Source organism: Carya illinoinensis, chromosome 16 (genome assembly GCF_018687715.1).
Source record: "Carya illinoinensis cultivar Pawnee chromosome 16, C.illinoinensisPawnee_v1, whole genome shotgun sequence".
In the NCBI taxonomy this organism is placed as follows: Eukaryota; Viridiplantae; Streptophyta; class Magnoliopsida; order Fagales; family Juglandaceae; genus Carya; species Carya illinoinensis.
In genome coordinates this window covers 12,642,668-12,714,756 of record NC_056767.1, presented here as the reverse complement: position 1 = coordinate 12,714,756, position 72,089 = coordinate 12,642,668, and the positions used below count along the sequence as shown (strand labels likewise).

The window sequence follows — 72,089 nt, the reverse complement described above, 5'->3', positions numbered from 1 at the left end:
AGGGAAGTGAAAATTTAATGGCTGACCATCTCTCTCGGTTAGAGCAAGAGGAAGAAAGACTAGATTCAGTGGTCCAAGAGGCATTCCCTGATGAGCAGTTGTTTGCATGTGAGATCAAGCTTCCGTGGTATGCTGATATTGTTAATTATCTAGCTTGTAAAGTTCTACCACCTGATCTTACTTACCATCAACGTAAGAAATTTTTGCATGATGTGAATCATTATCTTTGGGATGAGCCTTTGTTGTTCAAAAGATGCCCTGATCAAATCATTAGAAGATGTGTGCCGGAAGAAGAGATGCAAGACATCCTCCATCATTGCCATTCATCATCATATGGATTACACTTTGGAGCCACCCGTACAGCAGCTAAGGTACTTCAAAGTGGGTTCTATTGGCCTTCTATTTTTCGTGATACTTACACTTTGGTGAAAACTTGTGACCGGTGCCAACGTATATGTTGAACCCAAGATTTCAAGTTTTGTATAATTATATATTTACACATAGATTTTGATGATAACAAATGAATTCAAAGAATAAAGAAGTCTCAAGCTCAAGTTGTCTACACAATGGAGTCAAGCACATCAAGGAAACAGGCATGAGCAAGAAGGGAACAAGTTCACATTAAAATTATAGAGTAATGTTGTAAATCTCTTCAAAATTCGAAATTAGGATTAATGCTCAAAATTAATATTTTATCATAAAGAATTAAAATACATTTTCCACATGTGCATGAATATTTTTGAAAATTAAATTTGAAAATTTTGAAAGATGATTGATTGTTATCTTTTGCTTGTGCATGCCTTGATTAAAGGGTTGAACTTTGAAAATATTAAAGATGATTGATTGTCATCTTTCACATATGCATGTTTTATTTGAATATTTTCAAAAGTGATTGATGCTTTTTTAGACTTATACAAAAGGTAGATGATTTTGTTTGAAAAATTTGAAAAGTAAAGTGTGCTCATTTTGTCATATGCAAAAAGTAAAAAATTATGTTTGAATTTTTTGAAAAGGAAAATGTGCTCATTTTGTCATATGCCAAAAGTAAAAGATTAGGTTTGATTTTTTTGAAAAAGTGAATGATGTTGTCTTTGACAATTGAAAAAGAAGAACCTTTTATTTGAATTTTTTAAAAAAGTGAATGATGTTGTCTTTGACATGTGAATCTTTTTAAATTTGAATATGAAGTCTCATATGCCTATAAATAGATCATTTGAGAGCTTCACATTCACAACACCAAGAGCATACAACATTCATTCAAAGCTTTCATTCTCTCTTCTCTAAGCATTGAGCCTTAATCCTTGTTCATTTTGAGAGATATAGTTTGCGTTGTATTGTTCTTATTTCACTCATTGAGGAGTGTTTTCTGATAACCTACCCACTATCAGCTCTTGTATCAGAAAAAGGGTGTGTATAACCCTTGTGTATGTAGAAAGTATTCTACACGGGGAATAGTTGAATCACCACGTGTAAGGTGATTGCAAGTGTAGAGGGTGTTCTACACGGATCCTTTGTAGCGGTGTTGTTCAAAGGTGTAATAGGTTTCTATCTCCACCTGAAGGAGGTTGAATAGTGAATTTAGGAATCCTCAAGGGGTAGCTTGAGGCGAAGACGTAGGCAGTGGGGCCGAACCTCGTTAACATACTGAGTTTGCTTCTCTCTTATCCTTACTCTTTATATTTATTGTTATATCATATTTTGTTTATTTTTTATATTATATATTTGATTTATAATTGTTATTTTTTTTAATACAACTCAATTCACCCCCCTCTTGTGTTAGTCATCTGGGCAACAATTGGTATCAGAGCTAGTTGACCTGTACTGTTCATACAGGCAGATCACTCATGGGAACTCTCGCTTGTGACTGTGTCACTGAAGCAAGACTCTCCGACCATGAGTGACGGTGCACCGGTAGAGACGGTGGCCAGCTAGTCTGGTAGGTACAATTGTTAGGTGACATAGGTGCGGCCTATGATCAGTAACAATTGGTATCAGAGCTAAGAGCTCTATTATAAGACTAACTATCTTTTGAGTTAAGATCTTATGGCTAACATTTCAGCTTCGTTTGGTGAAGGTCAATCTAGTAGTCGGCCTCCACTCTTTTGTGGAGATAATTACTCATTCTGGAAAGTTAGAATGAGAATATTCCTTCAAGCTCAAGGTCGAGAAATATGGAAATGTATTGTAAATGGACCTTATATTCCAACAAAAGTGGTTGATGGAGTAAAGGTCAAAAAGGAAGAAGAAGAGTTTGATCGTGAAGACGATAGACTTTATATTTTGAATTTAACTGCTATGAATTTATTATTTAATGCTCTCAATGGAAATGAGTTTAATAGAATAATGACTTGTGCTACGGCAAAAGAAATTTGGGATAACTTGGAAGTTACTTATGAAGGAACTTCGCAAGTAAAGGAATCAAAAATTTTTATTCTTACTCATGAATATGAAATGTTTAAGATGAATGATGATGAATCTATTTCTAGTATGCACACTCGTTTTACTAACATCATAAACAGCTTGACAGCTCTTGGCAAAGTTTATTCCAAGGTGGAGATAGTAAGAAGAATTCTCAACTCTCTACCAAAACGCTGGGAATCAAAAGTGACAGCGATTCTTGAAGCTAGAGACCTCAAGAAACTCGAAGTCAATGAACTCATCGGGTCACTTATCACCCATGAGTACACATTGAAAAGAGGAGAAGAAGAAGGAAAGCCAAAGAAGAGCTTAGCACTTAAAGCTGTTCCTCATGAAAGTGAAAGTGATGAAGATGAGGAAAATGAAGATAAAGATGAAGAAGTTGCGATGATAACAAGAAGAATTCAGAGGCTCTTGAAGAAAAATAGAACTCCTCCGAGGAAATCCTTCAAAAAGTTTTCCAAGAAAGATTCAGGTAAAAATGACACTTTAATTTGTTATAAATGCAATAAACCTGGTCATATCAAGCCAGATTGTCCTCTGCTAAAGAAAGATCGAAACAAGGGCAAGAAAGCAATGAAAGCTACATGGGATGATGATTCAAGTAGCTCAGATAGTGAAGCAAGCAATGAAGAATCAGCAAATCTTTGTCTTATGGCTAAAGATGACATTGAGGTAACAAATCTTGATAATATTGAAAATCCTTCATATGAAGAATTGCAAAATGTTTTAGAAGAGGTATATGAGGAATTTGAAAAATTGGGTATCAAGTATATTGCTTTGAAAAAGAAAAATTCTTCTTTAACAAACGAAATTGAAATTTTAAGAAAAGAAAGTATCATTTTGAAAGATGAAAATCTTGAATTGAATAAGAAGAAAACCGATTTAGAAAATATTGTTGAAAACTTTACGAATGGAAAAAGAAATTTTGAAAAACTTCTTGGTAGTCAAATATGTGTTTTTGACAAGGCAGGTTTAGGATATATGCCAAAACAAAAATACAAACCTTATAAAAATTTCTTTGATAATCATTCTACATCAAAGACTAATATTCAAAATTCTTTTTATAAAAATAATTTTGTCAAAAAAGGATATTATTATAATTATTCAAGTTTTTCATATATGTCACATGCTATTTGCAATTTTTGTAATAGAAATGGTCATAATTATCATACTTGTCCTATTAGAAGAAATCATACAATGACTATTAGGGCCATATGGGTACCTAAAAATCTTGTTTCTTCTAATACTAATAAATAAAGGACCCAAAGAACTTGGGTACCAAGAAAAATCATTTTAATTGAAGATGTTTGGAGACAACTCGAAAGGAAAGATTGTGGGAATAGGTAAAATTGTTAATGAATCTTCTCTCATAATTGAAGATGTTCTACTTGTTGAAGGTTTAAAATATAATCTTTTGAGCATAAGTCAATTATGTGATAAAGGATTTATAGTTACTTTTAAAATGGATAAATGCATTATTTTGAATGATCATGATTGTAATATTTGTTTTATTGCTTTTAGAAACAATAATGTTTATACAATTGATTTTGAAGAAATTACCTCACAAGATACTATTTACTTTTCAGCTCAAAATGAAACTAGTTGGTTATGGCATAGAAGATTAGGTCATGCCAACATGGAACTTATTTCCAAACTTTCAAAAAATGATCTTGTGAGAGGTTTACCAAAAACATATTTTCTTAAAGACAAAATTTGTGATGCATGTCAATTTGGTAAACAAACAAAAACTTCTTTTAAAACTAAGAAACATATTTCCACTACTAGACCATTGCAACTGATACACATGGATCTTTTTGGACCAAATAGAGTTGCAAGTCTAGGAGGAAAATATTATGCATTTGTTATTGTTGATGATTTCTCTAGATATACTTGGGTCATCTTTCTTGCTCATAAAGATGAGGCACATAATGCCTTTACTAAGTTATGCAAGAGAATTCAAAATGAAAAGGGCTATACTATTTCAAGTATCCGAAGTGATAGGGGAAAAGAGTTTGTTAATAAAAATATTGAAACATTTTGTAATGAAAACGGTTTTGTGCATAATTTTTCTGCTCCTCGAACTCCTCAACAAAATGGGGTAGTAGAGAGGAAAAATAGATCTCTTCAAGAGATGGCAAGAACAATGCTCAATGAGAACAACTTGCCTAGTTATTTTTTGGCCGAAGCGGTAAGTACTGCATGTTATGTTATAAATAGAGTTATGCTAAGGTCTAAGTTAGATAAAACCCCCTATGAGCTTTGGAATGAGAAAAAACCCAACATTGGTTACTTTCATGTATTTGGATGCAAATGTTTTATTTTGAATGACAAGGATAATTTAGGCAAATTTGATGCAAAATCTGATGAATGTATCTTTCTCGGGTATTCTACTAATAGTAAAGCTTATAGAGTATTCAATAAAAAAACTTTGACTGTACAAGAATCTATGCATGTAGTATTTGATGAATCTAATTCTCCACTCTCCAAGAAATCTATTGATGAAGAAACAGAAGGTATAAATAACACAGAAAGTCTCAATCTCAACAAAGAGAAAACAATAAAGGAAGTTCAACATAGAGACATCAGGAAAGATCATCCAAATTTAATACAAGATGCAACCAAACAGTGGAAATTTGTGAAAGATCATCCAGTGGAACAAATTTTGGGAGAACCTTCACAAGGTGTAAGTACTCGATCATCTCTTAGAAATATTTGCAATCATACTGCTTTTCTATCTCAAATTGAACCCAAAAATATTGATGACGCACTTCTTGATGAATCTTGGATTCTAGCTATGCAAGAAGAGTTGAATCAATTTGAAATAAATGATGTTTGGACACTTGTTCCTAGACCCAAAAATCATACTATTATTGGAACAAAATGGGTTTTTAGAAATAAGAAAGATTAGTCCGGAGTCATTACTAGAAATAAGGCTCGACTTGTAGCCCAAGGTTTTAATCAAGAAGAAGGAATCGATTATGATGAGACATATGCACCTGTCGCAAGATTAGAAGCTATTCGAATGCTACTTGCATATGCTTGTTATAAAGATTTCAAACTTTTTCATATGGATATTAAAAGTGCTTTCTTAAATGGTTTTATAAATGAAGAGGTATATGTTGAGCAACCTCCAGGTTTTGAAAATCATATTTCCACAAATCATGTTTTCAAACTCACAAAAGCACTATATGGACTTAAACAAGCTCCTAGAGCTTGGTACGAAAGACTTAGTGGTTTCTTGATTGAAAAAGGTTTTTCAAGAGGAAAAATCGACACAACTCTTTTCATTAAATATGAAAATGATGATATTCTATTGATTCAGATTTATGTTGATGATTTAATATTCGGGACTACTAATGAAAATATGTGTCAAGTTTTTGCTAAGACTATGCAGGAAGAATTTGAGATGAGCATGATGGGAGAACTTACATTCTTTCTCAGATTGCAAATTAAGCAAGCAAAAAGTGGGACATTCATCAATCAATCAAAATATATTAAGGAATTACTGAAAAAGTTTGGGATGGAAAATGCTAAGGAAATTGGAACACCAATGAGCCCATCAACTAAACTTGATAAAGATGAATCTGGTAAGCCAGTTGACTCGAAGATATATCGAGGTATGATTGGTAGTTTATTATATTTAACAGCCAGTAGACCAGATATTATGTTTAGTGTGTGCTTATGTGCACGCTTTCAATCATCTCCAAAAGAATCACATTTAATTGCAGTTAAGCGCATTCTTAGATATCTTAGTGGTACAATTAACCTAGGGTTATGGTTCCCTAAGCACATCTTTCGATCTAATCAGTTACACAGATGCAGATTATGCTGGCTGTAAAATAGATCGAAAAAACACTAGTGGAGCATGTCATTTCTTAGGTCATGCACTAGTTTCCTGGTTTAGTAAAAAACAAAATTCTGTTGCACTATCTACTGCTGAGGCAGAATATGTTGCTGCGGGTAGTTGTTGTGCTCAAGTTCTCTACATGAAGCAACAACTTGAAGATTTTAAACTCATGTATAATCACATTCCAATCAAATGTGATAATAGAAGTGCTATAAATCTTTCAAAGAACCCAATACAACATTCTAGAACTAAGCATATTGAAATAAGATATCATTTTCTTCGAGATCATGTGCAGAAAGGCGATATAGTACTAGAATTCACAAACACACACGATCAGTTAGCAGATATTTTCACAAAGCCTTTACCAGAAGATAGATTATGTATGATCAGAAGAGAAATAGGTATGATGCATGCTATGAATATCTCTTAAAAGATAGACTAGAGTCAATAAAAATAGAGATAGATTTTTTAAATACTTTTACATAAACTTGAGATTCTTAGCCTCATGTTTGAGACGCTCATTCTCTTCATACAATATCATTTCATTCTTATCCATGGGAACCGGCAAGCGGAATGAAGAATCTAATAAAGATTTCAATTGTTTATTCTTCTGCCGAATGATTCATTCCCTTGTGTGAGACTCTTGAACAATTCGTTGAAGTACAACAATTTGTTCTTTGAGCCTTTCAACTTCATGATTTTTGGCTTGTAGCCGCTGAGAAAAAGCAACAATAGAGGAAGAGTAGCGAGTCCCAAGACTCACCAAGTCATAAATAGCATCAAAATCTGACTTATTAGTCAGATTATTATTTTCTTACTGCAACATGGCACCAATGGTAGCTGCAGAAAGGACAGGAGGTTGAGATGCAGAATGCCTCATGGATGGATCTAGAGAAATGTTAGAAGAATGAGCCATTGAGAAAAGAATAGAAGGCTTAAAACGAGAATGCCGAAGGAATGCAGATGAGTTATAGAGATGAGATGAAAACTTGATGCGAATTAGATGAACTTCAAGACTGATTTTATAGACATAGCATAAAGAATAAGACAAACTATTGTCTCTTCAAATCTTATTTAGTCAAAAGAAATACAAGATATGCTGGACACACATTGTCAAAAGTTTTCTGACTAAGCCAGCGAGATTAACAGTAGATTGTCCCTATTTTTCTAGTAAACGATGAACCTCTGCTGTTATCTGCCGATGTTGACCTTGTATTTGAACCCTTTCTCGTTTCAGCTCCTCTATTCGTGGTTGCAGATCATGAGCATACCAATCTGCAAATTTTTTCAACTCTTGGTTTTCTTGCTTTAGCCTTTTATTCTCACTATCCTTATTAGCAAGCTTCTGTCGTAACTCAGATATTTGCATGTTAAGATGATCAATCTCACTCACCCTCACCATTAACCTTCGAGACAAGATCGTAACAGAGGCAGCATATTGACTACTGAGCATTCTTGATTCTGCAATAATCTCAGAATCAGCCTTACTAGAAAAACGGTTCACTGCTCCTATCATGGTATTGACGGCCTCAGGAAAGAAGATTGATGATTGATGCGTCAAGGGTTCCTAATTCAAGTCTGGAACATTAGTGGAAGAGAATTGCTCAGCCATTCTATCTTTGTGGAAAAACAGAACTCAGGTCAAGAAGCGATTATTTTTTGGCAGCCGATAGATAAAAATGATCATTTTTTTATAGAAACTCGGAGCCTTCAATTCCGTTTGTCAACAACATCAGGCGATTGTTTAAATCTTCAGCCGTATTAAATTCATAGAGTTAGGCCTCGAGGCTTTGCAGCACTTGTCGGGTCACGGACGGCTCCATTTTTCAACTATCTATAGTGTCTACTTACACACCGTTTTCTTCAATCTATTTACTTGTTGCGGATCCTTTTTAATGATGCCAAAAGGGGAAGAAGTGTTAGACTAGAACATTAACACTGTTTAAATTGCTAAACTTGTTATATATGCTTGGAATTATATTTATACTTTTGCTTGAAAAACTAACGCACATTCTCAGGGGGAGCTTAAGTATTAATACAGGTTTCAGGTTCTATCAAATATTTGTCATCATCAAAAAGGGGGAGATTGTTGAACCCAAGATTTCAAGTTTTGTGTAATTATATATTTACACATAGATTTTGATGATAACAAATGAATTCAAAGAATAAAGAAGTCTCAAGCTCAAGTTGTCTACACAATGGAGTCAAGCACATCAAGGAAACAAGTATGAGCAAGAAGGGAACAAATTCACATTAAAATTATAGAGTAATGTTGTAAATCTCTTCAAAATTCGAAATTAGGATTAATGCTCAAAATTAATATTTTATCATAAAGCATTAAAATACATTTTCCACATGTGCATGAATATTTTTGAAAATTTTGAAAGATGATTGATTGTCATCTTTTGCATGTGCATGCCTTGATTAAAGGGTTGAACTTTGAAAATATTAAAGATGATTGATTGTCATCTTTCACATGTGCATGTTTTATTTGAATATTTTCAAAAGTGATTGATGCTTTTTTAGACTTATACAAAAGGTAGATGATTTTGTTTGAAAAATTTGAAAAGTAAAGTGTGCTCATTTTGTCATATGCAAAAAGTAAAAGATTATGTTTGAATTTTTTGAAAATGAAAATGTGCTCATTTTGTCATATGCCAAAAGTAAAAGATTAGGTTTGATTTTTTTAAAAAAGTGAATGATGTTGTCTTTGACAATTGAAAAAGAAGAACCTTTTATTTGAATTTTTTAAAAAAGTGAATGATGTTGTCTTTGACATGTGAATCTTTTTAAATTTGAATATGAAGTCTCATATGCCTATAAATAGATCATTTGAGAGGTTCACATTCACAACACCAAGAGCATACAACATTCATTCAAAGCTTTCATTCTCTCTTCTCTAAGCATTGAGCCTTAATCCTTGTTCATTTTGAGAGATATAGTTTGCGCTGTATTGTTCTTATTTCACTCATTGAGGAGTGTTTTCTGATAACCTACCCACTATCAACTCTTGTATCAGAAAAAGAGTGTATATAACCCTTGTGTATGTAGAAAGTATTCTACACGGGAAATAGTTGAATCACCACGTGTAAGGTGATTGCAAGTGTAGAGGGTGTTCTACACGGATCCTTTGTAGCGGTGTTGTTCAAAGGTGTAATAGGTTTCTATCTCCACCTGAAGGAGGTTGAATAGTGAATTTGGGAATCCTCAAGGGGTAGCTTTAGGCGAGGACGTAGGCAGTGGGGCCGAACCTCGTTAACATACTGAGTTTGCTTCTCTCTTACCCTTACTCTTTATATTTATTGTTATTTCATATTTTGTTTATTTTTTATATTATATATTTGATTTATAATTGTTATTTTTTTTTAATACAACTCAATTCACCCCCCCTCTTGTGTTAGTCATCTGGGCAACAGTATAGGAAATATTTCAAGACGTCATGAGTTACCATTGAAAGGTATCTTAGAAGTTGAGTTGTTTGATGTTTGGGGAATAGATTTTATGGGGCCTTTTCCTCCTTCTTTTGGTTTTGCTTATATCTTATTAGCAGTTGACTATGTGTCAAAATGGGTGGAAGCAATTGCTACAACAACAAATGATGCAAAGGTAGTACTCAAATTTCTGCACAAGAACATATTTACAAGATTTGGCACTCCACGAGCTATTATTAGTGATGAAGGGACTCACTTTTGCAACAAGTTGTTTGATAATCTTCTTTCTAAATATGGTGTGAAGCACAAGATAGCACTTGCTTACCATCCTCAAACTAATGGTCAAGCTGAAATTTCAAATAGAGAGATCAAGAACATCCTTGAGAAGACAGTCAAAATCAATAGAAAGGATTGGGCGAAGAAGCTTGATGATGCTTTGTGGGCATACCGTACAGCCTTTAAAGCACCTATCGGGATGTCTCCATACCGATTAGTGTTTGGAAAGGCATGTCATCTTCCTGTAGAGTTGGAACATAGAGCTTATTGGGCTGTAAAAAAGTTTAATTTTGATTTGAAGGCAGCAGGTGAAAAGCGACTTCTTCAATTGAATGAGATGGAAGAGTTCCGGAATGATGCATATGAAAATGCAAAGATCTATAAAGAAAAGACGAAGAAGTGGCATGACAAATAAATTCTCAGGCGAGAGTTTGCTCCAGGACAACAAGTTTTACTCTTCAATTCACGACTCAAACTCTTTCCAGGAAAGTTGAAATCAAGATGGACGGGTCCTTATACAATTCATGAAGTTTTCTCTTTTGTAGCAGTAGATTTGAAGGACAAGACTGGGAATATTTTCAGAGTTAATGGTCAGAGATTGAAGCACTACTATGGAGAGCAAATGGAGAGGAACTATGCATTTATTCCTTTTGGAGATCCTAATTGATGATCATTGAAAAGTCTGGCTGTAGACTTTAAAACAAGCGCTTATGGGAGGCAACCCATAGATCTATCTTTCTTTCTTTCATTTATTTTATTATCTTTATTTATTTAAGTTTTAATAAATTGGTTTTTGATGCAGGATTATTTAGCAAGAATAAAGAGCTGAAAAATTCTAATCTACGGAAGATTCACCATGAAACCAGGGAAGTTCTTTTATTTCTTCAATCATTTTTACTTTTGTATTACAATGAGGACATTGTTTAGTTTAAGTTTGGGGGTGTAAACTCTTATAATCATTTGATCCTCTTGTTTTCTAAGTCTTGGGTTGTTGATGGGTTGTTTGATTCTCTTACCAAGCATGCATTGGAGTAAGATTGAATTCTCTATGACTCTGAAATTTGTGATTGAAGATGGTTTTGAGAAAAATTTTCAAAAATTTCTTTTATGTCAAGTGAAGTTTTGTGGGTACTTTGGATTAAATCTTTGACCTTGAACACAATTGAGCACATAGTCATTTTTCTCTTATTCCATTTTGCTTATGAAGAGAAGAAGTTGAATTAATTAAAAGAGAGAGGTTCAATTTTGCTTTGCTCTAAAATCCGTTGATGGGTCCTTGAGGCGAAATCCTAGTTGAGACCAAATATCAGAGAAATGATCTAGGCATTTCTTTGGCATAACCAAAAAGCTTTCCCAGCCGTCCTAAATGTCATGCCATCATTACATGGTGTGTTTCCATAGTCAACCCCCTTGAGCCTTCATGAGCCTTTATTGATTCTTTGAACTACATAAACCATGCCCGCTCTAAGCCTGAAAAATAATGAATCTACCGTTGATAGTTTGAGAAAATACTTTGGTGGAGAGTTACATTTAAAAGAGAAAATTGGTTTCATGATGAACCGTAGTATGTTTGCTCTGTTTGATCAAAGAAAAAGAAGAAGAAGAAAGGAAGTGACTGAAAAAAAAAAATTATGTTTGCACTGTTTGATCAAAGAAAAAGAAGAAAAAGAAAGAAAGTGACTGAAAAAAAAAAGAAAAGAAAAAGAAGTCGCCAAGCAGAATGTGAATTACCTCAGATTTTGTTAAGGGAAGTGTTGGTATTACATCAGTGATTACAGCAATAATAATGCCACAAGTATGAGCATATTGCCAAGAAAGAGCTATGATTTGAATCATGTGAGTTTATCTTTTAATGTTCTTTTCACTAAGTATTTTTCCAGTTTGATTTAATTTCCCATATCCAGTTCTTTCTTAACCCTCACCCTGTGGTCTATCATTACAACCTTATTAAAGACCTTTTGATCTCTGATTTTGGTGTTGACTACATTAGGGGAGAGGATTTCTGAAAATTGGACTTATGGGGTTAAGTTTTAAGAGAATTCTTCTGATTTTGGTTGTTCTACTTTTATCTGAGTTTGCAGGTGGTTTGAGGTTAAATTGACTATATCACACACACACTCAAGGTCTTAGCTTTAGGTTGAAGTAAACGCCTAACTCTTGCTTGACAAATTGCAAAATTTTTGATTGATTTTCCTGCCACCTTTGATGTTAAAAGAGTAAGATACTATAGATGAAATCTAAATTCATAAAAGCTTGGTGAGTGATGATACTTCTCTTTCGGGTTGAATCGATATTGCCTAAACTATCATTTGCTTTTCTTTTTTGTTTGAGGACAAACAAAGTTGTAAGTTTGGGGGTATTTGATGACTTGCAAAATTTCATATTGCAGATTTTACAAGTTCGCTCGAGCGGAGGCTTTTGGCCGCTCGAGCGAATTCAGGCAGATTCAAACGCTCGACTGCCGCTCGACAGGGAGCTCGAGCGGGTTGCTGAAAAACAAAGATCGCTCAAGCGGAGACATTGGCCGCTCAAGCGAAATCAGGCAGAGTCGAACGCTCGATGTGCGCTCGATAGGACGCTCGAGCAAAATCAGGCAGAGTCGAACGCTCGACGCGCGCTCGACACCCCGCTCAAGCGAACATCGTATTTTGACAGATTTTTAGTTTTCCGCCGTGAGACCATATAAAAGCAATTTTTCAGTCTAGAGCCGGGAGTTTTGATTGGAGAACACTTCTTGGGAGAGAAAAACACAGTTAGAGGGATTCAATTCATCTGTTTTTGGAGACAGAATTCCAATTATTGCACATACGTTGGAATCATACACGAGCACGGACGAAAGAAAAGCATTGAATCGTTCCCTTGAGCTTTTGACGACGAGTTGAGGCTGCAAGGAGGATTTTTCAGTATTTATTTTCTTCTTCCCATCTTCTCAGAACAATTATGGTGAATTCGTTTATGTTGAATTCCATTTCTAGCATGAGCTAAATTTTCTTCATTCTAGGAAAACGATGTAACCTATTTCCGAACTATGCTTGATTGTCTATGATAATTTAATGCAATTCTCTCTTTGTTTATCTGATTTATTCTGAATTTATTGTTTCTAATTAACTGGCCATTGATTAGATGATAAGTAATCTTGTGATTTGCTGTCGAAAGAGGGAATCATAGGGTAGATCTTGGATATTTCAGCATAGGTAAGTATAGAGATCGAAAGACTTGTATGAACCTATGTAGTAATTAAATCATTGGTCTTATTGCGTTCTTGATTATTGAATTTGCATATTCTTGTGTGAATTGATAACCAAGAGTCAATTCCAATTGACTATCGAATTAGAGGCTTTTGGATGAATTAGAGATTTGCTAATAGACAAAAGAGATTTAAATTAAATTAGCTAGATGAGAAAAGCATAGTGAAGAAGTAGGTGAAATCGATTTCCTAGAAGTTTTCTTCCCATTAATTTGATCTTCGAATGTCAGTGTTATTTCCTTTGCACATTTTTCTTTGAGTTGATCTAGTTTAGATTGCAACTCCAAAAATCTTATTGATTCCTCTAGATAAAATCAAGTTTAGTATAATTTTGGTATTTGGCAAACGTAAGGTACTAATCCCTGAGGACGATACTCTTCTTATTACTTTACTATAAAACTACGATACTGTGCACTTGCAGTTTTGCACCGGTCAGAGTGCAAGTATCGTTGGCTAGGGGTGCTTCATATTCCTATTCATAACTTTTTTCCATTCCAGAGATCTTATAGCTTGAGAAAATGAGATTGTTTAAAAGAATGAGATAAAATTGTGGAGGGCTACCAAAGGGTGTTTAGACTTTAAAGGAATAAAACATGTGAAGGTCTGGGAATTGTTGGGTCTAGAGGAACCTATTTGGGAGCAAAGTGAGGTTCCTAGGTTGGGGGGGGGGGGGGGGGGTTTGCATAGATGTCATTAGATGTAGGTATTTAGGAAGAAGAGGCAGTCTCAACTATTGGACAATTTGGTGCTACAGTGGGAGAAGACAAGGTAGGAATGTTAGTAGAGTGAGAAGTATGAGACAAAGCTATTACTAGTGGGGTTGATGAAGAGGTAGGTTGTTGTGGAGTCTGAGCTGTAGTAGGCCTTGGCTAGGTAGGAAAGGTATCCTCATCAAAGGCAATACTATGAGAGAGGTAGACGTTTTGAGATACAAGATCATAGCACTTGTAGTTGTTTTCATTCGGAGGGTAGCCAAAAAATATGCACTGCTTGTTTCTAAATGCAAGCTTGTTCAGGCATAAGGATGAAGGAGAGAGGGTAACAAGCACACTCGAATGTTCTCAATTAAGAGTACTTAGGGAGTTCGTTTAAGAGCTTGATGAACTGTGACTTATGATTAAGTAAAGGAGTTGGTACATTTATGAGATGTATTGCAATGAGGAATGTGACTACCTAGAAAGATTTAGGAAGCTGGCTAAACCAATATGGCTAGTCAAATTTCCATGACATGTTAATTCTTCATCTAAGCAATTCCATTTTTCTAGTGGTTTTTTTTTTTTTTTTAACTATCTCTCCAGGATGAGTTCTCTTCCTCTCCCTAGTGAATTAAACCATTCTTCATGAAATTTCCTAAAGTTGCTCTTCAAGTAACCAAACCAATTCTCTCCATGTTACACCTACCCTTCCTTTGTAATTTTTTTTTTTTTTATAGGAAAACATGCTTCATTATACAAAAAACTTACAAAGTACTTGAATCACTCCAAAGAATATTAGAAATTACATCGGGGTATGCTCCCCACCATAGACTAATATTCTACACACTTAAACCAAACTTGGCAAGTGAATGTGCTGCTGTATTGCAGCTTCTAATAACATGTTGCACTTGACAGGTACCAAATCGTGGCATCAATTCCTTAGCCTCTCTAACAACATTGCCAAAAGTAGCCTGTGAAGATCCTTGCATATTGAACTCTTTAACCACCAACAATGAGTCACTTTCAATCACAAGATTATGCATTCCAAGGTGAATGCAGAACTGTAATCCTCGAAGAATAGCTAAAGCCTCCACTTCAACAGCAGTCATAACAGAAACTTCTTTCTTTGTAGCAGACATAATTACCTCTCCCTTTGAATCTCAGACAATAGCTCCTATTCCAGCCTTCCTTTGTAATTAATTCCATTACTCAACAAAACAATCCATTTCCTGGAAATAAGCAAAAAAAAAAACCAAAGCCTTTAATACTTATAAAAAGTACGCAACCAACTTTTCTTCAGAAACCAAACCTTCCTCTCACTACCAACCAACCATTATCTATAAAGAAAACTAGCATATTAAAATCATGTCCTCCCACACAGATCTGGAAAATCTCATTTCAAAATCTGAAGCACTAAACTGGAATGATCTAAATAGAGAACCAGAGATTGAAGCAGCTGCATATCTTCCTGACCATGCTCTCATCGATAGGATTTTATCCTCCGAACCCCTCAACAATTGAGCTTGCTTTGCATGCAACAATCAAAGCAGTCTAGAGTTTCGATATTGGGCTCACCATTGAAGACCTGAATATCAACATTTTTCTCTTCACTTTCTCGACAGTCAACACAGTAAGGAAAAAAGCAGAGTTAAGGCGCAGCATTCATGGAATATAAAGGGATTCCATATGCTTGTATGTGAATGGCCTCTAGGTTTTAGTTTATAAGAAATTGATTTGAAAATATAAGTTTTTGGGTGCAAATACATGGTCTACCAGTGGAACTAATGCCAGCTCCAAACGCTGAAAAAATTACAATAACATTGGGAAACCTCATTCAGGTAGAGAAGGTATCGAGTCTGGGGATAACTTTTAGGAGATATATGAGAACTTAAGTCGAGATTAATGTTGAAAATCTACTACCAGAAGGCTTTCCTTTTAGATGACCAAGGAGACCAAGCATTTGGATAAGTTTTAAGTATGAAAGATTATCATATTTTTGCTATTGTTGTGGTTGTTTAGGTCATATTCAAAATGTATGTCCAATCCTCTAGAATCAACTAGAAACTACCAACTTTGGTCCACAGATAAGAGTAAAGAGTACTATGGTAAGAAGGATCGATCAAGCTAAGAACGAGCAAGCATTAATAGGAAATTAATTGTCAGAAATGGTGGCTTCAGCAACAAATATTCCTCTTACTCCAACAAACACCCAAGTAGCACATGAAACCAGGCGCTTTTTTCCACAAACATCCAACAAAGGGAAGGTAAAATTAAATTCAGAAAAAGAAAATTCTACAACTATTCCTAATTACTGGATGAACAAAGTGTCAACAACTTTTAGCAACAACATACAAGAAAAATGTACGCAGTTCAACCCACGGGTGAAACTCCTACATGATCATCAATATTGCATGATCATGGGAATTACTGGGAAGATCCTTGGGACACGTTGAAGCTTCCAAAGTCAGTAGACAAAGGAGAGAGAAATAATCAAAGATGGAAGCGCCAATCATCTCATCTCATCAGCCTATAGAAAATTATCTCAGCCTCAATTTGTACAATCCGGTCTCCCCGCCAGTTTGGCCAAGAAAATCCAGTCCCTCCAAAAGAATTGTGTCGATCCAACGGCAGGTAATATGCCTCTCTCATTTAAATCCATATTGCAATAACTTAGCACGTCTCACTTAAAGCCCATCCATTTGTCACCTACCCTGGCCAATATCAGGCCTTTTCATGAACAGAACAACACATCTGAGATTAACTTGTACAAGCAAATCATAGTCCAATTCGGTCACATTCCAAGCCCAATAAAAAATGTACCAAAAAATCACTCCATCTCACTCTTAGTAACCCCATCAAAAAAGATATGCCTTGCAATAAGGCCTAACCCAAACTAAAATAATATTTTAGCAAATAATAGCCTAGCCTTCGAAAACCCAGTCACTACTCTCCAGAACAAAATTAAAATCAAATCACAAAAAATTTATCAATCTTCAAATCCTATGTTATCCTCTAACTTGGAAGATTTGTTTCCTATCAAATTATTAGGCTTAGAAAACAATCTTCTTTGCGAGATTCCTACTGAGGAGGAAATATTTTCCACTCTAAAGCAAACTCCATCCACAAAAGCTCCTGGTCCATATGGGTTCACGGGTTTATTTTATACGCATTATTGAGACATTGTTAAGAATGAATTCAATGCAGCAATTAAAAACTATTTTATTCATGGGAAACTCCTAAAGGAATTGAATCATACTCACATTTCTCTAATTCCCAAGACTAAAAATTCCAAAACTGTTCGTCAATTTCAATTTGTAAGTCTCTCAAATATTTGCTATAAAATCATTGCAAAAATTCTAGCAAATAGGCTCAATTCCATTCTTCCAAACGTAATCTCCCCCATCAAATAGCTTTTGTCCCTGGCAGAGCGATTCACGAAAACACTATGCTTGCTCAAGAAGTCTTCCATCATCTTAAGAAAAAAATAGGGTAAACTAGGTCTAATGGCTATTAAGATCAATATGGAAAAAGCTTTTGGCTTTATGGAGTGGAGTTTTATCATTTAAATTTTGGAAAGTCTCGGTTTTCATGGTATTTGGATCACATGGATTAAATGATGCATTTTTACTGTTTCCTATTAAATGTCTATCAATAGGAACTCCTATGGTTTTTTTCATCCCTCCAGACGTCTTATCTAAACTAATAGGTTGGCAAATGATAAATGAAAGTCATGCTAATTGGAAACAAGTACTTGTGGATAAACACTTGATAAACTCTTCTTTCTTTGCAACATCTCCAAATTCTTCTTATTCTTGGCCTTGGAAAGGGATACTAAGATAGAGAGATTCTCAAGAATAGTGTATGTTTGTAGATTAACAATGAAATAGATACAAGAGTATGGCTAAAGCCCTAGATCCCTACTCAATTTTCATTCTGACTCATACCCAAGTCTACCTTTACTCAAAAGGATATATGTTCTTAACTGTCTTTGAACTAACCATGGAAGAACCCAGAAGATGAAATACCTTCCTTTTAGATGCTCTCTTTCATGAAGACTTTGTGAAAGAGATTAAAAAAATCTCTCTAGCCCAGACAAATTTTTATACCATGGAAGACAAACTTATCTAGGTTCATTATTCATTAGGGAAATTTTTTGGAAAGTCTACCTATGCAGCAATTACCATGAGCTCCAATTGTGACGCTCTCAACTCCTACATGTCACACACCCAACAACAAGTGCGAAGTGTGTGCACATGCAACACCTGTAAGATATGCAGCGGATAAGTTAAAGTCAATTAACTACGTACTAGACTTGTTAATTACAACTTTACTTAAATACAAGCGTTTCAAAAATATTATAGTTATCTAGTGAAAATATAAATAAACCAAAATATAATATCCAAAAACGGGAAACAAATCTCATCCCAAGAGAAAATGACCCCATATCACTCCTCCGGTGGAGCCGCATCCTCATGCTCTACTTCATCATCTGCATCAAAATCTATGATATCATGAAATGACATCGCAAGGTATCGAATACCATGAGATTGCAAGTCTCAGCAAGTAATAAACCAAACAATCCAAGAGATGAAAATACATTCATGCAACAACAAATATACATGCTTATGATGAAATATGCATGAGACCCAAAAATCATCATTTTTAAAAAATAATTATTTTTCAACACACGCCAAAATCCCATTTGGCCCAAAAATCAAGTCCATTAAAAATAACATCCGTCATTTTCCCATAAAATGGCCTAGTATAAAATCCAATTTTAAACCGCATGCACCATGATCTTCCCTAGAGATCGTCCGCATACACCTAAATCCCTTCGTCACACCACGGGTAATGACCGTGTGTGTGACTTCGTAACAAGCGATGCCCAGTTCCGTGCCCAATGCGTTCATGGCCAAGTATCCTCTAGCCCCCGCCAGTAGAGGGGCTATGGAGTCGGCACAAGAGCGTTAAGATCCCGTACGATCCCGTTGTCGTCCAACAACAACTCAGGAGATGTCACTCAATATATTACGCTCCCAAGTGACCAGATAAGCTCTACTGAGATAATTCCTCATCTCGGCTTAGGGTCGTGACACGCACACACCCAAAAATCATTTTACACATGAAAACCCAATTTTCATTTCCAACACATGAACATGCATAAATACAATGATAAATGCTAAGATATCGAACACCACAAATAAAATATTCTACTATAAACCAATTTCACAAACAACTTCATCCTCCAATCCAACCGACCCCCAAACTCCTCATACTCAACATTCAGCACAACCAACCAAATCAAAAAAGATTTGTTAATGCGAAATATATTTAAATCTTATAAAGTTGTTTGAAAAATTACTTACAGTGCTAAAAAAACAAATTTATGGAAAGTTCAAGCAACCAAGCACTCGGTTTCACACCAAAAGCAAGCCTAAAAAGAAATCACCAAAAATCACAATTTTTCGGATTGAAAAATGGGTTTCAAAAGCAAGGAAATTTAGAGTAATATTTTTGTGAAACAAAGGGCCGATTTACTAGAATAAAAATCTAGAAGATGATGGCTGAAAAGGATACACGGCAAGAGAGAACATGAACAAGCAAAACAAAAGGAAGCCCACGGTTGTGGGAGAAAAGGGCATGGGTTTGAGGCCAAATCAACCGAAAAAGCAAGGGTTTACCCACAATCTAGAACATGAAAATAATAAGGGAAATAAGAGGGAAAATCGAGCTTGAAGGGCTCACTAATTTACCTGCAAACAATGAGAAAACAAATGAAATAAAATGCAAGGAAAAGAGAAATGCATGGTCTTAAACAAAGAAACTGAAAGCAAGAGAAAGAATGGAATCAACACCAGATGAAAGAGGAAACCAAGAGCTATGGCACAACACAGATTTTCAGAAGCAAAAGAAGAGAAAGAGGAAAAGAAATGGAAAAGGTTCAGTCTACATAAAACAAAAATAGAAACAAAAATAACAAGATTAAAGTGCAAGCAATTACCTAACGGAAATGAAGAAAGGAAGGTACAACACACTCTGGTTTTTTTAGAAAGAAAGAAGAAAAATGAAAATGGACTGAATGAGAATAAGAGAGAGCTGTGAGTGGCAAAGGAAGAAGGTGAGAAAATAAATTGAAGGAGCCCTAAGGGTTGGCGCAAAACGGCCCCATTTGGGGAAAGAAAGGGGCTGGATTGATGAGCAACAGGCTGGACTTCTCAAGGCACACGAGCTGGGCCCAAAACAAAGGAAAACCCACTAGAAACAAGCCCAATTTGAAAATAGAAGTCCAATAAGGTAAAAAGGCACAATAAAAATAATAAAAGTCAAATAAAAACACTAAAACTAAACATTAATAAAATGAAATAATCAAAACCCAACAATAAAATAATTTAAACTAGAGTGTAATTTAAATGCAAAATAATTATTAATATTAAGAAAGCACATTATTTAAATTTCACAACTTGGAAATCACAAAATAATACGACGAAAAAATGTTAAATTTAAAACAAGAGAATCACTAATTATAATCATTTAAATAATCATTCAAAAAAATACACATAAATGCATGATATCACACTAATAATTAATCATCTACTGTTCAATCTGATATTTGGAAAAAAATTTGGAAAATAGAGATCCATGATAGAATAAAGCTTCTTCTTTTTTATTTTTGAAAATTTCTCAACAATATCATTCCAACTAAATCGATGTTGAAAAAATTCCTTCCTCTGAATGATGATCAATCTTGTTGTCCTATCTATAACATTGAAGAAGAATCACAAAATCGTTTGTTTCTAAAATGTACTTTCATGAGAATTCTGTGGAGGCATTCCCCTTGGCCTTTAAATATATCTTGATTTGCTGAATTTGACATTAGCAATTGGTTGGAATGCATTTATCTCATTCAAAATGTCTCATCATTCCAAATAGTGAAGAACATCATTTTCAAATGTTTGCCATCCTTGATATGGATAGCATATGGTTTCTAAGAAATAAAATTGTCCATGAGTCTTTCAGCCCTAACATAGAAAACTTTGTGACTCGGACTTCAAAGATCTATAGAGAACATTATTATGCCTAGGATAATAAACAATTCAATGAGTCTCAAAGAGAACCCTAGGCACTACAACGCTACACTCCGCCTATGGTCGAAGCCACCCTGACGTTGCCATAAGTAATATTCACAACTTGAACTTCTTATGCAAAATATGACGAGTACTTCCTTGTAAATGAATAAAAGAGGTGGCATTAGACGCCATGGAATAAATCAATTAAATATATTCTTCTCTATCTATGCATGTCAAGGAAATAACATTGCGCCATATTTTTTCTAAAAAAAGATTTTTGATCATATGGCTTATTTCATTGGATAGTTCGTGCCTTCTCATCAGCCATTCATGGTTTTGATGATAAATTGAATGGTCAGTTGTTACACATCAAAATCATTACCTAAGTTGAAATGACAAGATTGCTATATCATTTTCACCTTAGTAGCAGGGCAAGATGGGCAGTGTGGGAGCTAGAGGTTCTTTAGGATGAAAATGGAGAGGAAACTTAAAGGGCATTAGGTGAGCACGACCTTAACAAGTATTTTGGAATATATGGTTAGTAAATCCATCTGCTTTGACTAGGTTGACATTGACATGCATTTTTTGTTAAGAGTAATGATAAATACAATCTTAGAGTGTGTAAACTTTACATACTTTCTTTGAAAGCGAGTGGAGTTCACATTAAAAAATTAATTTTGCAGAAGGATCCGATATTTATTTATTTTTTTCAAAGGAAATACGCAAGATTTGTATACTATGAAACTGAAAATACCATTTCTCTTTTTAAAATAACATCCAATATTATCATAAGTTTTGAGTTTAAGCCCTTTTGTTAGGGATTTCTTCTATTCTAGTTAACAGAGAACAAACAATAAGGTTGTCACATGAAAACTTGTTTTTTTATTTTTTAAAAATAAATTAAAATTGTAATAACTTTTATTTATTTAAAAAACATAGAAATTTGAAAAAAAAGAAATAAATTTAGGAGGGGAGATCTCTAGGGCCAGGTGTGGAGCCACCACCAGCGGCTTGAAGGGGAGGTTTGGTGAGGAATGGAGTTCCAACTCTTCATTTGGTTAAAAAATAAGATAAGATAATATGTAACGTCCGGGTTGGGATTTTAGACAATGGTTTTAAAAAACAATACGGGAATTAATAAACTTTTTAAAACTTTTCTTTCCCTTCCCAGCATATAAAAGATTTGTAAATCTAAGAAAGAGTTTTGCAGCGAATTGATTTAATTAAAATATGAAGTCCTTTTATAAACACAGGTTCATATATTACATAAAATGCCTAGGCTTTTGTCACCTTTTCCTTAGGCCGTTTCCGTCCTGACATTTCGTACTCATTTCATTTCTGGGTAGGGCACACATAAAAAAAAATGAGTAAAATACTTAGTAAGCATTACTTCATACGGCAAAAATATAATAGCATAAGTTTCATTCATGCATTTCTCACTCATATACATACTTTACATTAAAAGTTTTTTTATCTTTAAAACATTACATGGTGGGTTTTTTCTTTTAAAAAAGATTTTTATTCCTTAAAACATTTCTCACATTGTACTTCCCTTCTTAAAACTAAACCATTTCATATATACAACTAATCTTATTACTTTTTCTCTAGCTGGTACACACTATTACTCCTCATGTGTTGGGGTTAGCGGTCTTTTGGATCCGATTCCCGCCCATGGTTGCAGGTTGAAAATCCCTCAATCAAGGGACAATACTGGGTGCACTATCAGTACTACTTACCCAGCATTGCAAGCTGCTCAGTCCATTGGTACCATTATTCATTCATTCAGTCATAACCGTTACGTAGTTTCATACATTAAAACATTCGTTTTTTTTTTTTTTTTTCATTTCCTTTCCTTTCAAGCATTCATTTCATTCATCAGTTCATTTTATTTCATAAAACATCCTTTCATAACGTAAAGCATAAAACCTCATCGTTTCACTTTATGGAACATAAATACAATAGATACTACATATACATCCATTCACATGCATACAGCTATTCTTGGGGTGCATAAAAATGGGCTATCAAATAAGGTCATTACATACATATACTTAAATATTAATACCTTAGCATAGATTCATAAAGTATTTTTATTCTAAGAAAACATTTTATTTCTTTCATTTCATAAAAGAATACTTTTATCATAAAAGCATTTTATTTCCTATTCATAAATAAAACAATCCTTTTTTTTCATTTTTATATTGTTGAAAAACTCTAGAAGGGCATGAATAATGCTTACATGGACTCCATACTATTCACATTTCATCCAGTCCGTTCATGTGTGTGTCGGATGCAACCTACATACATTCATAACCTTACGTCATTTTCTTTTAATTTACATAAGAGCTTTACACTTTAAAACTTACATAATAAAACTACTCCTAACTCTTAATCCATTCTCCCTCACAAGGCTTTAACCTCCAATTGGTTTTTTACTTCAACTTCCTCCACTTAGACTAGTCATCGTCCAAATAACTTTCATCATCTATTTACTTGCATAATTCTTCATAAGATTCCTAATTGTATAAACTTACACCGCTAAGTATTCAAAATATCCATTTCATTTCATATGTCATCATCCAATCCTTGAAGTATAACCATTTTCATAAATCTTAAGTCTAACTATGAATCCAACAACCTAACTTCATTTCTAACTAATAAAGCAAGCTCATATGCTTCACTTTAATCTCCAACCATTACTTACTAGCCTACAGCTTAATCCCACTTCACCATAAAACTACAATCACAATATGATTTCTCAAACAATCTTCTTCCCCTATACATAATCCAATCCCATGCCAACTCAAGTTCTTATTCATCCCTGACCTACGACATATTACACAATTCAACCCAAACATACATACACAACCCACCAAACATTCACATGTTTTATACCCCTTTATCATCTAAAATCAACATATAATCCATTTAAGCACGAATTTGTTATAATGAGCTCCATCCATACTCAATACATTCAACATGTATGAATCTATCCATTTAGAAACCAACATCATCATCATGCTTTTCAACTACAACTCCATCGTTTACTCCCAACACTTAAAAACAACACATCTCCATCCCAACTCCATATATTCACATCAATCGTCTCAATATAATTCAATTAGGTTGCATAATCCACACGCAATCATAACCATGTAAATTATAAGCCATTCACATACTCAACATTCAAAGCAAATGAACCCAAGAATTAAACGTAAAATCTATCCATTCCCATACTCAACATTCATATCATTCCATCCCATCATTCCATATACCCAACTCAAATCATAACGAATACTAACAAATTGTTGCCCAGTACATCAATCTAACAAAATATAAATATTATATCCAACACTTGGGCTTCACACAAAACCACTACACAACCAAATAGTCATATAAACTCCATATTACATCAATATGCATAAAAATTGATCCACCCAACCTTCACAAATACTTTACTCAACTAACAAGTCTCTTAGTAATACATATATATTCCCTTGTTACCATCCAACATACATATAAATTAACCCATTATCCAATTAGACACAATATACCACAGCCCAACACCAAAAACACATACTAAATCCATAGCCCATTTAAGCTCCGCAGAAAACAAACCAACACAACACACATACTCCAAAACCTCCATACTTCACCTATTACTCCATCACAATCCCAACCACCTCTCTTCTTCTAAGTCTACCACAATCAACACAATCATTATATATCAAATCTGCCAATAATATAACACAACACCAACATTCATACAAACTACCTAAACATAATACACCTTAAGACATAGGGATAGAATTTATACTGCAAGGTAAGGGGTTGAGTAGCAGCTTTAGTGGTGTGAGGTGCTGTTGGAGGTGGAGGCTAGTTACGTTGGCATCGTGGAGGCTATTTGGCTATACACTGCCACTTGAGAAGATGTCCACTGGGTGGCTAGACAACCATAGAGGTTGTGGTCGATGGTGTGTTCATGGTGATGCTAGGGATAGAAAAAATCATGAGGGATGAGAGATGGTGTTCGTGATAAGGCATGGTGGTGCTGAGTCTATAGGGGTGGCAAGACGACGATGGCTGGAGAGCATATGCGGCGACTGAAACCTATGGAGGTTGTGGCCAAGAGAGGAAAGAGAGAAATAAGGGGAGGGGTTGGGACGCACGATGGTTGACTTGTCGGTATGGGGAATTGGTGGCGCCCTTGTGGGGTTTACCCACAGGGGCAGCTGGTGGCGTCGTGGATGTGATGCCCTCAAATCCCCACGCACGGATACGGGAAAATCGAGACGTCCGGATGGTGACAACCCGGGTCACCACCCTATCGACAAGTGCCAAGTGTGTGCGAAAGCAACAAATGTGCACAAAGGAACACGAAGCGGATAACGAAAGTCATATAACTAAGTACCAGAATTTTCTTAATATAATACAAGCTGTTTAAAACATACATAAATAAAATATTACAAAACACGAATATAGTTTTAAACCAAACTATAAAGCATAACTTCGACTCAAAACTCCGGCGGAGCCGCATCCTCGGACTCAGCCTTCTCCTCCTCCTCGAATCCTACACCAAAATCTACGGAACCAAAAATGGTACCGCAGGTAAGTAAAATCCAAACACCACCAGATAAAAGCATATAGAACTCAAACAATATGCATGAAGTGATGCCAATGCGCAAAACCCATAAAGACATAATTTTCCACGCACGCCAAAAATCCCATTTGGCCCAAAAACAAACCCTTTCCAAATATCACGTCAAAAGTCACATTTGGCCTTTATTCATCTCAAACCATTATCCATTTTATCCGTATGCACCATGACCTCCCTTAGGGGTCATCTGCACACCCTGGCTCCAGTGCCACACCGCAGAGTACCACCACGCATGTGACACCTAACGAGCGATGCCCAGTTCCACGCCCCGCGCGTTCGTAGCCAAGCATCCTCTAGCCCTTACCAACGAAGGGCCATGGAGTCGGTGCATAGGGCGGTGCCTAGTTCCTCGCCCAGCGCGTTCGTAGCCAAGCATCCCCTAGCCCCCGCTCCCGTTGTCGCCCAGCGACAACCCAGGGGACATCACTCAGTTTATTCCGCTCCCGAGTGACCAGAGGAGCTCCACCGAGATAATACCCCATCCCGGCTTGGGGTCGTGATACACACGCACCCATAAGTCCACTTACGCCAATAAACAGGTTTTTCTCAATTAAACAAAACACACGTGCATGCACCATGTAAATGCCATATCAATGCACAAAAATAATCAACCAACATAATTCAATAAAACAAGCAACTCCGTCCTCCATCCATCCGACCCCCGAACTCCTCGGATTCAGTCCGGAATCAACCAACCAGCAGATAAAATTATTGAATGAGAAATATATTTTTAAATCTGAAAATAGGGTTTGGAAAATACTTACAGTGCTATATGGTATTTTTAGAAAGCTTGCGGCGTTGCAAACGGCGGAAGGAAAGCAATGTAACAGTGAAAATTCACTGTGACCATGGGTTGTAAAATACCCACTTTTAAACGGGGACAAACCAGGGCTTGGGATTGATAGGGAATGGTCTAGGGATGATTATGAAGCTATTGGAAGTGGTGGTTGGCCGTGGGTGGCGGCGAAAACGGCGGAGGGAGGCCGGATTTCCCAAAAAGGAAAGTCAGCTCATGGGAGCTGTTCCGGTGGCTATTAGGGGCCGAAAATGGGTGGGTTAGGACGGCAAGGGACCGGTGATGAAGTGGTGAAGAAATGGTGGCCGGAGGTGGAGCGACGACAGCGGATCGGGGCAAAAACCGTGGGGGCTTCAAGGGCGTTTTCCGGCTAAACGGCTAGTCGGATGGGGCTGGGATTTGGTGGGGGGTTGCGCCGGAGGGAGGGGCTTCGACCGGTGGGGGCGGTGTGCCGCACGGCGGCTGGATGGCGGCGGGTCGAGGGGTTGGGTGGCTTACGGCGTGGGAGAGAGAGAGAGAGAGAGAGAGAGAGAGAGAGAGAGAGAGAGAGAGAGAGAGAGAGAGAGCCGATCGGGAAAGGAAGGAAGAAGAAAAAGAAAAGAAAGAAAAAAGAGAAAAAGAAAAAGAAAGAAGAAAAAGAAAAGAGAAAAAAGGAAAAAAGAAAAAAGAGATGTAGGAAAGAGATGAGGTTCAATCCTCACTCCGGGAAAACAAAACAAATCCGCCGAAACGAGATTAAAAATCGTAAAACGACTAAAATAAATAAAACACAACATCAAATAAATTAAAAACCAATTTTAAAGCGCAATAAATTAAAATAAATAAACTAATATATTAATTAAAATAAAAACAACCCTTCAGTGAAAATACACGCGAAAGCGGGTCATCACAGTGGAGAGAAACCTAGGGAGGAGGGAGAAAGAGGGCTACGAGTGTGGGCTTTGAGTAGGAGAGAGGGAGATCGGAGAACCTATACTGGCATGAGGTGACGATTGTAACACACCTCTAGTTACTTAAAGAAAAATAGACTGAAATTGCTCACTTCGAGGGTAGCACCTCCATAAAAGAAATGAAGTAGAAGATAAGAGAAAGGAAATAGGAATTTTCATTAACTTTCTAGATGGTTGAACCCTAGAGGCCTTGGCTCGTACATAAAGAAGATGACTCCTGCATGGGCCCAGGCTAACACAATTGAAGGCATACAAGAAAATAAAACTAAGGGCCCAAGCCCACCAGCTACATTGTAGTCCAAATAACCTGCTAAATCACAATAAAAGCAATTGTAAATAGAATTAAACTGACCCAAGGTCCATGACCCAAGCACTTCATTAGTGGACTATGACAAACTATCCCTCATAGAAGCACCTTGTCCACAAGGTGCAATATCCTTGCCCACAATTTTCCCACCCCCATGATCAAAAACGAGAATTTTCCTTTTACGAACATTCACTCCAAGTTTCATAATAACAATACCATCAAGAAGTGTTGCTGCACACATCACAATCCTCTTGGGAACACAGTCAAAAGTGACACACCACGTTCCACCAATTCCTCCCATAACTTCTAAACCAATTGGAGAAAATGGAAGCTCAACATTGTATTCTTCACTGCCAATTGCCATCCTTTGAAACCATAACCTTGGTATGCCCCCAAAAAACCGGATATGATCAAGCTCAAGCGACACTTTTGATGCAGCAACAAATGGGACTGGATGAGTAGTTGACCCCTTAAGCATGGTAATTTTCGATGTATGGTCTAGACTGAGAGTCATAAGAAAAGGTATATCTATTTCACCAATAATCTGAAGTATATTGAGCCAGTATGTCAAACTTACTTTATTGTCTCTACTTCTAAGAAAATCCCATGCACTCCATGGTGCTTGGTTTTTGGCATTAAACGTTTGTCACGATGAAGGAAAATATCACTATAGACATATTGAAAAGCACCAAGTATTCTCATTTCATCAAAAGTTGTTTGCTTTCCTAATATTTTCAAAGCATCAGGGGCATGGACAGCTAGTATGCAGCCATTTTATGTTTCTTCAGAACCATCGCAGATTATAGTGCAACCCTCATTATTTGATATGATTGACTATACCTCATAACTAGTTCTAATTTGACAACATTTATTCTCTGGCCCTTCTTTGACCTTCTTCACATAACAATGTGAATACTATCTGACAATAAGCCATTGTGGACAGCCAAAGATCTGAAGTAGTTGATGATTTTGACACAATGAGAGAACAAAGAAAGTTGAAAAGCTTATAACTCCTTCTAAAAGGCAGGACCACATTGAACCACAAATTGGAACAAGATAAGCTTCCCAAAACAATTTAGAGTAACCCCATGAATTGATAAACTGTCTTAACATTTCATTGTGATTCATGTCTAGATTGTTTTCAAGCAACTCAAGATAACTTAGAACATCATGCTTAAAATTTATGTATTCTTTGAGCATTTGCCAAAAGTATGGGTTTATAGCATTCTTCTTTTATGCAAACAAACTCAACAACCCATTTAGGCTTCCCCATTCATAGCCCATGCCTTTGTCTAAACTCACTGAAAACATATCTAATGCCTCCATATCAACTTCAATACTTTTAAAGAACTCCATCATATTTGGATATGTTGCAAGATTGAAGACCATGAAGCCAATGTCTAAATCAACGCTGTCAAAGGTCACGGTCTTGGCATGGCCGCCCAAGTACTCCTCCTTCTCGAACATCACCACATCCACCCCAGCTTTGGTCAGAACATATGTTGAAACCAAACTGCTAATACTAGCACCAACTACTGCCACTCTCTTCTTCTCTAACACATGATTTTTTTCAAGCATTTCCTCAAACACATTAGGCTCAAAATTATCTCTAGATCTAAGTATCTCCCTCAGTTACTTGTCAACTTCAACTACCAATGATTTATTTTCATCTTTCATATTGTGCCTGGATGGTAGGCAATAAAAACAACTACAACATTTCATCCAATAAAATAGACCAATGGAAGTTCATCCCAACCCAAAAATTTCATATCGTATCCAAACCACATGATACAAGTCGATGGATTAAACCATAGGGTAGCAAGTATTGAGTAAGGTTGAGATAATTTTTTCCATTTTCACAGATTGATGAAGCTGATGCCAAGGAAAGACTAGCTCTAGATACCACTTGTAACACACCTCTAGTTACTTAAAGAAAAATAGACTGAAATTGCTCACTCTGAGGGGAGCACGTACTTGGAAGAAATGAAGCAGAATATAAGAGAAAGGAAACAAAAATTTTCATTAACTTTTTGGATAGTTGAACCCTAAAGCCCTTAGCTCATACATAAAGAAGATGACCACTACATGGGTCAAGGCTAACACAACTAAAGGCATACAATAAAATAAAACTAAGGGCCCAAGCCAACTAGCTACATTGTAGTCCAAATAATCTGCTAAATCACAATAAAAGCAATTGTAAATGGAGTTAAATTGGCCCAAGGTCCATGGCCCAAGCACTTCATTAGTGGACTGTGACAAACCATCCCCCATATAAGCACCTTGTCCACAAGGTGCAGTATCGCCTTGCCCACAATTTTTCCGCCCCAAGGGTCAAAAACAAGAATTTTCTTTTTACTAGCTATCACTCCAAGTTTCATAATAACAATACCATCAAGAAGTGTTGTTGTACACATCACAACAGGGGAGGTGATGCCATCAACTTACGTCGGCGATGGGTTGTGTAGTAGCGGAGGCGAGGGAAAAGAGAAGGTCGGCTGGAGGGAAGGAGAGATGGCGGGAGGGGGAGATAGAAAAGTGAGGGGATTAGGGTTTCTTGGGGGATTTAGTCTAGGCCCTACTTCTAGGGGTTCCTAACCTAGATCCAATGGTGGAGATAAATCCAACTAAAATAAAAGATAGATAGCAATAAAGAATAGAAATACTTGCAAGGGAAATACACTTTTATTCTTGATTGAAAAATAAGAATCTTCATCATAAAATAAAATGATGAGTTTAATATATATTTCTAAGAAAAATAAATCCATCTAAATAAATAGATTTTTTGGCATAAAATAAAATAATGAATATTCAATAATACTTTTAAAGAACTAAAATCATTTAAATAAAATGATCTGCTAAAACTATATTATTTTTTGGGCTTCAAAATATAAAAAGGCTTATTTGAAAATTAGGCTTGGTTCAAAATACTTAAAATACCTTATTTAAAATAATTTTGGACATTTAACATATTTGGAGTACTTTTAAAACACTTAGTTCAATTTAAAAATCATCTACAATATTTAAAAACAACGATTCAAGATTTAAAACCCAAAGGCAAGACTTGTGACCAATCGAGAGAAAAATAGCAGTTGGTCGCATGATATGAGATAAGAAATCTGTGAATAATAATGAGATAGTTTGTGAATAGTAGTGAAATAGTTAAATTAAGATGTTTTATATAGTTTTGGAAAAGAAGAGAGAATAAATTGAATCAAAATATTATAAAATTAAAATATTGTTAGAATATAAATTTTAATATTATTTTTATTTTAGAATTTGAAAATTTTTAATTATTTTTTACATGTTTGGAAGTTTTAAAAAGTTGTAATGATTATAAGAAAAATTTGAAATTTTGAAATTGAAAACTGTTTATATTTTAATGGTGTTTGAGTACTGAGATGATATAAGATAGGTTGAAACCATCTCGGGGCTTTAGGGTTTTTTGTATTTTTTATAAATAAAGTATAATTATTTTTATTTTGATTTCACTTTTAAATTAGAAAATAAAATAATGTTTTACCTAATTGCAACATGTTTTTGTTAATTATGCTGGACAAAATTCTTAATAAAAAGGTTTGATTCAAAACTTTTTATAGCATAGATTTTTATTCCTTAAAAATATGGACACTAACCAAATTTCACCCGGCTAATGCACAGTTGCACAAGGTTTTTTGAGAAATTATATTTGCAGTTTTAAGATATGTAAATTTCATATACTTTTTTTTTTTAAATAGACAAATATGATACACATGTAAAAAAAATTATTTTTTTAATAATAACCCTTATTTCTTTTCAAAAGGAATACTACCAAGAGGTTGTACAATCCATAATAGTATTTAACATGAAAAATTCTACTCATCATTCTCACACTACACACCACATATAATTTTTTATATTTTTCTCTTATCAAATGTATGGTGTGTAGATGATGAGTAAAGCAACTCAATTAGTTTAGGAAGAATAAAATTAATAAATAATAAATAATAAAAATAAGTATGGTGTGTGGTGTATAAGAATGATGAGTAGTAAAATTCTTTTAATGTTACATTTTTTTTTCATGAATTTTTTTTTCTTTTGAAAAATTCTAAATATACGCCCACACACTACACTAACCACAGTTTTTTATTTATTTTTATTTTTTTATCAAATGTTTGTATATAAATATTGAATAGAAGAATTCAATTAGTTTAATAAGAATAAACTCAAAAAAAATTTAAAAGTATGATGCGTGGTGTGTGGAACTATGTGTAGTAAAATTCAAATTAAAAAATTAAAAAAATATATAATATATGATGTGTGAATTTATGTGTAGTACACCTCTTTTCTGTTTTTACGGTGCTCGGTGAGTTGTATACGAGAATGCCGCCCAATATAATAAAATAAATAAATAAATTTGAATTTCAAATTTAGTACAACGGCTACATTTTATTACTCATTCGAAATGGAACGCCTGCGGACGACGGGCAGTCGCTAAAGAAAGAATCCTCACGAAGCAGAAGTTTTGAACGCCCCTGATCCTTATAATCATCCCTCGCCAAAATCCCTATCCATCAATGGCTGCCAAGAAAGAGTCCAAACCCCATGAAGGAGAGAGGAAAATACCGGTGTTCACAGTCCTAAAGAATGGTGACATCCTCAAGAACATCTTTATCGTCAACAATCCAGCACCGCCGTCACTACCGTCTGTTTCCCATAACCCAGATCAAGAATACGAAGAAATCGTGACCGTCGGACGACACCCCAATTGCAATATTACGTTAACTCATCCCAGCATCAGCAGATTCCACCTTCAAATTCAGTCAGAAGCCTGTAAGCAACGGCTCTCTGTCATGGACTTATCGTCCGGTAATTCTTTCTTCTCACTTCCAAAGTTTTTCTTCGGTTTGTGATATTGGGTTTTCTTTTATGATAAAAACCAAGCTCATGATGGTTTCTTGGTCATTCAGTGCATGGGACCTGGGTCTCGGAGAAGAAGGTGGAGCCGGGGGAATGCGTGGAGCTAATGGAGGGTGATACGGTGAGGCTTGGTAGCTCCACCAGAGTCTATAGGCTGCATTGGATTCCTATGAGCCACGCGTATGATTTGGAAAATCCATTCGTGCCACCCGAGTTGGTGTCCATGACTAAGGAGAAAGAAGAGGAAATTTATCTGGTGAGAGAGTTGTTGATTTTACCAGAAAAATATTTAGAGTGACCACGAGTTGTTGGTAGAAAATTTTTTCTGATTTTGTTCTTCGTTTCTTTTTGGATCTCTGGGCTCTGTTAGGATGAGAAACCTTCATCGATTGGAAATGAAAATATTGAAGAAAAAGATTCATTGGTAGTGCAAGGAAAAGAGGAAGAGAAATATCAGGTGAGATGAGAATATATGGGTGAAAGCAATATAACCTTATATTTCTAAGTTGTTTGTAGCCATGCAGGCTTGCAGCTGATTTTTGTTTGTGTATTTCTATCTTGAACTTACCAAAAAAAAAAAATTCTATCTGGGTATTACAGGATAATAACTGGTTTTCAGTTGACAATAGAGACATTCACTCACTCGATCCAATTTTGGACGATCTAGATTCTTTATTTTCTGGTGTAAACTTGGAATGGATTGGGAACAAGGAAATACCATCAGCTCCCCCTTTGCCTGAATTCTTGATAAGTGATGAAAAGGAAGTTGATGAGAACCCATCAAGAATTGTTGGTGAACCGAGGGATATCTTGAGCCCCTGTTCCGGGCACTTTGGACCTGGATCTGGGTCGGGGGACTTGTCTCTGCCTGTTGGGGGAGTCATACTGGGGACTGAAGATCAGCAATTAGAGAAAGAAAACTGGAACCCAAAACGTCACTCTGTCATTGATGTGGTATTTGAAATAGAAAATCCGGAGAGCCACTCAAGAAGTTCAGAGCAGGAGTTTAAGCCTTCGGAAAACATAGATTCCTCAGTTTTTGTTCAGGAGGGAGAAGCAACGAATTGGGTGGATGCTTCAAGACTAACGCCTGTAAATTTCATCATAGAGAACTCGTCATTGTCAGTTGAGGAATTTCCTGAAAAGACTATCAATCAACAAGTAAATGAAGAAAACCTGGCCCCACAGCCTCTCTTGGCTTTACTATCACTACCCCATGCAGGAAATGAGGATAACTGCACAGCAGAACAAAAAATTAACTTGCTGGTGAGCCCGGACTCTGCAAGTTGTGATAAAGAGAACCATTTGGTAGCTCAATTGCTTGAAGAAACTGAACACGTGAGTGTATCAAGGAAAGACCACAACATGAGGGAAATCTCAAGCCTTCATTCTGTACCTATTGCGACAAAATACATGGACTCATCTTTGGTTCCTGGGGAGGGTACTGATACAGTTCTCTCAGAAATGCAGACTGTATTTGCTGCAGCAGGACTATCTGAAGCAAAACTCTCGGAAAGTTCCTCACTTGGATTGGAAAAACAATGCAGTATTTGGTCAAGAAGAGGTAAACCTGATAGTGTTAAGATCCAAACAGGTGCAGGTGAGAGTAGAGGTAAGAAAGTCAGGGCTGCTATTGATGCTGAAGTTGAATCATATAGTCAGGATGATATAGAAAATAACCATCTTTCAAAGGCTCTTTTTACTGGTTTACATGAGCAGGAAGAAATCTTTACCCCTGAGAAGGAGAATTTCACCCCAAACGCTCTTCTGAATTCCTTGAGTAAGAAGGGTGTGCTTGAAGAAACTAAGCACTCTAAGTCAAGCGCATCATCCTATTCAAAGGAGACTTTCAGCACTGGTATCCATCCAGAAATAGAGCCTCTTCAAAGGGCTGGTATTGATGCTGAAGTTGTGTTAAATAGTCCAGAGGATATTGAAAATAACTCAACTTCAAAAGCCCTTTTTACTGGTTTACATGAGCAGGAAGAAGTCTTCACCCCAGATAAGGAGAATTTCACCCCAAAAGCTTTTGTGAATTCCTTGAGAAAGAAGGGTAGGATTGAAGAAACTAAGAACTCTCAGTCAAGTGCATCATCATGTTCAAAGTTGACTTTCAGCCCTGGTATCCATCCAGAAAAAGAGCTTCTTCAAAGGGCTGGTATTGATGCTGAAGTTGAATTAGATAGTCAGGAGGATACAGAAAAGAACTCAACTTCAAAGGCTCTTTTTACTGGTTTACATGAGCAGGAAGAAATCTTTACCCCGGATAAGGAGAATTTCACCCCAAAAACTCTTGTGAATTCCTTGAGAAAGAAGGGTAGGATTGAAGAAACTAAGCATTTTAAGTCATGCTTATCATCCTCTTCAAAGGTGATTTTAAGCCCTGGTATCCATCCAGAAAAAGACATGACCGCTTGTCTAGACAACGGAAAACCAACACAAAAAGTTTGTCAAGAACGGGAATCAGGTAGACCAGATTCAATAAATCGAGGGAGGTTGGACCAAGAGATTGTGCCAATAAGGAGAATATCTGAACGGGTGCCCTTTCAACCTTTACTTGTAGATAGTCAGGAGGATACAAAAAAGAACTCAACTTCAAAGGCTCTTTTTACTGGTTTACATGAGCAGGAAGAAATCTTTACCCCGGATAAGGAGAATTTCACCACAAAAACTCTTGTGAATTCCTTGAGAAAGAAGGGTAGGATTGAAGATACCAAGCACTTTAAGTCATGCTTATCATCCTCTTCAAAGGTGGTTTTAAGCCCTGGTATCCATTCAGAAAAAGACATGACTGCTTGTCTACACAACGGAAAATCAACACAAAAAGTTTGTCAAGAACGGGAATCAGCTAGACCAGCTTCAATAAATCGAGGGAGGTTGGACCAAGAGATTGTGCCAACAAGGAGAATATCAGAACGGGTGCCCTTTCAACCTTTACTTGTGGACCCCACAGGAAAGAGTAAAGCAGAAGCTTCAGTCCCTGAAACTGCTATGAGAAGCTGCAATTCTGAAGTTGAGGACAGTAACATCTCTTCTGTAAGTTGCTAAAAATCAAATGTTGTAGCTCTTTAAATAATACATGCCTATGGTTTGGTTATAAGTAGCTATATCGTGTATACATGTAAGTGAAGTTCGTTTGCAGAACAACACCACTGGAGAGGCCGGGAGAAGCTGGACCATGGTAGTGGACGCTACTACTCTTCTAAACAAGGAGTCAAGGAAGTCATTACATCTTTTACAGGGTCTCAAAGGAACTCATTTGATCATTCCAAGAACAGGTAAACAAGTTTTTTAAGCAGTTTCATTATGTCATCCTCTGTGATTTCAATTCTGCCCTTCAAATACTCGTTGGCATCGTGCTAATATGGACTATTCCTTTAAATAAGTCATGAGGGAACTGGATTGTCTTAAGCGACGTGGTAGTCTGTTCAGAAGAACAACAGAGGCATCTTCAGCGTTAGAATGGATTGAAGAATGTATGGTGAGAACAACATGGTGGATTCATGTGCAGAGCTCATTGGAGGAGGGAAGTATGATCGCTCCTACCCCTCCCCTTTCCCCTCAATCTTGTTATAGTGATGGAAGTGTGCGATTTTCTCATGGGATAGCAAACTCAATGCTATTTTCAAGTCATGGGATTTTGTCAGAAATTGTTTCACCAACAACAGAAGACCATATCCTGGACTGTGCTCTGCTAAACAGGGTAACAAACACTAACAGACGTCTTGTCCTTCTAAGTGACGATGTCACACTGAAAATCAAAGCCATGGCAGAGGTATATCTAATATCTCCACTAACTGTTCCTCCCCTCCTACATAATATGCAATTTAGATGACATTTTCTTCTTGTTTTCAGGGTTTAATCTGTGAGACGGCGCCCCAATTCCGTGAGAGCCTGGTTAACCCCTTCTCTGAGAGGTTCTTGTGGGCTGACAGCTCTCCGAGAGGGCTTACATGGTCTCATTTTGATGATCTGGTTTTAAGGGAACAGTATTGTCGCTGCCCCTTCAAGAAGTCAGAAAAAGGAGAAGGTGTAAAGGGTCTGAAGCTTATTCTGTTCCACAACTCTCATTATGGGCGGATCAGTTGAGTCAGCTAAAACAATTTACTTTTTCTTTTCAGTTTCCCCCCATCTTCTGCTTTCTGTGTTGAGAAAGGGGAGAGGGGGCTGTTTCAAATTGGCCTGTTTTGCAGTACCTGGTACCAATTATAAAGCTTTTTGAACAAGCGATGATTAAAATTGAAATGTAGCTTTTTTTCAAGTCCATTTGTGGCCTGGGTCTATTGTTTTTCTGCTGGTACACGCAAAGATTTCTGTTAATTTGATCTCTTTACATGTTCAAGCACATGAACAGGTTTCACTATCTTAATATTCACTCTTCAGACTAAAGATAGTATTTTTGAACTTCAGACTCAAAGCAGCTCCACTCTGAGGTTCTTACCCATATCCTGATCCCAATTTTTCACAGAAACAGGCACAAAAAGATGAAGTAAAAAGCACAACCTTAATGTGACAACAATTGATGCTTGAAGCTTCTTGTTTGGATTATGCTTGCCTTGAAATTATGGATCACATGTTTTGAAGTTCTTCTCTCATTGGGCAAAGAGAGAGTAGGGATTTAACTGGGAAAACATAAGAAATAGTAGTGGGGTGACCTTATCAGGAGGCTTCTTCTTCTTTTGTGGGAGTGGAAACTCTCCTTCCAAAGGTGGCACCGCCACGGGGCTGACCACAAAAGGTCGCTTTACAGAGTGGTGCCACAATGGCCCAATGGGCGGTTAGATCTCTCCCTTGTGGGCTTTTGTAGGTGATTAGTCAAGTTGGTTTTCTATTTTCAGAAAATAAAAATAATGTTTTATTCTATAAAAAATACAATTGTGAAACTGAAGATTATAGAAAACTTACTACAAGTCCAATAACATTATGATTTGTACCCAACAAAAGAATAGTAATGCTTATTCCCATTCCTAAATGAGTTTCTTATTCTAGACATTATATTTTTAATTTTAGAATGTGTAAATTTCACTTCTTTTAAAATATACATTTCTCAAAGTTTTGACTTATTTGTAGATTCGAATTTAATCTTGGTGAAGATTTTTAAAAGGACCCGCTACTCCGCAGCCCAGTATCTACTATTGCTCGTGCCCTATAGTGTAATTGTACTTTTTTTTCTTTTTAAAACTAGAAAAAGAAAAGGTAACAACTAAAAATATAGAATAAAAAACCGCCAGCACTATTTATATAATAGTAAAATCCGACAAAATACTATTCATGAATAATATTATTATAAGTGTATATCAATTTAATTATGTTTATTAAATAAAAAAAAATAGAAATGTTAACATAAATATTGGGAAGTATTCATTATCTCTTTTCCTTAAAATCCAATCACGAAATTTGGATAAAAACTTTACATGAAATGATAGAAAGAGATAGGTTAGTGAAGAATGAAATTTGACCAGCTTTGATAATTAATTTTATAAATAAATGATAGTTGGGGTAGTTGAAATTGCATGCTCCAATATCACAAATAACAGCATGATATTGAAATTTGAATAACTCCAAGTAAATGAGGGCCCTATCCGTCTATCCACCCTCTTTAGCTTCGGTCCTTTTCTCTTTCACTTTTGGCATTTTTCTTCTCATTCATCGTCCTGCAATTCTAAGCCCGCCATCCTGAGAACCTTCCGGCGAATACGATCTGCCTCAGAAGTCAGAACCTTTTGGCGACTACGATCTTCTTCGAACACCCTCTTAAGTTCAGCTCGCTCACTGTTATCTCTCTATCTCTCTCTCTCTCTGTAAGTAGTCTTCTTCCTTCTTCTTCTTCTTGTTCTTTTCTTTTGTTTTTCTTAGTTCCTTGTGTATTCGTTTTCACAAACCGAGAGGTCCTCGATCTGACCGATCACCATACCCTTCTAGGTATCCCATCCCCATGTATCTTCAATTCAGTTTGTTATGCTGCTTACCTCAGTGTATAATGGCGCGTTTGTCTGTTTTTTTTTTTTTTTTTTTTTTTTTTTTTTTCAAGTTTTGATTTTAAAGAAAAGGGATTTCAATATGTGCAGGCTGATCTGCTCTGTTCTTCCATTACTGGGTCTTTTTTAGAATTCAAGTAAAATCCTAAAATAAGAGGTAAATAGATATGCAGAAGGGTGCCAGTCTTTCCAGGCATAGCAATAGGACTGATACGCCTTCGTCTTTGAGACTGATCACTCTTCAACTTTCCCTGAGACGCTTGGGTTTTTGTTCCCATAGCCAAACACTGCCTTGACATCTCCTGAACTTCGATCTTCCACCCTCGCCGAACGCCTTTTTCGAGTTCTCGTTGTTTTCGACTACGGCCGAGACTTCTGGTAAGTGGTAAAATTTCCCTTATTCTCTTATTTACTTGAATGGGAAAAACGGAGTATTCTCTCCCGAATCTGTTGGTTTGATTATTGTATTTTTACTGGTTACATTACAATTTTTTTTTTTTTTTCTAAAAGCTTTTTCATTTTGATACGGTGTCAATTAGTAATTAAAGCACCCAACCTCTCCCTCTCTGCGGACACTTTTTTTATATCTCTTCCGGCAATTCAGCACACCTTTATATGTATTGCTTTTCTTCCTCAGTGGTCGCCACTTTAAAAAAATGTTCTATTGTATCTTTTCGATGATCATTATTATTACTATAATATGATTATGCTTCTATGGCGTGAGAAAGAGAGATAAATAGAAACGGAAAGAGAAATAAGAGGAGCCAATGCTTGAATGACTTGCTCGGCAACTGCTGTTGCTTTTATTTGAAGTCAATCGATGTGTTCTTTCTTGCTGAGAAGTTTTCAGTTAACCACAAATATTGGCTGTGATAATAACGTAGCTACCGTAGTTGCAAAAAAAATTGATGGATAAAAGAAGTATTAATACTTTGGTGGATCTGTTTTTCAGCTTTAGTTTGTAATTAGGTGTTTTCTCTTGTATACTTCCTATGTACTTGGGCTATACCTAATTATGTGGTTTTTTAATAAATTTCTTACTTATAAAAGGAAAATACTTTGGTGTATCTGAAATGGGAATTAGGAGGAACGGGAGTAGCCAGGAGAGAGGTGGTCGTGCCTGCCCGTGGGGATAATTGGTAAAGCATCAATAATCAAATCAAATGGGTTCTTGTTGTTCATCAATCTCAGGAAAGAAGCTTTATATGGAGGAAGTGGTTACAATAGAGGCTGCTGCTGCTGAAAACTCTAGTGCGTGTGCAACTGCAGCATCAATGTCTTCTTCAACTTCTCCTAATAATAAGAAGAGTAAGAGACAGGGTTCAGGGAGGTGGAAAAAGAAATCCTCTGCAGCTTCATTTGAAGGTGAACTGCTCCATCAGATGATGACTCCCGAGAACGGGAGGATGGTTATGAACGGTGCCAGCAAAATTGCCTGCATATATACGCAACAGGGTAAGAAAGGAACTAATCAGGATGCCATGATTGTTTTGGAGGTTAGTGCAGTACTGCCATTCCTATTCCTTTCATCAACCAGCTTGTGCGTTTGACTAAAACCTCTAATTTGAGATGAAGTCTTTTTTATTTTAAATCTCAATTTCAGTTATATGCATTAGTTAGAGTTTAAGTTTGAGAATATCTTTGTCGATAATCCAGTCCAAGATATTAGAAAAAGAAAATCTGACACATTTTATTATTTCAAATCCATGGAGCATCAATAATGAATGTGAGACTCAAGCATGTACAAATTTTATTCATTCCTTTTCAACCCCAAGGGGTTGGCCCAAGTGGTGAAGGCCTTGGTCTTGGGGTATCACTCTCTTCAAGGTCCAAGGTTCAACACCTCATGGGTGCAAACAATCATTTGGGGCCACGCTCTCTGGTGAAAAGCCACCGATTTAACTAGTTCCATTTAGGGAAACTTCCAAGGGTGCAGGACACGGGACCAGGCTTTACTCTGCAGGGGTGGGTCCGAAGGGCCCCTGCCTTGGAGTCTCTCTCTCTCTCTCTCTCTCTCTCTCTCTCTCTCTCTCTCTCTCTCTCTCTCTCTCTCGATAGGTAATCAAAATTTAATATTTGTTTTGTTCTGTTCCCTAATGGTTTACACTATTGGGTTAGATGGTCTAACACATTGTATGGATGAGATAAGAAGTGTCCTAACCAGCTATGTTACTGCCTTTTGGGTGCTTCCATAAATATCATTGGTTATGAATCTTACACTGCGTAAATGTCGAGGCTGAAATACAAAGAATTGTAGCTTATCCTACAGAATGGTACCTTCAAATAAGCAGGCTTAATGTTGTTGTGTATCAATGTTCTTTCCTCTAATATGTAAAAATGAACTGTTTCTTCCTCTAATTTTTGTTTATTTATTTGATGTGTCCATGTAAAATTATCGCCTGAAAAAATGGTACTAATCCTTTTTTTAAATGAATTCACTAACAAAAGCCCTTTGCTAATGTTAATATTTTTTTTTTCTATTCATTTCATTGTCCTTTAGATGCTAATATTTTCCCTTTTTCTTATTCCTGTATGTGTTATCAATATATGACGACTTGGTTGGCATGTGTCCAATAGAATTTCTGTTCAAGAAGCGATACAATATTTTGTGGGGTATTTGATGGTCACGGTCCTTTTGGTCATATGGTTGCCAAGAAAGTCCGGGACTCTCTTCCAGCCAGACTATGTACTCAATGGACAACTAAATCCGGTAGTGAGCAGAGCAGCCTTTGCAAAATTGAAAATGCTCATGGAAGCCTGAGCACAGAGGAAACAAAATCTCCAAGCATGGATGATGAATGTTATGAGACATTAGAGGTTGAGGCCAATGAAAACCTTCCTGAAATGTATATTCCACTTAAACGGTCTATGTTGAAGGCTTTCAAGCTAATGGATAAGGAACTAAAGTTGCATCCCACAGTTGATTGTTTCTGTAGTGGAACTACTGCAGTTACTCTGGTAAAGCAGGTAATCTTCACGCAACTTGACACCTTTTCTTTTACAGAAATAAATATCGTAATATTCAGGAATGATACGCCCATAAATTCAGCATAACGTGTGCAGTAAATGCAAGCCCTGTTCCATGTAGAGTCCCCATAAATTCAGCTTAACGGGTGCAGTAAATGCAAGCCCTGTTCCATGCAGAGTCAGTGTTTGCTCGTTTTGATAAAAAAAGGAAGATGGAAATTGTGAATCTATATGTGATTGGGGGACAAGCACATAGAACTTAATGCATTTGAAATAACCAAGAAACATTAGTCCCCTCCCTTCACCTCTTATGCTCGCGTGCCTAGGGAAAATGAATAAATTTTGAGAGTGAAAGAGAGAGATTGTTGTTGGTAGAAGGTTCTTTCTCAACCACATGCTTAGTTATGAACACAAAAGAATATATAATGCAAAAAAAAAAAAAAAGATTCCACTATTTTCCAAGGCAAAACTACAACATTAGAATGCGATGAATGGCTTTCATGATAAGTTATCGCCAATGATATTAAGTTGAACTTTCATCATTAATATTTCATCCTCCATTTTAAGACATTTGACTTTGGTCATGATTTCAGTAGAAATATCATGATAGATTAGAAAATTTATGCATTACACAAGTTAGCATATTATTTATGTAATATATATACATTGTTGGCCCACTCCATTTTTAATTATTTTCTATCTGTTTGTTCTCATTCTCTACTTGCTGCCATAGATAAGCAAAAAACTATTTTTGCTATAATATTTTTCTAGCATACCAAATTTTTCTGCAGCCCTATTTGTTGTTCCTAATCGAAACAATGTTCCTATTCTGATAAATTCACTTGACGAGAATCATTGAATTGAGCCCATTTTCTGCAAGGTCTAAAAGTAAAATGTCTTTCTGACATTAAATTGCCACATCTTTTCACCAAGAACTTGTAATACCCCAGACTACATGATGAATGAGATCCTTATTTTATGAGAATGAGAAGTTCTTGCTCTTATAAAGATGCCATGGGGCCTTACTGTAATTTTGACTAATACTTTTGCAGTATTGACCCATATGTTGCTTAAGCTTTCCTTTGGTCGTCAAAAAGGTATCAGAATCAATTGTTGGACTTGTGTGGGGCCACATATAATTGAATGGTCTGACAGGACATTAGGGAGAAGATTGTAATATCCCAAATTGGGGCATGTTTGGACACTATGAGAATTCTCAAAACTTCTCATAATTCATTCTCAAACATCACTCAAACACAAACACTTTCCAATTTCAAATTTTCAACTTTTTCATCTAATCATATTAACTAATCATTATTCAAACACAAAAATCAATATAACTTTTACAAACTTCAAAACAAAAATTATATTCAAACAATTTTTTAAATTTATAATATTTTTATTCACCTTTTTTTCTCTCCTTTCCTAAAACCCAATAAAATATCTTCACTCAAACTATTTCACTACTATTTACAAAATTCTTAGTATACCAAGTGTCCAAGCATGCCCAAGTGTAGGAGCATAGTGAATGGGATCCTACAATGTCTAGATAGAAGTTCTTGCCCTTTATAATTATTCCAATGGACTCTAATTGTAAACTTGACTACTCCTTTTAGGGGATGTTTGGAAACAATTTTCATCTCATCTCATCTCATCTCATCTCATCTTATATCCTTTCCAAACATCATTCAAATACAAACACTTTCAAACTAATCATTACAACTTTCCTAAAATTTCAAAGAAAAAACAAAAAGCGATTCAAAATTTTCAAATCCCAGAACAATTTTTTTTTTGACAAGTGCGGATCTCAAAACAAAAATAATACTACAAAATTATATTCTAACAACATTTTAAATTTATAATATTTTTTATTCAACTTTTTTTCTATCATTTACCAAAACCCAATAAATACTTAACTCAAACTATCTCACTACTATTCGCAAATTATCTTACTACTGTTTACAAAATTCTCATCTCATCTCATTGCCTAGGCATCCCCCCTTAGAGTACTCGATGTGGCTTGAGATTTTCCGTTGAGTCATTACATAACTACATGTAATATTCAGATAATGCTGATGAATTTTCTGTGAACTCTGGTAGTTTGAAAGATGATCTTTTATTTTGGGCAAGTTTTCTAAAGGAATACAAGTTTTTCTTCGGCTAAAAAATCTCATGTTACAATCTTGATGGGAGTTCTACTAGTTGGGGTCAACGTGTACCACCCTGGTCCCATGTTGGGGAAAGGAATAACACACATGGAGTGGGTAAAAGTTGTAAAGGTATAAGTACTAAGTCCTACATTCACTACTAAGTAGGGCTACACAGCATGTTTCTCTAAACATTGTTTTTCAATATATGTTTGATTTTCTCCTTTGTCATTCTGAGGGTAAGTTCTTCCAATAACCTACTTTATCACACTAATTTTCTAATGTATTTCGGTTTCCCTGAAAACCATGCTGGTTGATGGGTTTTCAGGGTCAGGATCTTGTGATTGCCAATGTCGGAGATTCGAGAGCAGTGATGGGAACAAGGGATATAGACAATTCTTTGATTGCTACACAATTGACTGTGGACTTGAAGCCTGATCTTCCAGGTCTCTCTCTCTCTCTCTCTCTCTCTCTCTCTCTCTCTCTCTCTCTCTCTCTCTCTCTCCTACTTGCACAGGCAGATCTGGAGAAAGGCAAAATGATCTTATCTGTGAGATGACCTTTGTTACTATCTATAAAACTGGCACTTGCACACACGCATGCACCACATCTATGAAACTTCTGATCAAAATAAATATCTATAGGTCTTGAGACTTGTCTTTTTGTTATTCAGGGGAAGCTGCTAGGATCCAGCGGTGCAAAGGAAGGGTCTTTGCATTGCAGGATGAGCCTGAGGTAGCACGTGTATGGTTGCCAAATAATGACTCACCTGGTTTGGCAATGGCTAGAGCTTTTGGGGACTTTTGTCTGAAAGATTTTGGTTTAATATCCGTTCCAGATGTGTACTATCACCATCTTACTGAAAGAGATGAATTCATTATTCTTGCCACAGATGGGGTATATTTCTTGGCTATCATTTAAGATTTAACTAGCCAATATTTTAAAATCTTTATGGAGTTTAGAAACTTAGAAGCTTTTATTGTAATTTGGTTCATTAGTTTTTCTAGCCAATTCCTGTGGTGGCATGCCTTCATTTTTGTATCACATTGTAGCCACTTTGTCCATACTTGTGTTGTTACTTTACTTTCTGCTAGCGTTAGACCTGGTTGGAATTGTAGTGTAAATTTTCTGTTAGACCAAGGTCGTAAATTGGAGAAAGCCTATGTGTGCAACATTTTCTTCTTTCTTCATTTTTTAAAGCCTGTGTCAGCATCATATTATCTATTTGATACTGATGCAGGTTTGGGATGTCCTCTCAAATAAAGAAGCTGTCGATATCGTGGCTTCAGCTCCAGGTCGCTCAACAGCAGCCAGAGCTCTGGTAGACTGTGCTTTTCGAGCATGGAGACTTAAATATCCTACTTCAAAGAATGATGATTGTGCTGTTGTGTGCCTCTTTCTAGAGCATGTACCTGCAGCCAGTGAGGCTGTAGCAGACAATGACATTGCAAAGGCATCACAAGAGGCGATAGAGATGGTTGCAGTAACAGATGAAAAGGCTAGGGAATTGGAAGTCGATGATACTAAAAGTTCTGTTCTCGACCATTCAAGTACTGTACATGGCTCCAACGAGATTGTGCCTGTCTCTGAGCCAACTGAAGAAAAGTTTTCTGCGAAGTGTCAGGGTCAGTCTAAGAGGAGTCTAGCTGAGTGCATTTCAAATGCAGAAGATGAGGAGTGGTCAGCCTTAGAAGGTGTTACCCGGGTTAACAGTCTGCTAAGCCTTCCCAGGTTCTCATCTGGTATTAAAAGAGCAACCAGTTGGAGAAAGTGGCTATGATACAAATGAGGGCTTGTCAGCCCTTTATTTACCCTCAGCGACATGGAACCTCAACAATTTCCAAGTCAGTATTGCATCGGGAAAATTATTTATGGCAGTGTCTGTAGGTTTTAAACTGCAGATGCGGACTGACAGGCATCGGCAGAATACCCAGGTAAGTCAGTGAGCCACACCATATTGGAGTAACCTTCACTGAAGAAAAAGCTCGTCTTGCAGTTTCTTGTTGTGATGGGTTTACTGAAATCAGTCTTTACCTTTTCAATTATATTTAATAAAGTCAACTTTCTTAGAGGCAGGGGGGAATGTTGTAATGTTTTGTGCTCTGTTGCTTTACGTGATGCAGCCTACTGTTGATATGTTTTTAAAATAAAAAAGAATTTATGGTATGAAATTTTTTGAATCATCCAAATATTCATTAAACAAAAGTTATAGCACCACTGAAAGTGGTGGCTCAGTGATCCATGAGTTTGACAGTGGGCATTAGGTCTTGGGGTCGAATCTCATAATGGGAAGCATTCAAGATTATTGATGACCTATTGGCTTATAGATCATTGATGCCCTAGTAGAGTTGGGGTCAGGCTATGCCTCAAATCCAACTTGTATGGAGCATTTGCGGTTCTCGCTGTCTCGACCCCTCTGTCTGGCTTCTCAGCGGGTTGGGTGCTATTATGGTCACATTGGAAGTCATTTTTGGTCACCCCCTTCAACCCTCTTTGCTCGAGGAAAAATAAAAAGAGTTGTAGTTCTCGGGGAGTCAAAAGCACCATCAACGCATTCAACAAAGGGTGGTAACTCACCTAAGGGAATGCTTCCTTCCCGGGGTCAGCATTATACTCTAATTAGTTGCAATCCATGAGCTATATATATATATATATATCAAGTTCATGCAAGAGGCTACGGATGGCCAAACCTTTGACGAACCGATCAAATGATTGCAATCTATTAAAAGTATTGTAGATACAGTCTTAAAATGTATAAGTTTTGTATATTTTCTTTAAAACAAAAAAATGACATCTACTACTTCAAAAAGAATATTTTTATGTTGACCTTAAATAGCATTTGTAGGATGAGGAGTCCATTTCTATGATGTTTTCTTGCCCGACTGCTTCTGGTTCGTATCTTAAGCTATAAATGTTGATTGTTGGATTTGAAATTTTGAAGGATTATTGAAACTCAACTCTCCAACCAGGGGAAGTTCGCAGATACTGAGACAAAAACCCATCGTGATTCATGAGGATTTCTAATGCAATAGCTTTGGTCTGCTTTATAAACCATAAAATAAAAAATAAAAATAAGATGACGATTACAATCAAACAAAAATATATAATGGCATCATGTCAAAAACATCATAAAATTCCGAAAGATCTGATTCAAGTGCTATGAAAAACAGATACTCTTCTTAGGTGTTACAGAAAACAAATTGGGGATTATTTCAGGCCTCTGATAAGTAAAATCCACAGCAACCCATGGAACATCTGCTCACTTTCGATCCAAAGTTCTGGATAAATGTATATCCTCGTTAGAAATAGATCATAGTAAGCATTAATACAAGCAGCCTGAAATCATCTCTCCTCCGATTTTACGACGACTCCTTTATACATTTTAGCACGTTCCTTTAGGGCATCTCGTCGGGGTCGTGCCACCTTATTGTTAGGGTCGAAAAGAAGCACTTCTTCAAATGCCTTGAGAGCGGACTTGTAGTCTTTCTTCTTCTCATAGGCATCGCCAAGGTTGTTCCAAGCTGTGACATAGCCTGGTTGAAGCCTCACAGCCGTCTCGAATTGACTGATTCCCTTGTCGGATTTTCCATCACGGATATAACTGACGCCAAGCGCATTGTAAACCTATTGAATTGATTTGTGTAAAAATGATTATCATCAGCCAAGTTTCAACTTGCCATGTTTCACAAGTAGAGATAGAGCTAAAACTATATGTCAATTTCACAAGCAGGCAAACAGTGCGAATATGACAGGTTTAGCTACTACACTAGCAAATACAGCCTAGCAAATGACAGGGAGTCTAGAGAGTCTTACGAGTATTAGCCCACACATAAAGGAATGGGATATGCACAGTTGCTTGTGATTTATAATTGATACAATCCTATACCCAGCGATGTATAATTTTCAATTTCATCCTTGATGCATTGCATGACTTAATTTGGTCAGAGCAAGTCAAGACAGCCAAACGTTCTGGCAGTACAATCTTTTGAGTCAAGAGATAACCGTACTTGTAAAATAAATTTGAAGATTATATAGAGTTTCAATTGTAAGAAAATACACAAGTTTCCAATTTACAAAAACCACACATTTAGAGTAAACTATGTGATACTTTAAACTTGTGTTGTAGCTATTATAACTATTTTGCATTCTGTTCTGTTTTCCCTCTTCTTCTAAGTATAGTGTTGTCTCTTTTTTAATTTCTGTATATTTGGGTTGCGCCATTGTGCTTTTTATTAAAATTGCTGCTTATATACAAAAGATATTATATTACCTGGGCAAGATCTTGATCATCTCCATCCCATTTCTCAATTGCCTGAAGCAAATATTTAGTAGCAGCTGGATAAAATTTCCTCCTCAGCATCACTGCACCTAGTTCAAAATACTCGGTTGCACTGGCATCACCACTTCTTACCTGCTCCTGAAATCAATGAGGTAAAAAAAAAAAAAGCGATACTGTTCCACGTCCATTATCGTAGCAAAACAGAGGTAAAAAACAGAAATAAATGTGTCTTCACTTAAAGCTCTAAAATGGGTTAGGGAGGTTGCCTAGTATCAGTCAATTCTAAAGCAAGGATCCCCATCAAGGGTAAAGGTGGAAAATTTGCAAACTCTTACCTGCAATTCTTTAGCTGAAAGATCAAGTTCTCTGCGTACAAGGACTTGACGAATCACAAAGAAGGTCCCAACCCCAAGGAAACCTAACAATAACAGCAAATATGATAGCTGGATTCCCAACTCAAACAACTCCCCAGTCTCATAAACCATGTTTGGTTTGCCATATTCACTTGCATGTGCCATTTGAGCGTTAGTCAACCAAAAGGTTTGTGCACACAAGAACAAAGATACCCAAACTAATGGTTTTTTTCCATCATTGATATCCTTGGTAAGCAACCAGTTCATTGGACATTCTGCAATAAATGAGGATGTATCATTTAAGGATATGAAAATCAAAATCATGCAAAGACTACAAAATAACACTAAAACTAGAATATGGATTCATTATCTGGTTGAAAGAAGACATTATTTTTATTTAATGATCGCCAAAAGAAAGCAGACATGATTAAGTTTAGCTGATTTAGGATAAAAGTAACAAATATTCTACATAGGCTATATCTATATCGAAGCCAATCAACATTTAAAAAAGAAAAATTCTATTTGCAAGCCTTTTTACTGACACACTAAACACAATTGATGTGGAAGCCTGCTACATCAAATTGAATAAAAGATTGTGCTTTCAAATATTTTTATGATTGACATGTTCCCACAGTATGAAGTTCTGTGGTGTATTTGGATAGAAAAAAAACAGAGGTGGATGAATTAGAAAAGATCACTTCAATGGAGGAAATCTCATGGAGGTCAAAATCTCGGGTCCTTTAGCTGAAGGAAGGTGACAAGTGTTCGAAATTTTTTCATCACATGGCAAACTTTCATCAAAGAAGAAATGTGATTGAGGCTAATCATGATGGTGATAACATCCTTTCAGATCAAGAGGTCATTAAGGATCATATTGTGAATTTTTATGAGAAGCTGTTTAGGGAAGAATGCTCGTGGAGACCAAAGCTTGATGGACTCTTTTTTTACTCCATTGACCAGATTAGTGCAGATTGGTTAGAGAGAGCTTTTGAAGAGGATGAAGTTCTTGATGTGGTTAGAGGAATGGCAAGGGATAAGGCTTCGGGACCAGATGGTTTCACAATGGTTTTCTTTCGAGCTTGTTGGACAATAGTGCGGGATGATATTATGAAGGTTTTTCTTTAATTTTATACATTTATGAAATTTAAGAAAAGCTTCAACGCTACATTTATTACTCTTATTCCCAAGAAGGTAAGGGCTGTGGAGATGTGGGATTTTCAGCCTATTAGTTTGGTGAATGGGGTATATAAGATCATTTTTAAGGTGTTAGCTAATCATACGAGTGTGGTGTTGGGAAAAATTATTTTGAAATCTCAAAATGCTTTTGTAAGGGGGAGACAAATTCTTCATTCGGTCTTAGTTGCTAATGAATTTGTGGATAGCAGAATTAGATTAAATGAATCTGGAATTTTGATCAAATTGGACATGGAAAAGGCATATGACCATTTTTGCTGGAATTTCCTCTTGTACTTACTTGGGAGGTATGGTTTTGGAGAGAAATGGTGTATGTGGATCAAGCATTGCATTTCGACGGTGAGATTTTCTATTCTGGTGAATGTTACCCTGGTTGGATTTTTTAATAGCTCACTGTGGTTTGAGACAAGGAGATCCACCATCTCCCTTTCTTTTTGTTCTTGTTATGGATGCGTTGAGTAGAATGATTGAAGTGGCAGTAGAAGGAAGGTTCTTGTCGGGTTTTGAGGTGGGAAATGAGGATCGGAATAGCATTAAATTATCTCATCTTCTTTTTGCTGATAACACTTTAATTTTCTGTGAGCCTAATCTAGAAGATCTTTGGTCTTTAAGAGCATTGTTGTTATGTTTTGAAGCTGTCTTGGGTCTAAAGATTAATCTTAACAAGTCTGAAATTGTTCCAATGGGTGCAGTAGCCAATATTTCAGATTTGGCTAATATTTTGGGGTGTAAAATTTCTTCGTTGCCACTGAAGTATCTTGGTCTTCCATTGGGTGCCTCTCACAAATCTTTCAATATGGGATGGGGTGATTGAGAAGATCGAGAGAAGGTTGGCTGGATGGAAAAAACTATACTTGTCTAAAGGGGTACGAATTAGTTTGATAGAGTACGCTGCCTAATCTTCCCACGTAATTTCTCTCACTTTTCCCTTTGCCAGCAAGGGTTGCAAAAAGAATTGAGAAGCTTTATCCCAATTTCTTATCCCCTAAAGGAGAGGGGAAAAAGCTGCATTTGGTTAGTTGGAACAAGGTTTGTCAACCAATTTCTTGTGGAGGATTGGGGGTGAGAAATTTGAGGATGTTTAACAAAGCGCTTCTTGGGAAATGGCTTTGGAGATATCATGTAGAGAGACATGCTTTATGGAAGAATGTTGTTGCTGTTAAATATGGGAGTGGGTGGGGGGATTGGTGTTCTAGTGAAGTTAGAGGAGCGTATGGGGTGAGTTTATGGAAGTTCATTAGGAAAGTTTGGGGGGAGTTTTCGAAACATATTAAATTTAAGGTGGGGAAAGGGAAGAGGATTCTGTTTTGGCATGATATTTGGTGTGGGGAATCAGCTCTCAAATCTGATTTTCCCTCTCTTTTTAGGATTGCAAGGGATCAAAATGCTGCTGTGGCAGATTATTTCCAGCATACGGATAATAATATTCTGTGGAATGTTAATTTTATCAGAGAGGTAACTGACTGGGAAGTGAATGATGTTTCTGATTTTTTGGGAAGAGCTTATAATTCAAAAAGTGATGCAGGGAAGAGAGGACAGTTTACTGTGGGACCATGCTGGAAATTCCAGGTTTTCAATTAGTTCTTTTTATAAGTTGCTGACTTGTCATTCTAGTTGTGCTTTCCCTTGGAAAACCATTTGGAGAGCGAAGGTTCCTACTAAAGTGGCGTTTTTCAGTTGGGTGGTTGCTCTAGGGAAAGTTTTGACCACAGATAACCTTAGAAAACGTGGTATGTGTATTGCTGATTGGTGTGTCATGTGCAAGAAGGATGGTGAATCTGTAAATCATATCTTTCTTCATTGTGAGGGGGCAAAGTCTTTATGGAATGAGGTTTTGGGCCGGACAGGTATATGTTGGGTGATGCCAAAGGAAGTTGTGGATCTTCTTGCATGTTGGAGAGGTTTTGAGGGAAGGAAATGTGTAGCTGCCTGATGAATTATGATTCCTTTGTGTTTAATGTGGTGTCTTTGGCTCGGAGATGTTTTGAAGACAGAGCGTTCTTTCGGAGAACTTCAGAATTTTTTCTTTTCTTTGCGTTTGTGGGCTAGGATTTTTGTAAGGACTGATGATAACGTACTGAATCTGTATTAGTCTTTTTCCGAATTCTAGAGTGTAGTAGGTATTTCCTTTGTATACTTCCTGTTTACTTGGGCTGTGCCTATTCTTGGTAGTAAAATCTCTTATTAATTCAAAAAAAAAAAAAAAAAAACATGTTCCCACAGTAAGTAGTGTGTTTACGCACTGGCTTGTAAGTAACATAACTCTTAGAAAATATATTTGGGACAGACATAAACTTGCAAATAAACCCAAGGCTTTTTTTTTTCTCTCTTTTATTTTTATTTTTATTTTTATTTTTTTTAAAAGTACAAATAAACGGCTCAAAATATCAAGAAAAAGTAAAATTTCACGATAATATTGTTCTTTGTTTAAATTATCTTCCTTTTCTTGGAAGGAAGAGGAAGATATCTTCCTTTCCTTTTCTTCTTATAAAAAAAAAATTATCTTCCTTTTCTTGCAGCAAACTTCAGTCCCACGACCAAGAGAACTAACCTTCTCCATCCCCTTCCACTTGTTTCGTGTCATTTTTTAGAGACATTACTTCTCTCACAATGCCTTCCCTTCTCATCCACTCATAATTTCCAAACCTAGGCCCACCAATGACCTTCACCAAAACCTCATGTCCATAGGTACACACACATGCAAACATGTATATATATTACCTTTTACGGTCACTGCCTGACAAGCCATTCTATGCATGAGTCATAATCAGTTGTTCGTTGGCTTTCACTAAATCAGTTGATAAAAAAAATTAAATTGTTTGAAATACAAACTGAAATATTCAAGAGATTTCTGATTTTCGGCATGCAAAGAATGGTGTAGGGTATGAGTTGATGGCATTATATAAGGCTTTGAATAAACGAGACAAAAGTCGCCAGGCAAGCCATGTTTCTGTCAAAAACACTGTTTGGGGACGAATAACATTGAAACTCCAAGGTGTCTTTTTTGGGAAAAAAAAATATATATATATATATATATATGAACTGTGGTACCTTTTCTAACCCTCCAAGATTTTCAAAAGAGTATTTTTTTTTTTTTTATTAAATGTAAGTGCAATTCATTGTTGTTCTTTTTTTTTTTTAACTAAAAGATTTTAGTAATTATAATAGAAAAATAGGCATGGCCCAAATACACAGGAAATATATAAGAGGAATTGACTAGTTAAGAGAAAGAAATAGATACAAGGAAATCATGAAAATCAATCCCATTAAAGTCAATAGCTTTTGCCCAAAGAAACAACGTATGTAAAAGGAGTGATTTAATCTCCCTCTAGCAAATGTTCCCTATCTTCAAAGTCCCAGTAGTTTCTTCCCTTCCATATGCATCATAGAAAAAAAATAGGAACCATCTTCCAAATTGCTACAATTTGTGGAATACCGTAAAGGCTTCTCTAGCTGGCCAGAAACTCAACTACTCTCACAGGCATAACTCAGGCTAGCCCAACTCTGCCAAAGAATTTATTCGGTCAACCTGAAGATGAAGTAGCAAGTGATCCACTATTTCACCACTTTTTCAGCACATGCAACACCAGTCAATAACAACCATCCGATGCTTCCTTGGGTTGTCCATAATCAGAATCTTCCCCAAAGAAGTTATCCATACCTCAACCTTTAAAGGTGCATTTGTCCTCCAAATGCTCTTCTAAAGAAAAGGCATGTTATCTTGATTCATAAGAGTCTTATTTTATTTTCTTTTATAAATAAAAATATTATATATATCAAAATGAGTAACCAATTACACTGAACTTATAGAAGAAAACACCTAGCCCATATTAGAGAGCCCCTAATGACCCAAAAAAGCCAGTAAAAAACAACCCAAAATACACTAAGCCTGAATTGGAAAGAACACACCTCCCCTACCCCAGCCCCTTGTTTCCCGTAGAACTAACACCCAACCCCAACCCCTTGTGTTTCTCATCTTCACAATGCCCTCCCTTTAGACTTCCCTCTACTTGAGCTACCATCCTTAGCGTCGTAGTTGATTGCCCAAGAAAGACGCTATAACTCCCTGGTTTTCTTGAAATTTTTGGTTTCAAGTGCATGGCTTGCCTCAATCGTAGTGATTAGTTCTTTAAACTGGTCTTCACATCCCCCATGTGAAATCCCCACGAAATGCTGAATCTCGTTAACTTTAGGCAAAATCTAATCTGTTATCAGAGGATAAGAGACCAAGGGAGCAACATTATCCCCAAGCACATTATCAAACTGCATTCCCGATTCTAGACTTTCCTCCACACAAGGCACCAACAAGAAGTCCCATACCTCCTTAGCAATTCCATTGGTTCTTTCCAAAGGTATCAAGGTCCCCATTGGAGCTTCTGGGGTGATAGCAAGTCCCTTCACCTCTGGCGACCCTTTATATGCAACTTCAACGGATCCTACATCTCCTTCAGATCTCGACAGTACACCATTTTCTTTCAACTCCGATGTGGGGGCCACAGTTTCTTCAGGCAAGGGTGTAACACTGCCTATCGGTCTATCCTGTGTTACTTGGGGCGAATGGCATTCCATTACTAATGTCTCTACACCGACACCGAACATAGAACCCACTTCAAATAACCTAGATTTCCTTTTGAACCACCATGCTCTCCTAAATCTAGTTATAAGGACAAGGCCGAATTCGATTTTCCGTTTTCCTTTATCTGAATTTAAAGGATTTGGGCCTATCTTAGTCTTGTATCTTACAACCCTGTTGCCTCCAGTTGAAAGCGCGTCTATTTTCGTAGACAAGAAAGCTATCACTGCCTTCAACTTGACAAGTTGGGTTTCCATATCCTTTAGAGAATTGTGCATCGCTTCAAGCTGGTTCTGAGCTTGCATGATCTGCATACCACTTTCACCATTCCCCACTCTGAGCCACCAAAGCTGGCATGACCCATCTTCAGAGCTGCTGCATATGATCGCCTGGCCACCGTGGATGTGCTTGGGTCTTCATGAGTCACCTTCAATTTGATGATATCATTCTTCTTTTGGGTCTTACATAAAGATCATATAGAAAATCTCCCTTTCCTAGAGGGAGCCCACCACGTCTTGTCTACTCTCTGATTTCTTATTGCCATGAATACAATAAACTAATGAAATCTGAAAAGCCAGAGTCTTCCCAATCATGGGCCATCTTGATGAAATTTACATTCCATCGAAGTGAACCAACCGACATCTGCACTAACTTAGCCACCAATGCCTCCTGGTCTTGTGCAATCCTATAAAAAACTACAAATGTGTACACACCATTTTCCACGGGGCCTCCCTCTCATAGTTATCACAGCCATTTCCAATAGAAAGCATGATTAAACACTCTTAAATTTCAGATACCCAACCCACCACCAGCGATCAAAGAACATACCTTGTCCCACTTGACTAAGTGAAATTTAAACTCTTCACCTAATCCACTCCAAAGGAAATTGCGCTGGAGCTTTTCAATACAATTGACCACACCAGCTAGTAATGGTAACAAGGATAAAAAGCAACTAGGCAGATTAAATAGAGTGCTCTTAATTAAGGTGGTCCTACCATCTTTTGACAACTACAACCTATTCTAACTTGCCAACCTATGCTCAACCTTCTCAATCACTTCATTCCATATAGACATGGCCTCGAAGAAGAATATGATGATGGGTCTGCAGGTCCAGGCATAGTTCATGGATAAAATTTTTATGACTTCATCAAAAATTTATTTCTTGTTTTCGTAATTATTAAGGATTTTTATGATTAGGCATAGAGTATGGTTTCTCAATCAGTTCTACTGATTAGTTCTTATTAATGAGATTTTGAGTTAGTTTTCTAATGTGTATGAAAATCTTTTATACTAGTTTTCTAATGTGTATGAAAATCTTTTATACCTAGTTTATATTTGTTTACTTACTAGCATTCCTAAACATATGGGGAAGAGGGCATTACATCTTTATCAAATGCCAAGTGAACCACAAAATGCAGATAGCTTACCCAATATAATGAGATGGTATATGGAAAGGTTGAAATAAAGAATAGGGAGTTACCGTCTAAAGTTTTTGAGGTAAGGAATTCCACTGCCATTTCTCTTTGAAATATCTGCCTTCATCCACAAAAGAATAAAAGGTTAGCAACAAGAAAAGTATGGGAACATGCATCTCAGTTCTTAGCAACAAAGCAAGCACAAAAAAAAAAAAAAAAAAAAAAAAAAAAAAAACAAAAAAAAAGATGGCACATAAGTGAAAAAAAAAAAATCATTTACTCTATATTAATTATAGGACAGGGAAAAGGCTATGCAGCACAAAGGCCTAATGAGACCCCCTGGCCGCCCCAAAAAACACAAAAATTATGCACCGAATACAAGAAGCCAGACTCTCTCTCAAGATTTTAGTCATAATTGCTGAAGGATAAACCTCACTTTCTGAGTCACCAGAGCATAAAAAATGATCCTGGAGAAAACTAGGCATGTGCTTTTTAGCTCCATATGCATACAAGCAATAGACAGAATAGAGGATTGGAACTTTCTGGTCATCCTTGTAAAAAGAAGAGCTTGGAACTGAAGTTTTACATTAACTGGCGCTTTTTCTTATGAGTGCATTAAGAGACCTTAACTCAAAGACTATAAAAAATTCTTGAGAACGCCTTTAAAACTCAAAAATCAATCATATACTTCTCAAATTACTATATGAAGGATCTCTCACTATAAGTCTCACATCTTCTCTGTTTAATCAGGGTTGATTTTCCTACCATGAAAAGTAAAAGCAATTTGCAAGACCCCCTTTTCCTTAAACCAGAAATTTCTTGAGGGTCTCCATTAGTGGTGTTCTACATAAAAAATAGGTGATTACGAGGCTGAGTCAAGAAAAATTAGAAATAAAATTTGTGACCCTCATGCACAACTGTGATTTCTATTAAGCAACATTTGATGCAGAGACTATCAGAACACATACCTGAAATCTGGGAAATCCGGCAAGGGTCAGTCTGCAGACTGTTTTAGAGGTTAGCAAAACCGGTGCACCATAGCGCTGCAAAATTGCCTGGGTGGTGAACGGTAGCATTAAGCTCAGTAAACTAGTAGCAGTAGTGAGGGCATACTTTATGAGGTCACTATTTATGGAAAACAATTCAAAGGTTTTTTTTTTTTTTTTAAAGTAACAATTCAAAGGTTCTTATAAGAAACATCAAGTAAAGTATTCAAAGTACAATTTTTTCACAATAATTGTAACTAGATAAGAAACTAGGACAGAAAATTTCAATTGCTTCATTTTTTTTATAAGTGAAAAGAAATTTATTAACCCACATAATTAGGCATAGCCCAAGTACACAAGGGGTATACAAGACAAAACATCTAATTACAAGCTAAGAACTGGAAAAATCAACAAAGAAATCATTAAAACAGGTCCCATCCAATACAATAACCAATGCACAAAGTAACAGTGTATGGAAGAAAAAATCTCTAATCCCTCCCAACAAAAGTTATCTATTTTCGAAAAAATGCCCATTCCTCTCATTCCATGTTTACGAATTACTAATTTTTTTAAACCAACTTGTTCGATATCTTCAATTATCTCATACTGACTTTATGCATCAAAATCCAGTTCAATCACTAATGCAGTAGATGCTTATCCTGTAGTTATATGCATACCTTATATATCATACCACCCTGCTACAGAGTTAACTAGCCCAAATCCCTTGTTATCAAGTTCCATCACTAATGATCAACTGACAGTTAATCCTTGCAATTTTTAATCTTACCGACCAAAAAAGTTAATCCTTCCCATTTAAAGTATAGAAAAGGATAAAAATAGCCATCTATGGAAGATGGAAGAATACCAAGTGTTTAGGTAGTCTCTCGTTTCCTCTGTGAAATTTATACTCTTTTAACTAAGATGCCAACTATTATTGAACTCTAATCATTCAAATCACCACTCAAATTTGAGCCTTTTTTTTATAAGTGAGTGAAATTTTATTGAATCAAGTAAATAGGCGTTCGTAGCCCAAGTATACAAGAAGCATACAAAAGTGAACCCCTAGTAACAATTTAGAAACTAGAAAAGATAAAATTTTAGCCTAATTAACAAACTAGATAGTTATTGGAATTTATCATGAAATTTCCTGCATTGATGGCACCAACTCCTTAATGTTGCATGAGCTTTGCTTTTACAGACCAACCTACCCAAACATTTATGGGGCAGTGGCATGTATCTCAAATCCCATTTGGGGCATCCAATGACCCAAGTTATATATCCATAAACCCCTACCATTCCTCCACCTTATTTATGTACCATCTATAAACAAATCATAACATGGCATGTCAAATGTATATAACTCTATATATGAGTCAGGAGCCAACACTAAATAAAGGCAAGTAATTAATAGAATTAATCTGGTTTTTACTTCCAAGTTTTACCATTCTTAACAAAACAACAATAGAAAGTAAAAAATAAAAAACATAATCCATCCTTTTGCATGGGAGACTTAAAAGAAGGGCTGAACAAATAGAATTGGGAACCAACCGGAACCAGCCAGCTGTCGGTCCCAAATATAAGAAAGGAAAGACATTGGTTCAATCTTTGGTATGGGTGACTCGGTTCGCACAGACCAAGCCACACCGATAATTATATGCCCAGCCCATATCCCGTCCAGCTGAGATTTTTAAAAATATCTCCACCCAGACCAATCTGTTAGGGCTTAACTGCTTAAGTCTTCTCCAATTCTTCCTTCAAGGCTTCCAGTTGTTTCATTACAACCCTTTTTCTTTTTCTTAATTGCATTTTGCAGAGCCTCTCTCTGCTTACTTGAACTCCAAGCATCCATGGCTCGCTCTTCCACCCGGTTAGGCGTGAGCACAGACTGAATAGGAGTCGGTATCACCTAAATCCGACTCCGCTCCAATAGAGTCGGAGTGGAGTCCGATTTGGATGTATACTACTCAAATGGGCGGAAAAATTTCTTATCATAGAGAAAGAGGTAGAAATCTACAATTTACACCATTACAAAGAAATGTCTCAAATAACTCATCCACAAGTTTTCTTCGACATTAGCAAGACCATATAAAAACTCTTCCACCAGAAATCAATATCAGGGGACTGGGGACATTACCGTGGGTTGACTGAAGTATGAACCGACAGCGAGAATGAACCGAGAGGGGAGAAGGAACCGACGGCGAGAAGAAACAGAGAGGGGGGAAAGAACCGACGGCGAGGCGCAGGGGCAGGGTGGGAAAAGAGAGAGAGACTGGGAGAGGATAGACATTTGGGTAAACAGCTTTGAGGTCGCGATGGGGGGGAGGGGAGACGCTGTGGACGCCTGGAGGACAAGGAACCGGCGGCGATGGGCAGTAACGGCCCTGAAGAAGAGAGGCGATTTCTGAGATTGAGAGTGAGTGAGAGTGAGTGAGGGATGAGGATGAGGTCGCGGGGAATTAGGGAAATTAGAAATAAAAACCTAACTTCTAACTACCTAAAACCGGCAGCGCCGTTTTTTACTAGGCTGACGTTTGGATTGATTTGAGATAAAAAGATAAAAATTAAAAATTGAAAAAAAATATTATTAAAATAATAATTTTTAATAATATTATTATTATTATTAAATTTATAAAAATTAAATTATTTATTGTATTTCATATAAAAATTATAATAATTATATGAAATTAATTCTGAATCAATTCTGAAGTTTAAAACGATGCGTTTTTATCTTAGTTTTGATTGTGTTAGAGCATTCACATCTAATAACCTACAATATTTCTTAAAATTTAGCTAGAAATCATATTTCTTATAATTTTATTTTAAATTTTAATTATCTTTTAAAAAACTCATATATCTTATTTCTATTCTTTTTTTATTTTATTAAAATAATATTTTTTTATTCTTTTTTTCTCTCATTTCTATTTATTTATTTTTTATATTTTATTAAAATATAAGTTTAGAATAAAAAAATCAAAAAAATGATTTAAAATTTGTATAGTAGATCTCCAAGTTTACATATCCTAAAACCAAAAGTTACTTTTTGATAAACACATCGACTAAGTTTTGGGCTGACCTGCTATAGTTTTGGACTTCTTAACTCTTCATTTTCTTCATAAATCCTGTTTTGGAGTTTTTCCTCTTAAACCTTGAACTAAACTTTAAATTAGTTTTAATCTTTATTTTAACCATAAGTTTTTTATTTATATTTATAATTTTTTTCATCATTAAATTTAATTGTTAGCATTGATTATTAACAATTACAAATTAACTAATGTTTAAATATATATTATTATAATATAGTATTTAAGGGTGTAGAATTGGGCTAGATTTTTTTCCGGTACGGTTTGAAACTCAGAAATTTAGATCAATCTGACTGGTTATCCGCTCAAATTGAACCCTAACGGGTAGAAAAATTTTATATCCACTCAGATCCAGTTTTTAAACCGGTTGTTAAAAAAAAAAAAAAAACCAGAGTAATTAATCAAAAACAGCGCCCTTTTGCATTTTCTTCGAATTTCATTCGATGGTTTTTCTTCATATTTCATTTTATTTCATTCTCTCTCTCTACAAAGGCCCATCTCTATTTTTCTATCTCTCAAGTTCTCAACTCCGTGATCAGATACCCTAGAGTCCTAAATTAAGCCACTGGCATGCCATCCCTTCATTCCATTGCCACCGTTTGCCCCCCCTCTCTCTCTCTCTCTCTCTCTCTCTCTCTCTCTCTCTCTCTCTCTCTCTCTCTCTCTCTCTCTCTCTCTCTCTCTCTCTCTCTCTCTCTGTGTATAGATATTTTTGCATTTGTATTTAAAACTGTATGCACTTTATATATAAGGAAGTGGGTTTCTTTATTTTGTCTAAACATGAGAAAGTGGGTTTGCATACAAGTTTGTCACATTTGTTGATAATAGATTAAACTCGACTGGAAATAAAAACAAAAAAATACACACACACACATAATTTCAAGTACATATGCAACAGTAATATTATTTTTTATAAAGATTTTCTATTTCATTAATGTAAATATTACCTTTAAATGTCTTAACTATTGTCGAAATAACTACCATCACAAATGGTCCTATATAAAAATATCATTAATTTGCATTGTAGTATACCCCCATAAAGTTGCGTGAATTAATCATTTTTATATGTAATATTATTAATCAGTAAATTAATTTATTTATGAGTTAACATTAAATAGATTGTACTTACTCTTCTAATAATAATTGAATTGTTTGTAGCAACACATGATGGTCCTTTGAATTTCTCTCCTCTATAGGTCTCTCCTCTATAGGTCCAACACATTCTAATCTTCCAATTACATTTGATAATGATCCGAAGACATAATATGATGATAATATTTCGTTATCTTGAAAATAATATTTAAACTTAAATTTAATATATGAGATGATAAGATTTCATTACAAAGAAAATAGAATACTTACCAATCAAGCATGTTGGGTCATAGCAACGTTTCTATATAGTTTCGTAATTTGCAAAATCAAACTAGAACTTAGGCACTCATTTACTTATTCCATCAAGCTTAACAACCAAAGTCATTGACATAGAGAATCTTATAGTTCGTAGCCACCGGACGATACTTCCTTTTACATTCTTCAACAACAAAATTTATTGCATATGTAAACCCTTCTGTCACCAATGGTTGGAATCGTTGAACCAAATTTTTTCTTATACTTTCATGACTTAAAGTTTTTAAAATAGAAATGAGAAGATATATTAGTTAAAATTTAGTAGTGTCTAAGTAAATATTAAGTAAGATAAAGTACTTAAAAATAACTTATATCCATATATGTTAGCATCAAGTCAAGGCTAAAAAGCTCATGTTGATTTGCTATATTTGTTGCATCCCACATACGTAATACTCTAACTTCAATACTCTATGATTCCTTTTCAATTGATAATTTATTCAAAAGTGTGCAATTCATATTCATCTCAGTCATTCGTACCTACAGAAATTTAAAATTCAAAACGTGCTAGAAATAATGCAAATTATTATATATTGCAAATATAAAATATATATAAGGCAACATAAGAAACAAATATAATTGAAAAATAGATGAAAGTTAAATACCTTTTGGCAAATCGTTGAAGATTTCATTATGCACAATATTTTTTATACAGAAACGATGATCATAGGCTTTTTTTGTGATCAGAATTTTTAATCATTCTCTTCTCTTTACTCTAGATATAGAGCTGACCATGACTAAAAACTGTTTTTTCAAGAAAAAGCCCAACATGTTCTAATGTTTGACCTTAACTTTTGTTGATTGTCATTACAAAGCATACAGAGATTGGAAATTGCCTTCTCTTCAATATAAAAGACAATTTAGAATCGAAAGGGGATAAAATGATGTGAGGAATAAATACTTTTTTTTCAATGTGCTTTCTAGTCATGATTTTTGCATCAACAACCCATTTTGATAACTAAGTAACTATATGTCGAGTGTCATTGCAAATACCATTACACTAATTCAAATTCCGAAGTAGCATTATTGGTACCCCTACTTTCAATATCAATTTATGATTTTGAATACTTGGAAATTTTAAAGAATTTAAAAATTTTACTGGAAACATCGTTTGTTGTTTTGTAATATTGTCTCCAGCTTACATATCGATTTGGAATTGTAAAATACTTGTTCATCCAAATCGATGAGTTGGTCTATCATGTAGTCATTGATATCCTGAACAACATCTTTTGTAGGTGCTAGAATTGCTCTTTCGCCCAAGTATCTTGAATTATGATATTTATCTCTCAAATCTGAATAGGTAGCATTTACGATATTAGCAATAGGGTGATCGTTAGATTGAACAATTAAATTAGGTGGTATCTCAATCATTCCTTTACTTTCAACACAACTCAAGTCACTGTCACCAATTCTTAAGATCCAATTTGTAAAATCTCTCTAGCAATATCCCCATATTTTGGTTGAGTCTCATATTTTGAGTCATTGTAAAAATAACACAATTTCTCCACAATGAAGATCTATTAATAGTTGTACCAACTATTTGCTCTCTTTTATCTTTGGATACAACTAGTAATATTTGACGGAAATCACAGCTGAGAACAACTGTATTCCATCCAAATGGTTTTTTTTACACTATTTATATTAGTAAATTGTAAAATATTTCTTAATGAACGATCCACAACTTCAAAACAATTCTGGTGAGCCATAGGAGCCTCATCCCAAATTATGAGACTTGTTCTTACCATTAATTCACTAAGTTGAGAGCCCTGTTTAAATGAGCAAATTGAATTATTTGACAAATTAATTGGTATTTGAGATTTTGAATAAACAGTTCGACCACCAGGCAATAATAGGTTCATAATTCCAGATGAAGCACCTGCAAGCACTATTTTTCCTTTTGAACATAATCAAAATATCAAATTTTTCAAAAATAAGTTTTTCCTATACCACCATGTCCATATACAAAGAAGAAATCATCAGTTTCACCATTCACAGATTCAATGACAGAGTCATATATTCTCGTCTATTCAACATTAAGATTAACAAATAACTTGTCATGTTCCTCTTTTAACCCAACTCTATTATAGTCTAACTCCTCTTTTAGCAATCTATTTTTGTTTTTTCCAAATAGTAATATATCTGGATACGGCATATTTTCAAACTCTCTTAATGATCTTCCATTTCTTACTAGCAACTGTTCAATATCACAAATTGCATAAGTTTTTATCTGTATCTTGGTAAGATGTATGTTTTCACAATGAAAAACTTTTCTTTGGTGATGAAGAATGTCTTCAGATAATAACACCCAATTACCAATCCATAATTTATATAAATTTGCAACCTCACAAAAAATTAATATTGTGACAAACAATTCACATAGTTGCTTCCCAGATGCCCATTATGAAGCTTGATTTAGAGTTTCATGCCACTCCTTATCATCATCAAGTAAACCAAGGACATAACATACTGACTAAAGATGGGTACAATATGTTATCTATTGTTCTTATTTCTTCAAAAGATCGACATCCTTTGACAATATTAAGAAGCATGCGTAAATAAAATCTCACCACTTCCAGGATGTGAGTAATATATTCGGCCTACACATCGTCCTTGCTTTCTCATATTCAATTCCTTATCTCTATTATTCCAAACTCATTTACATGGAATATGTTAAATTTCTTGCTTATTCATACATAGCATTTGCTTTCGTCCATTCAGTAAATTTTGTTTGTAAAATATTTGGTCGATTGAGTACATTATCTAAGTCATCCGAATCTTCAAATATGATTGACTGCTCATTTCCAAGATGAAAACTCTCCACTGCCGGTTCAAGATAATGAATGTCAAACCAAAATATTCTCCAACATGCTTTCGTTGCAAATACATATATGCAATCTAGATACGATTTAATCTCATCAATATTAGTAACATGTAGTGATCCTGTAAAACCATCTATATGAAGATTTTCTTCTAGAATTACAGTCGCATAGTCAATTCCTTTATTGATGTATTTAAACAAATATTTTATAGATCTTGAAAGATTGCACCATTTAACATTTATATGTACTTGATATTTCACCAACAGGTCCATGTTATAAGGAACAATAAATCTGTTGTCCAACTTAAGACCATTCTTTTCAATATATACATATCAAGATCATCTCTTCTCCTATATACTGAAAATCCATCTTCATCAATTGATGTCTCCTTACAAAGTTTCTTCGAAAAACTTTTGATACACTTGTTATTAATCATACAACTTGCTTTTGGATTTATAAATCCACATGGACCATGAACCATATATTGTTTCACTGCATCATAAAATCTTTGTCAACATTTGGGATCTCTGCAGATATTGTTGTATCTATTTATGTAGGAGTTGGATGCTTGTCATCATAATGTTAAAAAAGTAATATATGTGCATGAGGTATTCCTCTCTTTTGGTACTCAATAATGTACATAATTGTAAAGACACAATATAAATTTAAATAGATGTACACATATTTATATAGTTTAGGATACTGATTAATATAACAGATGATAAAGGAAGTATTACCAGCAAGCACTCTCCCGAAGTGCTGGCCATGTTGTAAGTCATGTAGAAGTTATTCGAGTTTAATTTTAAAAACCCTTGTGACTATATCTGGTCAATCCTTTGCTTTTTATCTAGGGTTCTTAGATAGAAAACTTTCAATCTCTGTCCATTTTGCATTGCATATGAATGTTATAAATAAATCGGGATAACCTGCCCACCTATAAATGACCATTGCATCTTAATAATTCTCAATCATATATATTAGGCTTCCTATGAAACTTAAAGGTGATATAATTCTCTTTCCAATAGATGCAGGGGTTGTATCTCCTCTCAAAATTGCATCGCTCAAACCACTATATAACTCAACCCTTAATTTATGTTGGTTTCTTCTTACCCATATCAGTTGGGTCTTTTCAATACATGTATATGCATCAACAACAAATTGTTAGAATAAACGACTGCCATATATTAATGTGTGTCCTTTTCGTTCATGTTCTTTCAATTTGTATGCATAATATTCCCTCATAGTAATGAATTTTTTCTTTCTTGATGTACTTCTATCAGTCCTATATAAAATACCAAGCCTAAATCCATCTTCCCCATATGGAAAAAGAACAGGATACTATAGTGCCATATATGATGGATATAACTCATTAATCGTTTTTAATTCACCTTCTTTATATTTGACAATAATATCCCGAAAAGCATTCTCAATACCAATATCACTAATTAACAATTGTAGCAATCTCAGAACAATTGGGCAAATTACATTCTCTTCCATTTGTTGTTCTTGAACTAATACGACGTAATCTCATTTGATGAATATCATCTTCTGAGAAACTATCTCTTACCATATGAAAAACTTTCACCAATTCATTCGTTTCATTAAGCATCTGGATCAATGTCGTAAGAATTGATGACTCAATAGTTTTATTAGAGGTGTTGTGATTCAGTACACTGATTCAATTTAGTACCTCATTCTCAGTGTCATAGAAGTATAACTGCGCAAATTAAGGATTCAAGCCATCTATTGGATATAGGGTTCCAATTTTATGATGATTTTGACCATTAATTCGAAAGATATATGGACTGCCTCCATCATTGATATTCTTATCTACATTTCCACCAATTGAAGTCATAGCAAGAATGGCATTATAGTTCATATTTGTGTTTTGAATCTTTTATAATATTGCCCACTCATAGGACTTAACAATTCTTCTAAAAGAGAAGGTGGCTTCTGAAGTAAAAGTAACACAACTTGATCCTCCATACAACAAAGAGAAAATCTTGGTTGAGTGAGCATCCTTGATTTTTGAGTTCTCTTTTCATCCCATAGTATTGCTCCACAATAACCACATTCATAAGATGGAGGACTAAAATTCCAAAGCACTGTGTATTTTCCTAGAACGTAGAAAACAAAATTGAAAATAATCATTACTATTAATCCTATATTAAAAAAAAATGTGTTATTATACATCAATTATGTAATTGAGCCATTTACTTGTTGGTTTGGCAGTTGTACTATCCTTGCTTCGTTCACCATCAACACACATCATTGCTCCACTTCCTATATCATCCATTATCATTTATCTTCTGCATCGCACAACTATGTAATCATTTATATTTTCACTACTTTGTTCATCATCACGATGCATTCTTGCACCACTCCTTTTATCATTCATAATTGTTCGTCTTCTGCTACGTGCTAGTCTAACATTTTTCATATTTAATTTTTCTAAAGAATAGAAATGGTCATAAAGAAAAAAGTGAACATAAATGCAACAGATAAAAGATCAATAGTTTAACTAACCATAAGCAAATTAATTAAATTATGAATAAATGCATGAGAACGATCACCATGAAACAAATGATATGAGATCAACAACAAAGTAACTAAAGATTATAAGTAAACATACATCCATCATATAAAAAATAATACAACTAATTAAAAGGAAAATTAATACATGGTCACTCTTCCTCCCTCAAAAGGCTTTATTTGGACATTTCTAGTTTCTTCAAGATATATTTAAAAAGAAAACAACTCTATTCTTTTTCTCATCCAATTAAAAGAGAGTCGAATAGTTAATTTATTCTTTTATTCTTTTTTTTCATCCTCCCCCATTCACCAGTAGCTTTCTTTACATTCACTCCTTAGATACAAACCCAAACTCTCTTAGATGAACAACGTCGATTGAGGGCTATAGTTAATGTTCAATCATAATTTGGTTCCGTTTGTTTTCACATAGTCAATTCAAGTATTGACTAATCAAGTTTAATTGTAGTCAAGTCGAATGGTAACTGGTCATTAGGAGTATTGTAGGACTGCAATTTGTATTAAATCTCTCAGTGCAATATCATAATGAGCTATACAATTTCTTTTAAGACATTAATGTTATCTACTAATTTTTTATCACTTCATATTATGTACTAAATTCAGCATTTTTTGGTGAAGAGAGATATATGCTTCGGCACTTTGCTCAGATTCCTATCATTATGCTTTTATAACAAAAACTATTATAGATAGAAGCAATATTGACAATTGGCTAGACAGGACTCATTCTAAAAAAATTTCGACAAGAAGGTGAGGTTTTTTATTACATGTCATTAGTGGGTTAAACTGCAGTTGCAAACTCATGCATGTGCTTCTGCAGATCCTCTTTCTATCTTCCACATTCACTCCCTAACCACATCCATCCTTCCCTACCTCCCTCACCTACTATCTTATTCCTCTCTCTCTCTCTCTCTCTCTCTCTCTCTCTCTCTCTCTCTCTCTCTCTCTCTCTCTCTCTCTCTCTCCTTTTTTCTTTAATCCCAAACACTTCACTTATTAATATTATTACAACCAACTCTTACACTCCAAATCTGTTATTTCGATGAGTTTCTAACGAATTAAAGTTTTGATCTTGAGGATCCAAACTCCTTAAATATAAATCCAAACTCTCTTAGATACAAACCGAGGTCCTGCAGAATCTAATCTATCTTTCATACCAATCCAAAAATAAAATAAAAATCATACCTACATTTGCCCACAAAAATGGAGTGAAGATGTTCTCACTCACTCCCTAACAACATCCATCCTTCCCTACCTCCCTCACATTCCATCTTTTATTCCTCTTATTCTCTCTCTCTCTCTCTCTCTCTCTCTCTCTCTCTTAAATCCCAAACACTTCACCTACTAATATTATTACTACCAACTCTTAGCCTCCAAATCTGTTACTTTCATGAGTTTCCGACGAATTAAAGTTTTGATCTTGAGGATCCAAAATCCTTAGATACAAACCCAAGTCTTGCAATATATTGGAAATGCATGAATCACAAACTCTATAGATTTGTATGCAGAAAACCAACATAAGTGCTCAGGAAAACAGGAAACATAGTGGAAACACATGAAGGATCCTCACAGAATATATACATGCAATCGTCAATGCCGAAAGCACAACATGCAGTTGTATAATTATTTGCATAAACTATGCAACATAGAAATGAACATACAAACTCTGCAGATTTGTACCCAAGAAACCAACATAAGTGCTCAGTAAAATAGGAAACACAGTGGAAACATATGGAGGATCTTCACAGAATATATACATGCAATTATCAATGCTGAAAGCACAACATATAGTTGTATAATTATTTACGTAAACTATGCAACATAGAATTGAGCATCTGAACAAAAAACATGTTAACTACACTGGAAAATACACGTCATTGCATTGGTTTGGTACAACAAATAATACATCAATTGCCTATTTCTTACTAGATGTAGAACAATTCAAGAAAAGAAATTGACGCATTTGCCTGGATTCGAGGACTCATGTTCTTAAGATATGGTTGCAAGTAACTAATTTAGAGAGAGAGAGAGGGCGAAGAAAAAAGTGAAACAGAGATAACTAATTTTGCAAAATATATATGATTTAAAGAGTGGTTTTTTTTTTTTCCAATCGGTGTCATTTCACTTGGTACAATCTCAAATGAGAAAAACTTGGGGCCAAATGGGTATGAAAAACTCTTTCCCACCAGCCAATAATAAACTGACACGTAGGTGCTTTATCTTCATTGACTTGCACCCGCACGCTTGAGAAAAATTCCCAACGTATCCCATCTTCAATCTCCCTCTCCGTCTGTTCTTCACTCTCCCTCTCCCGCTCGGCCCCACTCTTTTCTCTCACTCCCATCTGAGACGAACCCCCAACGAACCCACCCTGAAGTCCTTCCTCTCAAGCCCATCTACAGTCCTTCATGCCTAAGAGAGGCTCCTTTCTCTCCCTCCCATTTGCACTCCTCCACCACCAATGAAAGCCCCAAAAAAAATTACATCCCTCTCCTTTCTTTCCCTCTCCCTTCCCCACCTACGTGTTTTTACTTTTTCATGAAATTCTTGGAATGAAAATGTATATAACTTTTGAGTTACCACAAAGAAAAGTGAATATCTAGACATGAATATCCATGGCTCCAAAAAAATGATGTCGCCTCCAACTTTTAAATACCTTGTGTCAACTACATTTACCTAAATGACAGGTTGTGCAACTCTAGGAACCAGAATGCTTTCAGAAGGCAGTAATGTCACCGATCGCAACAACTCTAATGAGAACACAAGCCCCAAGAAATGAGAATGAATGGTGTTAGATGATGCCTGCAAAAGGAATAAACAGTTGAGGATGGTTAAAAAAGCATTCAATGCTAACCTAAATGTCTCTAAACTATTCAAAAGAGTAGCTTGACATGTTAATATCCTCCAATCAAATACGAGATTTTACTGATGCAAAGCACCAATGAAATTCTATATGGGGAAAGTTGAATGAAAACATTTTAACTTAACAAGTTAAAAATGCAATTCCACGATTTCAAAACTCATCATTAAAGAGTAGAAAATAGGCAACTCATGTTGCAGGCATCAGCAAACACTATCCATACACGCTAATGTAAATTTTTATTTGAATGTTTCATTTTCTCCTTGGTGTTAAAGTCTGTTGCTATTCTACTTCTTTTTGAAATTAGGAAGAACATTGTTTGACAAGCCAACAGCAGCACAAAGAGCTACTTCTTTTAAAACATCATTGATTTTTTTATTGGAAACTTATAATTAAGTCAAATGAGTACCTGCACCAGGAATACATCTAATGCCAGAACAGAATTGTACCCAGGAGCAATTCCTTGGTAGTAAGGGTTCACTACGGATGTAAGAGCTTTGGCAACCAGCAATCGAACTGTGGCTTGCATACCAAGAATGGCAGCACCCAGTCGATTGTAGGTGGGGGAGGGAGAGGGAAAGAAAGAAGCAGATAGATGTTTTTTATTTTTTTTTTGGCTTCCTTCGACGGTGGAGAAGTGCAGATGGGCTCAAGAGGGAAGACTTCGAGGTGGCTCTGTCGAGGGTCTGTCGCAGGTGGGAGAGAGAGAAAAGACAGGGGAGAGAGAGAGAGAGAGAGAGAGAGAGAGAGAGAGAGAGAGAGAGAGAGAGAGAGAGAGAGAGAGAGAGTGAGTGAGTGAGTGTGAGTGAAGAACAGAGGAAGAGGGAGATTGAAGATGGGATACGCTGGGCATTATTTAGTGCAAGTCAATGAAGAATAAATCATCTACGTGTCAGTTTGTTATTGGCTGGTGGGAAATAGTTTTTCACACCTGTCTGGCCCCAAGTTTTTTCCATCTCAAATACATTTCCGATATGAAATTTGCTCATATACCATTATTTTTCAATCGATTATTTTACAATGCACTTGGTATCCACTCAATTAACCGGTCAGATGACATTACTTGAATGGGCGCTGTCGAGCTGCTCACTCACACCCAACTTGCTCACCATTAGAAAAATTTTCTTCATTTCGACCCAAAAATATTTCATCCCATCATTAGAAATATTTCATTTCGACCTAGCTTCACGTCATTTGAATGAGCAGTGGGCCACTTGACCTAGTCGACATTGATGTAGCCTTTCGTTCATGTGCCAGATCTAGTCGAATGGCATGTAGCTACTATGGCGGGACCATTACTAGCCAGCCCTAACCTACCCAACTCATCAAAAGGAAAAAATGAGGAGAAGACATTGCGCTCGAGTTGCTCACTCATACCTTGCTTCACCACCTTCAAACAAATTTTCCTCATTTCAACAATTTCCCTAATTTCAACATTGTTTGAATGGGCATGGTTGAATGGGTAATGGGCACACTCGACCTGGTCAACGCCGATGTCGCCTGCCTTTCATGTGCTAGATTAGGTCGAATGGCGTGTAGATACAGTGGCGAGACTGTTACGGGCTAGTAACCTGCGCAACTCATTGAAACGAAAAAATAGAGAAACAAAAAATGAAGATGTTGAAAGAAAAAAAAAAAGAAAAAAAAAGGAGAAGATGAAAAGCGAAATGAAAAAATGAGAAGTGGTACGTGAAAGTGCTACGTGTGAAGTGCGTCACGGGGGGGGGGGGGAATGAGGTGCTCACATGTGAAGCGGTATTAGATGTGCGGCAAATTTATTCATGTGAAGTGGCATGTGATGTGGGGTAAATTTTTTACTAATTAATGCGGTATGGATGCCAAGTCAGGAAGTCAAAACTCGGCTTTTATATAATTAAATAGATATGTTTGCATAACTAGTCCTAGTTTCTTAAAATAAAAACCCCAGAATTTCAGGTGTGAGGTTCTTTTTATCAAACTTGTTGTTGGCAGTTGGAACATGATTTGCTTTTTCTTTCTCATTATCTTTATATGGGCATACTTTCAGGCATTTTTTTTTTCTCTTTTGGTAAATTCACACCTACAATCTTACAAACATATGTACATGAGATCATCGAGATGAGCCTGTCGTAACATTTTAATATCAAAACTTGTTTTTATCCAAGCTGATGTGCTAGAATATTATATTTTTTTGTTTTGTTTTATTATTTTTTTTAAAGAGTTTTATTTTAATAATTTAGAGGTATAGGTAGGCTGTTGTAATATTATATATGTTTTTCTTTGTTCTATTATATATATATATATATATATATATATATATATATATTTGTTTTGCTATTGATTTTATTTTTATTATATTTCTTTTCTATATTTTTATAGTTAAAATAGATGGAATGTAGTTTTAGTAGTAGTGTTGATAGTATACCTCATATTTCATTAGACATGGCGGAAAACACTAGTCCTTTAGTACCTTCCTCCATGAATACTCAAAACCCCACACCATCCCTCCCCCCAAAGGCAAAAAGAGCCAAGAAGGCTACCAACCAATCTATTCATATATGAGATCATTTTACAAGGATTGAGCCTATTGATTCCATTAAACTTAAAACCCGATGCAAATATTACTTGAAACTTTATGGATGCCATTATAAAAATGGCACTTCATCAATGTCACACCTTCTAAGATTTGTTTGTCAGGACTGACCCATTAGAGAAAAGAAAATCTTGGGAAGGATAAATCATCATCACAGTTTGGAGTTAGGATAGATGGTAAAGGATCTAGTTTTCAAGAATTAGAAAAATATGATCTTGGAAAATTAAGGGTGATGATTGCCCCTTTTTTTTATCCAGTATGAGTTGCCATTCAAGATTATAGAGCATCTAAGATTTGTTGAACTCTTAGGTTATTTAAAACCTAA

At 35.8% G+C, this 72,089-nt stretch overlaps 3 protein-coding genes and 1 pseudogene across 13 annotated transcripts; 2 read left to right on the top strand and 2 right to left on the bottom strand.

The window, feature by feature from the left end:
* Positions 1-28,000: 28,000 nt before the first annotated feature.
* On the bottom strand, positions 28,001-29,272 carry LOC122298824 (annotated as a pseudogene).
* Positions 29,273-32,115: 2,843 nt separating this feature from the next.
* Positions 32,116-36,856, top strand: LOC122299824 (FHA domain-containing protein PS1). Of its 2 annotated transcripts, XM_043110283.1 has the most exons (7): positions 32,116-32,539; positions 32,641-32,846; positions 32,961-33,047; positions 33,191-35,626; positions 35,733-35,868; positions 35,977-36,365; positions 36,446-36,856. In XM_043110283.1, exons 1-7 carry the CDS (start codon positions 32,248-32,250, stop codon positions 36,677-36,679), a joined length of 3,780 nt encoding a protein of 1,259 aa, XP_042966217.1. In that variant the 5' UTR covers positions 32,116-32,247; the 3' UTR covers positions 36,680-36,856. The 2 variants fall into 2 exon arrangements, 1 of the variants encoding a protein (XP_042966217.1); XR_006239777.1 differs by lacking the exon at positions 36,446-36,856 and having other exon boundaries at positions 35,722-35,868; positions 35,977-36,120.
* Positions 36,857-38,158: 1,302 nt separating this feature from the next.
* LOC122299262 (probable protein phosphatase 2C 6) lies at positions 38,159-45,865 on the top strand. 5 transcript variants are annotated; one of them, XM_043109387.1, is made up of 7 exons: positions 38,159-38,391; positions 38,659-38,946; positions 39,760-40,064; positions 41,146-41,535; positions 44,011-44,128; positions 44,356-44,579; positions 44,923-45,865. In XM_043109387.1, the coding sequence occupies exons 3-7, from the start codon at positions 39,774-39,776 to the stop codon at positions 45,460-45,462; spliced, it is 1,563 nt and encodes a 520-aa protein (XP_042965321.1). In that variant the 5' UTR covers positions 38,159-38,391; positions 38,659-38,946; positions 39,760-39,773; the 3' UTR covers positions 45,463-45,865. The 5 variants fall into 5 exon arrangements, with proteins under 5 accessions (XP_042965321.1, XP_042965317.1, XP_042965320.1 ...); XM_043109383.1 differs by having other exon boundaries at positions 39,653-40,064; XM_043109386.1 differs by having other exon boundaries at positions 39,619-40,064.
* Positions 45,866-46,765: 900 nt separating this feature from the next.
* Positions 46,766-58,950, bottom strand: LOC122299299 (tetratricopeptide repeat domain-containing protein PYG7, chloroplastic). Of its 6 annotated transcripts, none has more exons than XM_043109456.1 (7): positions 58,617-58,950; positions 56,465-56,551; positions 56,262-56,339; positions 55,562-55,613; positions 48,297-48,589; positions 47,953-48,099; positions 46,766-47,306 (listed from the first exon to the last, which is right to left on the bottom strand). In XM_043109456.1, exons 1-7 carry the CDS (start codon positions 58,767-58,769, stop codon positions 47,025-47,027), a joined length of 1,092 nt encoding a protein of 363 aa, XP_042965390.1. In that variant the 5' UTR covers positions 58,770-58,950; the 3' UTR covers positions 46,766-47,024. The 6 variants fall into 6 exon arrangements, with proteins under 6 accessions (XP_042965390.1, XP_042965391.1, XP_042965393.1 ...); XM_043109457.1 differs by having other exon boundaries at positions 56,465-56,539; XM_043109459.1 differs by lacking the exon at positions 56,262-56,339 and having other exon boundaries at positions 56,465-56,539; positions 58,617-58,949.
* Between the last annotated feature and the right edge of the window lie 13,139 nt (positions 58,951-72,089).

Bases quoted from the DNA above. Each gene is read 5' to 3' on its own strand.
- LOC122299824 (XM_043110283.1), top strand. From the start codon at position 32,248: ATGGCTGCCAAGAAAGAGTCCAAACCCCATGAAGGAGAGAGGAAAATA. The intron at 32,540-32,640 runs GTAATTCTTTCT...TTGGTCATTCAG, and splicing joins TGTCATGGACTTATCGTCCG to TGCATGGGACCTGGGTCTCG. The intron at 32,847-32,960 runs GTGAGAGAGTTG...GGGCTCTGTTAG, and splicing joins AAGAAGAGGAAATTTATCTG to GATGAGAAACCTTCATCGAT.
- LOC122299262 (XM_043109383.1), top strand. From the start codon at position 39,732: ATGGGTTCTTGTTGTTCATCAATCTCAGGAAAGAAGCTTTATATGGAG. The intron at 40,065-41,145 runs GTTAGTGCAGTA...TGTGTCCAATAG, and splicing joins ATGCCATGATTGTTTTGGAG to AATTTCTGTTCAAGAAGCGA. The intron at 44,580-44,922 runs GTATATTTCTTG...ATACTGATGCAG, and splicing joins TTATTCTTGCCACAGATGGG to GTTTGGGATGTCCTCTCAAA.
- LOC122299299 (XM_043109456.1), bottom strand. From the start codon at position 58,769: ATGTCTATCCTCTCCCAGTCTCTCTCTCTTTTCCCACCCTGCCCCTGC. The intron at 56,340-56,464 runs GTATGTGTTCTG...TTTTTTATGTAG, and splicing joins CCGGATTTCCCAGATTTCAG to AACACCACTAATGGAGACCC. The intron at 48,590-55,561 runs GTAACTCCCTAT...CATTTATTGCAG, and splicing joins TACCTCAAAAACTTTAGACG to AATGTCCAATGAACTGGTTG.